The sequence below is a fragment of the Schistocerca cancellata genome, chromosome 5 (genome assembly GCF_023864275.1).
Source record: "Schistocerca cancellata isolate TAMUIC-IGC-003103 chromosome 5, iqSchCanc2.1, whole genome shotgun sequence".
NCBI classification, from domain to species: Eukaryota; Metazoa; Arthropoda; class Insecta; order Orthoptera; family Acrididae; genus Schistocerca; species Schistocerca cancellata.
The window spans coordinates 428,548,526-428,620,614 of record NC_064630.1 but is presented as its reverse complement, the minus strand read 5'-3'; the positions used below and the strand labels follow the sequence as shown (position 1 = coordinate 428,620,614).

The following is a 72,089-nucleotide window of genomic DNA, read 5'->3' as shown; positions in this document are numbered from 1 at the left end:
GCGACAAGTTAATACTCCAGTATTTTCATGCCTGTCGGATACGGCGATTAGAAGTTCATCCTTATGCGAGCTTATTTTCAATACAGAAAGATGCCGTTCCTACAGAATTTCGTGAGTGCATGATGGCTATTGGGTGTGTCTAACGTTACACCAACAGACAGCTGGCTGCAGTGCCACCGAACGAGGGGTGACGAGATGGACTCAGGGCGACCGTGTGGCCAGAGGAATAGGCACGAACCCTTCCACAATGATCAGACTACGAGATAATACGTTTTTTCGATTCGTACTGTCAAATAGACGGGTGACAACAACTGAAAACTTGGCAGATGTTATAGGCAGAGCGTCACCACGAACAGTTTTTATCGCTGGCATAATGTCACCTGCAACAGAGAACTGCTTAGTAAAGAGCTGCAGATGGGTGAAACATGATATGGTGAATCTCAGTTCGGTCTATGGAGATCAGATCGACGCCCACTTGTCCGTAGGAAGGCTGGTGAAAGATCACAGGAGGCAGCGATTCTCGAGACCCATACCTCTCCAACTCGTGGAATCGTGGTATGGGGAGCTACAGGTTGTAACGGAACTAATTTGGTAATTTTTGAAAGGAGGCTGAACGGTCTCTAGTATTTCGAAAGAATGGTAACCCATTTTGCAGTACGCTTCATGACACACCGAGCGAGGTGGCGCAGTGGTTCGACACTGGACTCGCATTCGGGAGGACGACGGTTCAATCCCGCGTCCGGTCATCCTGATTTAGGTTTTCCGTGATTTCCCTAAATCGCTCCAGGCAAATGCCGGGATGGTTCCTTTCAAAGGGCACGGCCGACTTCCTTCCCTGTCCTTCCCTAATCCGATGAGACCGATGACCTCGCTGTCTGGTCTTCCCCAAAACAACCAACCAAACGAACCAAGCTTCATGACCAGGATACCAAATGCAATTTTCCAGCTGCGTAATGCAAGACCCAACACTGCAGTTCACACCAAAAAACTTTGAAGTATACACAGATCTTGAGTGGCCTGCAGGTACCTGATTTGTCATCCATAGTAGAAATCGGGGGTGCGATGGGAAGAGTATAGTTTCGTACCAGTCCCCACCCAGAATGTGTTTGAAGCAAGTCAAGAAGTTCCTCAAGATGGCTGTAAATTCAACTAAGGGATTACAATTACAAATAACTCAAATTGGAACGATCACATAGATAGTATTGTGGGTAGAGCAAACCAAAGACTGCGATTCATTTGCAAAACACTTAGAAGGTGCAACAAGTCTACCAAAGAGACTGCTTACAGTACACTTGTCCGTCCTATTCTGGAGTACTGCTGTGCGGTGTCGTATCCGCATCACGTGGGACTGACGGATGACATCGAAAAAGTACAAAGAAGGGCAGCTCGTTTTGTGTTATCGCGAAATAGGGGAGATAGTGTCACAGACATGATACGTGAATTGGAGTGGCAATCATTAAAAACAAAGGTGTTTTTCGTTGCGATGGGATATTCTCATGAAATTTCAATCACCAGTTTTCTCCTCCGATTGCGAAAACGTTCTGTTAGCACCTACCTACATAGGGAGAAATGATTATCACGATAAAATAAGAGAAATCAGGGCTCGCACACAAAAATTTAAGTGCTCGTTTTTCCCGCGTGCCGTTCGAGAGTGGAACGGTAGAGAGACAGTATGCAGGTAGTTCATTGAACCCTCTGCCAGGCACTTTATTGTGAATAACAGAGTAATCACGTAGATGTAGATGTAGATTGCATTTAGAGGCTGTTTGTTCTCACGTGACACCGAATTCAAAAGTGTATTTGTGCTTGTTTTGATGATACTGTTCTGAATGGGATGAAAGAACAATCATTTAATACCCGTTATGTGATGAACATGTCCACAACATTTGATAAATCTTGGATTGGTGCTTCATGGTGTAACACTACACTGCCGTCAGCGTCTTATGAAAACATCAACTGTATCAAAATTCGCATGTTCACAGTGCGAATAAATCTAATGTGCAACTTTCAGTAGTGAACTGACACCTATGACATAAAAGAGGGGAGGAGTAGGCAGAGGGAGGTATAAGGAGAGAGGGTTGCTTGTTGGGGCAGGTCACGTCTGTTGCTTGCGTCCTGGCGGTGCAGACGGGAGGAAGCCATCCGTCATGCACGCCGCACATTAAAATAGCGCCGGCGGTAACGATCGCACGTCTCCCCTTCAGCTACTGCCATTTTTAATTAGCTCCGGAAACTACTGCTGCTCAGCACCGCCTCACCCCTGGCTCATCACCACCAGCTGCTCGTACTTCTGTTAATCTTCCTCGTTCGCAAAAGTTCTAGTCTTGCACGAACTGTGAAGCGCTTCCAGCTGTGCGAAGGACAAGTGGGAAAATGTATTCGCTGTATTATTAGAAACAGAAACGAAAATCACGCACATGCTTTCACAACCTTGATGATTTTAGTTATATGCGCATCAGAGCACGATGTAAGGCATGTTTTTGTAACTAACGATCCGTCTCCTAATGCTTGACACTCTCTCAGAAGCTATAAAGACTTAGTTCATATTCGAACTCAAACTCAGAGACATGCCTTAACGTACGTACATTACCGGTGACTATCGCCCAGTAATGTTTGCAGCAATCAATTTTCGAGTCAGAAAATTTTATAAGGGGCCACACTATTGCCACATAATGGACGAACGCGAGCTAGTGGAAATAAGTGTGGCTCTACTTTTTTTTTTTTTTTTTTTTTTATGCACAGAAAGAATCAAGTTAGAAAGTACAGGCGAAACAGGGCTTTGTGGATTGTTCTTTTTTAACTAAGCGTAATGCTTCAGAAAATTTAACTATTGAACTGATGCTGGATACATATCTGTTCCAGAATTTTACCGTAATATCTAAAAACGATTTCGAATTTCCCGTACAAACAGTTTGTCCAAGAATTGCTTTAAGTGATACAAATATGACAGAGAGTGCAGCAGTTATAATCCAATTGGCGGTTACCCTTCGGTTGTTAGCTACAGGCAGTTCGTACAGAAGAGTAACAAACCTGTTAAAGCTCACTATTCATCAATAAGCCTCATGCTACCAGAAGTATGGAACCCTTTGGCAGAAGGACTGAAAGATTCATTAAGGGAAGTTTGAAATTAGAATACAATTTTAATTTCATTTTTGTTCGCTAGCACACAACACAGTTTACAATATCAGTTTCTCCGTCAGGTACATCTCGAGATAGTATGAAACTCATGACATCAAATGCAAACCATATGGCTGAAGAATCACGTGTGCTTCCACTCTTCCCACGCAAATTTTTCGATTCGCTTTTGGCACAGATTCGAAGACTGGAATTTTTTGTACGCTTCATTGAATCGTGATTCCGAGTTCATCGTCAACAGCTTGTGAAACGTCTTTTTCCAGATTGGGATCTTTGTTTAAGCTACATTAATTTTGAGGTCCTGTAGCTCTGAGCGTGCGCGAATCGGATTTATAGAATTCATGGTTCTCTCGTTTGTCCACTGCTCCATTGCTGTACACAACAAGCAAGTACAACACATGTAGCTATATGTACGAACGCAAACATTCGAACAAAAGCGAAACGATATTGCTTTCCCTAGAGAAAGATATTGCCCTGCAATACGAAATATTCTCCATCGTTGGAGGCGATACGTAGCCAACTGCCTGCAACGGCTTCCTGCATCAGCTATATTGCCCAGCCACACCGTAAAATTGCCGTCTATTGCAGCCACAATTCAGCGGTGTAATCAACAACGTGATTGCAAATGTTGCCGCAAAATATGGCCCTTCCAAATGCACTTTCAGACAACGGCCTGATGTGTGTACAACTAAAGTCACCAAGGATGAGAAAGGGAAATGACAGTAAATTGGCTAAACGTCAGAAATTACGTATACCGAACATACAAATATCGTACATATATGCTTTCACCGAATAATTCAAGGTGTAGTCGGATAGGAAGTTGTAAGCAGGAAGACGTACCTCACTGCTGTGATCTTCCTATTGAAATGATTAGCTCATGATAATTTTAATTTTGTATTCCTCGACCTTCCATTGAAAAACGTTTCCAGACAAAAAAGGGATGAAACCAAATAAAGCCCCACGGGCTGAGAGTATACGTGATGTTATTTCACTGGTTACGAAATCGAGTCAAATTTGCAAAGAACTTGACAGTATGGGATCACTTATAAGTATGACGTTATAACCCCCGCTCTGGCCTGGAAGCATGTACTGATTTGGTTGGGAAGGGTGTCATAAGGCCATCGTATCATTTCGCGAGGCAAGACGGCCCACAATTGTTGTAACTGATCCTTGATATCTTGGATACTTGCTTTGGGCTGGAGTTGACGTCCGGGCTGGACCTACACATGTTCTACCAGGATGGCATCTGGGAATCTCTACATCTCGCAAACCGTTCACAGAAACACATGCCACGAGTGGACGAGCATCTCCAGTTGAAAAGTGGCGCTATGATATTGTTGCACGAGCTGTAAGATGTGAGGACGCAGCATATCTGCGACGTTCCTTTGGACTCTTAGGGAGAGTTCCCTCTATCATTACCAGCAGTGACCTGTAGTCATACCCAATGGCTCCGCACAGCATGGAGGAACACCGCTGTTCCTCTCCAAAACATTAGAAGGAAAGGACCTTTACCGAGGTCACCGTCATACTCACTGACTATAGTCATCCAGAATAGTACAGAACCACGATTCATCACTGGACACAACGTGACCACACTCGTCAGCAGTCTGTTCTTCTTGGTCACAGTACCAGTCCAAACACTGCTGTTTATGTTGGGGTGTTAACGGCACCCTATGAATGGGAGGGTTATTCCCTATTCCTGGCTGCTGCTAGTCTCTGACCTAAGGCCCAGGATGGCACGAAACGTTGCAGAAAGTCCATTACTTGTTCTCAGACGGCAGGTGCGGATGTGAAAAGTCTATGATGTGCAGGTGGTCCTCCTTTGTGGTGGTCAGACGTGGTCGACTGGAACCTTGGTGACGAGTGTGCCTGCTCTCACATTCCCAAGCAGTCCAGCGTCGGGCAACAATCACATCAGAATAAGCCCCAAATCTGGGTACTGCTCGATTCGACCAGCCGGTCAAATGGTGACCCACAGTGAAAGCTCTTTCAGACTCTGTCAGGTGCTGATAATGCAGTCTCACACGAGCATGTGGCACCTCTATGACCTTCACAGTGATCACTTAACATCTGATGGCTGTTCACACCCCTCAGATACCCTACCAGAACTGCAACACCAATCATTTACATATCTTCAATATTGTAAACATGAATGAAATTACATTGACACCCGACCACATCTTCTGGGTGCTTCACTATTTTTATAAATTAAATGGAATGCAGTTGTGTCCAATAAGACTCCTGGTTTGATTTTTAGAATTAGGGCCGTCCAGCTAACTTCTAAGTTATAAGATGACGGTTTTTTTCTATTCTTAAATACAAGGACTAGAGCAGGCTGTTTGATACCCGGCCAACTGCATGGTCGTGATTCTTTTTAGCCAGTTACCAGACGTTCCGGAATATAAATGTAAATATAGATGCAGAAATAGTTGTGATCTACAATTTAGGAGTCATAACAGGAATTGAACTCACAATCACAGAACCAACATTTGAGCATAAAGTGGCCTAGTGTACGCACTAATATAACATACTTACGCAGTTCCTCATATAAATTCTTTAGGTGTGTAAGTGCAATATAGGGTATTACTTAGAAAGCCTTAGGTATTGAGGGCTTTCTCGAAATAAGATGTTCAATAGCCATAATAATTATGCCTTATGCTGCCATGGGAAGAAGGCTGTGAACTAATTACGTTTGTAATGCTTTCGTTGAGTACGATCCAGTCCGGAGATGTTGATGGGGTTTGTTTTTTAATCTTGCTGCTGTCATTGTTGAAAGTGTGCAAAGCAATGTTATAAGTGCCCTTTCACCCTGGCCTGTAGCCCAACTATCCACCAGCCACGATCTACCGCAAAGTATTACATTGGAGCATAAGTTCATAGCGTTTTTGCTTTGGATGTTGGTATGTTGGTAGCTATGGGTTTATTTTATTTTTAGTTCACTGTTACTATTTGAGTCCATATTGTCATTCTGTCATTTGGAGATAGTGAATGGAGCTGTGGACGCTAGAAAATGGAGTGCCAAGTGGAGAAATCGGAACATTTCCGACATATTCTTCAGTTTGAGTTCACTAGAGGGGTGACAGCAGCGGGGTAGCCAGAAAGATTTGCGCCGTGTATGGGGACTATGCGATGGGACGGAGAACGGCAAGAAATTGTTTTCTCATTTCAAGGAGAATCGTTGTGACATTAGTGATGCCACTTTCAGGAAGACCTTTGGGGTTAGATGAAAATCGTTCTCGAGAACTGGGAATTGTGATTGTTACACCATCGTGCGACATCTGCTTGCAATGGGGTAGGTTCAAACATCGGATGTATGGGACTGCATATTCTAAGCCAAAGTCAGTAGGTGGCCATATGCGCACCTCTGCTTGCTCGTCACCAATTGGCTCGTGAACAACACCGACCATTCCTATCCTGTATCGTTACTGGTGACGAGAAATGGTGTCTTTATGCTAACACAAGGAAAAGAAAGGAATGGTTGAGCCCAAAAAAGCAGCAACTCCCCGTACAAAGACCTGTGTGCATCCAGAGAAGATACTGTTATACGTCTGGTGGAATGGCAGCAGTGTGCTGTACTATGAATTGCTTCCCTGAGGTGTAACCATCACTGCTGACGTTTACTGTTAACACTTGGGACGTCTTACAGACGCAGTTCTAGTACAACGACCAGGGAGGCACCGTGAAATGATGCTACTCCATAGTAACGCCGGCTCGCATTCTGCTAGAATAACAAAACGCGCTATACAAGAGTTGAGTTGGGCGGTCATGTCCGCAGCTCGTGGTTTCGCGCTCGCGTTCTCACTGCCCGTGCACGGGGTCCAGGGTTCGATTCCCGGCAGGGTCTGAGATTTTCACCTACCTCGAGATGACTGGGAGTTTGTGTTGTCCTCATCATTTCATCATCATTCACGAAAGTGGCGAGATTAGACTAAGCAAATGTTAGGAATTTGTGCAGGCACTGATAACCGCGCAGTGGAGTGCCCCACAAACCAAACATCAGATTTTCGCCTATTCTGCTCTTTATCGTTGCTGTTCCACCACAATCGTATTTCCCTCCCTCCATTTACCAGACAAACAGGAAAGGGAATTACTGGCGGTAAATATCACCATAAACTAGGTGGTAATACACTTTACACTACAGTACGTATTTGAATTACTATAAAGTAAAGACTTCATGATATTTAATTACTGTTAAAAACAGTCTTGATCACAATTTATTTAACAAGGTGGCCGGTTTCGACCACTACTGTGGTCATCTTCAGACCATTGAGTAGGAACCTCTTTCTGTTAGAGAAGGGTAGTGATTCTCCAACAGAAAGAGGTTCCTACTCAATGATCTGAAGATGACCACAGTAGTGGTCGAAACCGGTCACCTTGTTAAATAAATTGTGATCAAGACTGTTTTTAACAGTAATTACTTACAAGACATTGATCACTGCTGTTCCCGTAATGCATTCAAAAGTAATTCATGATACACTCCTGGAAATGGAAAAAAGAACACATTGACACCGGTGTGTCAGACCCACCATACTTGCTCCGGACACTGCGAGAGGGCTGTACAAGCAATGATCACACGCACGGCACAGCGGACACACCAGGAACCGCGGTGTTGGCCGTCGAATGGCGCTAGCTGCGCAGCATTTGTGCACCGCCGCCGTCAGTGTCAGCCAGTTTGCCGTGGCATACGGAGCTCCATCGCAGTCTTTAACACTGGTAGCATGCCGCGACAGCGTGGACGTGAACCGTATGTGCAGTTGACGGACTTTGAGCGAGGGCGTATAGTGGGCATGCGGGAGGCCGGGTGGACGTACCGCCGAATTGCTCAACACGTGGGGCGTGAGGTCTCCACAGTACATCGATGTTGTCGCCAGTGGTCGGCGGAAGGTGCACGTGCCCGTCGACCTGGGACCGGACCGCAGCGACGCACGGATGCACGCCAAGACCGTAGGATCCTACGCAGTGCCGTAGGGGACCGCACCGCCACTTCCCAGCAAATTAGGGACACTGTTGCTCCTGGGGTATCGGCGAGGACCATTCGCAACCGTCTCCATGAAGCTGGGCTACGGTCCCGCACACCGTTAGGCCGTCTTCCGCTCACGCCCCAACATCGTGCAGCCCGCCTCCAGTGGTGTCGCGACAGGCGTGAATGGAGGGACGAATGGAGACGTGTCGTCTTCAGCGATGAGAGTCGCTTCTGCCTTGGTGCCAATGATGGTCGTATGCGTGTTTGGCGCCGTGCAGGTGAGCGCCACAATCAGGACTGCATACGACCGAGGCACACAGGGCCAACACCCGGCATCATGGTGTGGGGAGCGATCTCCTACACTGGCCGTACACCACTGGTGATCGTCGAGGGGACACTGAATAGTGCACGGTACATCCAAACCGTCATCGAACCCATCGTTCTACCATTCCTAGACCGGCAAGGGAACTTGCTGTTCCAACAGGACAATGCACGTCCGCATGTATCCCGTGCCACCCAACGTGCTCTAGAAGGTGTAAGTCAACTACCCTGGCCAGCAAGATCTCCGGATCTGTCCCCCATTGAGCATGTTTGGGACTGGATGAAGCGTCGTCTCACGCGGTCTGCACGTCCAGCACGAACGCTGGTCCAACTGAGGCGCCAGGTGGAAATGGCATGGCAAGCCGTTCCACAGGACTACATCCAGCATCTCTACGATCGTCTCCATGGGAGAATAGCAGCCTGCATTGCTGCGAAAGGTGGATATATACTGTACTAGTGCCGACATTGTGCATGCTCTGTTGCCTGTGTCTATGTGCCTGTGGTTCTGTCAGTGTGATCATGTGATGTATCTGACCCCAGGAATGTGTCAATAAAGTTTCCCCTTCCTGGGACAATGAATTCACGGTGTTCTTATTTCAATTTCCAGGAGTGTATTTCCTGATAACGAATTCACCTCCCAATGCTATTTACAGTAAATTTACTGATTTTCTCCAAATATCCACCATTCCATTCTAAAATATATGTAAAGACATGACTTTAAATGTTTAACTACTAACACAGTATGTTATTTTAACAAAATAAACCGATAACACGCGTTAAACAAGTAGCACAGTATACGATAATTTAACAATACGCCCATATCCTGAGTTAAACAATGTTTGCAATGCAACAAATGTCTGCCAAGTCTTGTCCCTGAATTATTAATGTCTGACCTCGCTGTTGGGGAGCCTAAGATAGATGTCCAGCGATCGCAGACCCTGCTGACCACGCACTACTTCCACAAACTGCCTCCATTCCTTCCTGTTTTGTGCCAGGTGCCTCCAGATGTCTTCCATTCCCAGGGCTGCTGGGGAGCCTAAGAGAAGTCATAATGTCACGACATCACTCTAAGGTATCTGTAAATCAATGTAGACAAGGAATTATAGCTGGTATCTCAAAGAGTGTTTATCTGGTGACAGAATCAAATATTTTTCCAAGCAGTACATCCCGATACAGCATTGAGTCGCCATTAGCTTCGTGGAGTGCTATCCTCACAGCCCAGAACACTTGTTACTGGCATGTTTTACCAGTAGTATTCTACAAGGAATAAAACGGTGCCTTTTTAACCATGCAGAAAAACACCCACATTGACAAACAGTGGTACTGTCTATCAATTGAAAGTTTTAGCACTAATAATGATTCCTTATTGCTGACCAGTTTTTCTCAGTGAGAGCTGACCTATCAAGCACCTTACCAGCTGAGCTATAACTCCCACACATCTTTACAGCCCATCTAGATACGATCTGTCTCTCTTCACAGGTGAGTAATGACCTATGAGGAAAGTGATTTTCTATATTTCCAGTATTTTTAATATTTTTCATATTTGTAGATATTTTCCCTTACACAACCACATGGAAGAGGGAAATGACTGGTGCAGAGTACAGCAAGCATAGCTTTAAAGATAAAAATAGTTTGTTGGCATTTAATACATGTAGACGAGGGGTTCCCATCAAAATTTTCTCGAGGACCCCCTCATCGAGCATGATTGGTACCTTGTCATATCACAGTATCAAGTACCTAAAAAAGCCAAAGTAAGAGTCTTTTTAAACGTTTTCTATTTTTGGTACTTAGGAAAAAACATTGACATATTCATTATTGAAGACGCAGAAGTTAGCGTTCGCTAAAGCTCTGCTCATGCAGGAAGCGGCCAAAACAAAAAAATCTGTTATCATACGAAATATATTTAGTATATTTTTTATTCTAATAGCATCTTGCAGACCCCTCTGGCATAGTTCGCGGACCCCTGGGGGTCCGCGGGCCACCTGTTGGGAACCACTGATGTAGACACTCTTTCACAAGGCCATACACACAGTCCAATCCACAGTTAGAAATTATAGATCATACTATGGTAATCCCACGACCATTAGCCAAGGAGTACGTCACATCTTATCGTTGTTTACAATGACATTACGACTGCCATGGTAGCGTTCCTCTTGCGCACTGAAGTTGATGTTAGATAGCCACACATCCCCATCTGGTTAAAAATCATTGCCAAAATCTTGCGTTATATCCAAATCCATATGCTAATTGCTGTCTTTGTAAAGCTGTTGGTGTGCTGGTGTAAACTGGTGCCAGCACACCATACAGCAAAGAGGTTCCAAGACCATAGATAGAGGCCGTAAACAGACTCCCAGAAAACGTGCCACCAACACCCTCTCAGCTGCCAGTATTTATATAGTCGCCTCGGACTGGAGGGTGAGTCTGTCGCACCGATTATAAGTTCCAGTGTCATCAGTCGCAGCCCAGTGGGAATCGCAGTAGCAGTTAGCTCCTCCGCCGCTAACTCAGAGACAGACAGCACACAACAACCCTAATAGTGTACGTAGCAGACTTGTACTTCTCCAGCATTGAGGCTAATGTAGACTATTACAGAGAGCTTGTACAACAACGACGATCTTGAGATAAGTAACTTTCTGTTCTTATGAATAAAGAACCCAGTTAATATATGTGTACAGCTTGTGTTATAGAAAGAGGATACCGGCCACCAAACAACCTCTTTTGTTCCCATGGTACAGCTCTACAGAGACAATGAGATGACATAAAAGTTGCAGTAATCAATTTTAACATCGATCAGCTCTGCTATACAGGGTGGTCCATTGATCGTGACCAGGCCAATTATCTCACGAAATAAGCGTCAAACGAGAAAACTACAAAGAACGAAACTTGTCTAGCTTGAAAGAGGAAACCAGATGGCGCTATTGTTGGCCCGCTAGATGGTGCTGTCATAGGTCAAACAGATATCAACTGCTTTTTTTTAAATAGGAACCCCCATTTTTTATTACATATTCGTGTAGTACGTAAAGAAATATGGATGTTTTAGTTAGACCACTTTTTTTTGCTTTGTGACAGATGGTGCTGTAATAGTCACAAATATATGGCTCACAATTTTAGACGAACAGTTGGTAACAGGTAGGTTTTTTAAATGAAAATACAGAACGTAGGTACGTTTGAAGATTTTATTTCGGTTATTCCAATGTCATACATGTACCTTTGTGAACGTATCATTTCTGAGAACGCATGCTGTTACAGTGTGATTACCTGTAAATACCACATTAATGCAATAAATGCTCAAAATGATGTCCGTCAACTTCAGTGCATTTGGCAATACGTGTAACGACATTCCTCTTAACAGCGAGTAGTTTGCCTTCCGTAATGTTCGCATATGCATTGACAATGCGTTGACGCATGTTGTCAGGCGTTGTCGATGGATCACGATAGCAAATATCCTTCAAGTTTCCCCACAGAAAGAAATCCGGGAACGTCAGATCCGGTGAACGTGCGGGCCATGGTATGGTGCTTCGACGACCAATACACCTGTTATGAAATATGCTATTCAATACCCCTTCAACCGCATGCAAGCTATGTGCCGGACATCCACCATGTTGGAAGTACATCGCCATTCTGTCATGCAGTGAAACATCTTGTAGTAACATCGGTAGAACATTATGTAGGAAATCAGAATACATTGCACCATTTAGATTACCATCGATAAAATGGAGGCCAATTATCCTTCCGCCCATAATGCCGCATTAACCCGCCAAGGTCGCTGATGTTCCACTTGTCACAGCCATCGTGGATTTTCCATTGCCCAATAATGCATATTATGCCAGTTTACGTTACCGCTATTGGTGTATGACATTTCGTCACTAAATAGAAATTGTGCAAAAAATCTGTGAGCGTTCCGTAATTTCTCTTGTGTGTACACGACGTTCAAAGTCGTCGCCATGCAATTCCTGGTGCATAGAAATATGGTACGGATGCAATCGATGTTGATGTAGCATTCTCAAACACCGAAATTTTTTAGATTCCCGATTTTCGCACAATTTGTCTGCTACACATGTGCGGGTCTGCCGCGACAGCAGCTAAAACACCTACTTGGGCATCATCGTTTGTTGACGTTTCACATGTGGCTGAACACTTCCTGTTTCCTTAAATAACGGAACTATCCGGCGAACGGTCCGGATACTTGGATGGTGTCTTCCACGATACCGAGCAGCATACATAGCACACGCCCGTTGGGCATTTTGATCACAATAGCCATACACCAACACGATATCGACCTTTTCCGCAATTGGTAAAAGGTCCATTTTAACACGGGTAATGTATCACGAAGCAAATACCGTCTGCACTGGCAGAATGTTACGTGATACCACGTACTTAAACGTTTGTGACTATTACAGCGCCATCTATCACAAAGCGAAAAAAGTGGTCCAACTAAAACATAGTCAGGACAGGAAAAAATTCAGAACGTAGTACATTGAAATTCTGATACATTCAAAGATGAACAATACGGAATTTGTATTTACTTCGTTGGATAATGTATGAAAATGCAGTGGTCGAAACTCGGGGCGGAGAAAAAAAAGCTCGTCTTCCACCTTTGAAATAAGTGCCTGATTAAATGGTCACTTGTAATTCTCAAAACTTTACTGTCTGCATGGTTTCATTGATCGAATTCTGTGAAAATGCAGTTAGTTTACAAAAGAGATTGCTGACAAAAAACTCATGTAACCCATGCTAGAATATAGCTAGGGATCCATACCAAATAAGACAATCAGCACACATTAAAAGTACATACGGAAGGACATCATCAATGGACAAATATTTGTTTGATCTATGAGGCTGGTTTACAGAAATGCAGAAAAATCTGACCTGGAAGATAACTGAAGTTAGAGACAAACTATCTTTCAATAGACTAGTTATAAAGCTTGAATTAGCAGTATTAAGTGAAGAATTTAGGAATATACTACAGCTCCCTATATATTCATCTTTCTGTGATCATGAAGATACAGATGCACTTATGCTGCCAACTCACTGCTTGTTGGCATGGCCTAGAAATATGATGAAACAAGTCCACTGAGTCTTACCAGCCGATTTAACGTGCAACACTACTGAATTGCTCAGCCCACTGCTCTCTACGATCCTCACCAGGTGATGATGTAAAGCTTGTTTCTGTTCTAGGCCACACCCATTGTTGCATGTCCTGGAACTTGAACCATGATTGGCTGCTTCAAGATCAGTTCATCAGTGCCATGTTTGATTCTTCTAGCACTCAACTAACCATGTGGACAACTGCAGGGTAACAACTCTCTGTGTGCAGTGAGCATCGAGGCTGCATTCTAAATGTAATAAGGGTTCCAGCGAGCAGCGAGGTGTGATGTGCCAGCAATGAAGCTGCAACATAAAAGTACCCTAAGATGAATCTAATTACATCTTGCACAAATGCATTTCAGAAGTCACTTTTCCAATGGCCAAAACCTTAAAATATATGGCACAGTGGGAAGTACCAGCTGTCATGAACTTCGCTGCAATTTACAAACTATGGATGTAGGTGAAACATGGAAATAGATGTATATTGCACAAAAATCCCATTACATTGTGCATGACTTCTGTCCCTACCACCAATGCTTCCTACTTACTGTCGCAGAACTGTGTCTTCTCAGAATGAGGTGCCAATGGAAGACAATCCATTGGCATCGCCCCGTCACATGTGACAGCCACTTCTCTGTCGGTAGGCCAAAGTTGTGTCCCAGAGGTCATTACTTGGCCCCAACCCATGCAGATGGTGCCACCTCCCACTCTGGCTGTGTAGGACGTATTTCCCAAGCCAATGACAGGGATTCCAGTTTTGCCCTCTCCCCATTCTCGATGCTGTTGGCATAGGTTGGACCATTTCCGGCCCTATATGCCAATGTAAAGAGGGGAGGGTTTTGTATCCAACCATGATTCAGATTCCCAGCCTAACACAGACGTCATATGTCAGAGGTACTAAGGCTGCAAGCAGCAGCTGTGTGCTGACTTCGTAAGGGGAGCCACCACCAAGATATGAGTGTCATGTGGCACCACCCTGTGGCAATTGTTTGCACTGAGCCTGTGGCCTACGCTCGTGGCTTGGCTCCTTGCTTGCTGTACTTTGTAGCTGTTTATATCATGCCACTGCACAGCCAAATTATTTTCAGGTCATGAGTGGGTACTGATTTGGAACTGTTGTACTTCTACACCGACTTTGCTATATCCCAGACTTGTTAGTGGTTTGTTCACTTCATGAACTGTAGAGATACATCCAATTCCTTGAATGGGAGGTATCAAATCCTTCAACACATACGTCAGAGAAAAGATGTTCATGACTGAGAGTGGTCAATAAACGGTGAACACCCCACTTTTGGGAATTGTTTTAAATCGTAGGTGCTGATACGAGAGCTAATGATCCAGTGACTATGGAAGTGGGTAGCAGCCAGATGAACCAACCTGCTGAGGTGGGGATATGAGTGCCATGGAGAGGGTGGTGTGGAAGAAAGAGCTCCATGAAATCTAAGAATGTGAAATGTCAAAGATAATATATGTATTGTAATTGTTACTTATCAAGTTGTTTATAAGGTCTGTCATATACATAGGACAGAGAGGCAGTATGAGTTGGTAGCTGTCCTCATTTATCATGTACTGAGTTGTAATTTTGGAGATAATATGGAGGCAAAGTCTGAGCCAAGCTGGAGGAAGAAAGCACACTGATTCAGGGCAGACTATCTGGTCCCTGATTAATAATACCTAATGGCAATTGAATATTCGATAAGCAACATTCATAGCATATAAAAGGAGTGTTCAGGTGGCAACTTATTTAAGTGTTTGGTGCATGAGGTGAAGTATAACAAACCACCACATAGCCCAACCCAACTTAAAATACTTCAGAACTTGGTGTATTGTGAGCTTATAGGAATGTGTGTTCGTTTCCCTATGGTTTGGTGTACCCACTGGAGCATGTTACGCAGGACAGAAAAGATATGCCGCATGAGCGCTTTAATTTTGAAAATCATGAATTGCATTTAAGTAGCAGCTTGCAAAATGGTCACTATGTTGGTAACACAGCTTCATACGCTTTTCCCCTCTACCATTCCATACTTCTTGACTTCTAATTTCTGTTTATCCACAAGTGTTTGTTTTAGCGGGGTGGAACACACCTATGAACTAATCTGTATAGAAGGAATATAGATGGAAAGCAAAACTGAAGACAATATTATGGCAAGGAAATTACATGAAGATAAGATGGGAGATTTGATACTGCTAAAAAATCAACAGAGCATTGAAAGATTGAATTTGGAACAAAGCACCTTGAACAAATGTTATTATTTCAGAATTATTGAGATCCTTGGGAGAATATAACAAAACAGTTCTGCCTCTTAAGCAAGATATTTGGGAAGTGAAATACCTGATTCCAAGAAGAATGTAATAACTCAGTTTTGAAAGAAAGTGGATGCTGACAGGCGTGGACATTACTCAAACAATAGTTTAATAAGTCATGGTTGCAAAATAGTGACACAAATTATTTACAGAACAATGGAAAGACTACTAGAAGTCAAAGAAAATCAGTTTGGCTTCTGAAAAAATTTAGGAATTTGTACAGCAATACTGACCATATGACTTATCTCAGTGGATAGGCTGAAGAAAGGAGAAATTATGTTTACAGCATTTGTAAATTTAGAGAAAGCTTTTGACAATGCTGACTGGAATGCATTTTTTAAAATTCTGAAAATAGCACAGATAAAATACAAGGAACAAAAGATTATCCACAACTTATATAGAGGCTGGACTGCTGATGTAAGAGCTGAAGGACGTGAAAGGGGACCAATAGTTATTTTAGCAGGGAATGAGGCAGGACTGTTGCCATCTTCTTTTTCATTCAAGGAAGTGAAAGAGAGAAAGGAGAAATTTAGAAAGGGAATTAAAGTTCAGGAAGAAAAAACAAAAACTTTGACATTTGCCAATGACATTTTAATGCTGTCAGAGATGACAAAAGACTTGGATGATCAAATGAATGAAATGGAGAGTTTCTTAAAATGAGGTTATAAGATAAATACCAACATAATTAATAGAAGTGTGGAGAAGTACAGTTGAATTAAATAAGGTGATTTTGAGGGAATTAGAATAGGAAATAAGATACTAAAAGTAGTAGATAAATTTTGATACTGAGGCAGCAAAATAAATGACGATGGCCAAAGTAGTAAGCTTATAAAATGCAGACTGGCAATAGCTAGAAAAACATTACTGAAAAAAGGATAAATTTGTTAACACTGCATATCAGTTTAACTATTAGCGAGTCTTTTCTGGAAATATTTGTCAGATGTGTAGCCTTATGCAGAAGTGCAATATGGACAATAAGCATTTTAAACAAGAAGACAAATGTGGTGCTACAGAAGAATGCTGAATATATAAAATTATTAGATTGGATAATGAGGAAGTAATAAATCAAACTGGCACGAAAAGAAATTTATGGTACATCTAGTGTACAAGAATGGTTCAGTTGATAGGAAACATATGAAACTTTAACAAAACATCAGTTTGGTTTTGGAGGGCAATATGGAGGGTATACATTGTAAAGGGGGACCAAAGCTTGAATATAGAAAGAAGTTTCAAAGGAATGTAGGTTGTAGTTGTTACACAGTGATGAAGAGGTTTGATAGGATAGTATGGAGAACTGCATCAAATGGACAGTCTTCCTGGGTGGCTGCTTGAAATTATCCCTGAAAGTTCCTGATATTTTCCGGGTAAGTACGGGGTGTGTTTTTTAACTAAGTACAGTTTTGAAATTTAAAAAAGATTTAGTAAGATATCTCAATAATTTTATTTTTACATGAAAGCCTGTACCTTAATTTATGCACTGACACCATTACAGTCTCATTCTTCCTTATTAATGTCGTCTACTGAGAGTTTAACCTCCGATAATCGTGAGTCCCGCCAACTGTGAAGTACGGGCTGTTATTAGATTTCTTAGTGTTAAAGGCCTAAAAGCGATCAATATTCATCGTGAGATCTGTGCAGTTTATGGAGAAAATATTATGAGTGATGGAATGGTAAGAAAGTGGGTGAGAGCATTTAAAGATGGCCGCACAAATGTGCATGATGAACAACGGAGTGGGCGTCCTTCGGTCGTTAATGAAAGTTTGGTGCAGGAAGTGGACAATAAGGTGAGAGAAAACAGATGCTTTATGATTTTCTCCTTGCAGGATAACTTTCCTAATGTTTCTTATAGTGTTTTGTATGGCATTGCAACCGACCACTTGAATTACTGAATATTGTGTGCCCGTTGGGTACCGAAAATGTTGATGGATGTGCACAAAACCGAACGTTTAGACAGTGCATTGACTTTCCTTGAGCTGTACCACAATGACAGTGATAATTTCTTAAGCCAAATTGTTATGGGCGATGAAACGTGGGTGGCCTACGTCACACCAGAATCAAAGCAACAGCCCATAGAAGTTGAGCAAGGGCATCGTTTTGCTGCAAGACAATGCTCGTCTGCATGTGGCGAATCAGACCAAAGATCTCATCACATCTTTTTGATGGGAAACTCTAGATCACCCTCCGTACAGCCTCGATCTTGCACCCAGTGACTACCATCTGTTCCTGCACTTGAAGAAACACCTGGGTGGTCAGCGTCTCCAAGACGATGACAAAGTCAAAACAGTGGTGATGCAGTGGTTAACAAGTCAGGCAGCAGACTTCTATGAGAAGGGTATTCAAAAACTGGTACAACATTATGACAAGTGCCTCAATATTGACGGAAATTATGTAGAAAAGTAGATTAAGGTTCAGGCTTTCATCTAAAAATAAAATTATTGAGATATCTTAGCAAGTCATTTTTTAATTTCAAAATGATACTTACTTAAAAAACACGCCTCTTATTACAAATTTCCAGGTGAATATATTCATTTCTTTCTTATATATCATCATTACATAAATATGGGAAAATAGTATTATTATAGGAGGTTTATAATGAAGTGGTTTAAAATAGTGATAAAAGGCCACTCAAAACGAATCCAAAATTATGAAATTGGTAGAAATCTATTTAAAGTTAAACTGGCTTATACAACATAATACAATTTTCTGTCAAAATTAAACACTTTAAATATTTTTCAACTTCAGATAATGTGTACTTAGACAATATATATATTTAAAATGTTTCATTTATCCAGGTCTCAACTATTTCTTTAAATGTTCAAGTCCCAACCTGAATCATGTAAAACATTTATTTAGAAATTTGGTACAGGAACCAAATTTTAGATATTTCTGATAATTTCACTATTTAGGAAACAAATACATGGTAACAGTGCAGTTATCTAATTTTCTAAAACACTTATTTGTTCTTAAAGCACCAATGCTGCTTTTGAACACTTTCTAAAAAATGCTTTATTTCCAACTCTTTTGCTTTCATGTCTTTTTTCTAAAATGCATTGCCTGCTGTATGTTGTTCTTCTTTGAGTTGATTATGATATTCTACATAATGTGAGTGTGTACTCCTTGTAGTGTGAATAAGGGATTTTGGAATATCCAAGTTGTCAATGCCTCCTATATCAGACACAGCGTCATATGTTTGTCTATGTGAAACAACAGATTTCTCCCTCATGTTTTCAAAGAGGCATTCATCATTAACAGAAAAGACCCTTTCAATGTTGGCATTCCCATGAGAAAGACTGTAACCTAATTTCATGACAACCATCAAATTTTCATATTAATCTCTAAGGATATCCCGCCAGAAATGATCAACTCTTTTCTCAAACGACTGTATTCTATAAAAGAATTGATAGCATGTGGTAGAGAAGTCAGATCCTTGAATTACATTACATTATATGCTGCAGTTCCACTTAGGTGATAAAGAATACAAAGCAGCTTATCGAGATATGATTTTGCCAATCTGGTGTTAGACGCAATTGAGCCTGGGTCAAGATATGTAATGGTGAACGACAGTAAGTAATTTAAGGATGACCTGTTATTAAGTTTGATGACAATTGTCTGGAGACTTATCCTAAATTCTTGTCGAAACTTAAGAATATTGACAGTACTTGCATCTGTACTAGTTTTCTTCAATTCCTTATGAGTATCAAAACCTAGATTTACATTTTTTGCAGGTAACAGATGTTTCTTCCTTGGCATCAGCTAACTTGACTAATGTACTTTTTTATAATATTGTCACATAAAGGAAAGTGTAAGTAGATGAATGACAAACACTTAACGAAGGTTTATTCAGCACTTGCACATACAAGAGCGTGGAGGGAACTGCCTCCAGCCAGAACACATACGGTGTATATATACAGCTACACAACATTCCAGTATAATGATTCTTGCCATTTGTGGATACTTCTAGAATGTAATCGAACTGAATATAGAAATTACAATTTTTCAATTCAGGTGAGTTTTGAACTCACTACCCTCCATGCAACAATCTAGTATCATAACCACTACGCTACAGTGACTGTGCTACCTGGCTTCTTTTGCGACATTGCTCCCTCCGTAAGAGAACAGTGTCTCTGTGTTATGTCCTCCTAGTGTGGGAATGAGTCATCGGTCCAGCATACTCCAACCCCCGATGACTGATGTTCATCCTGGCGGTGATCTTCTTAGAACTTCCCTTGTCGCTACATTCTTCGTTACCTTTCCGCTTGTTGCCTTTCGCCGGAGCTTTGAATTTACCCTGGGTTGCAGGATCCTTATAGGGCTTTATTCGAAGGGCATGGACCGTATCTCTTATCTTTCGTCGTCTTGTGTCGGGGTTGAAATCTTCAACTTCGTAAGTAACATCAGACAACGGTCTTACAACCTTATAAGGTCCAAAGTAGCGCCTGAGGAGCTTCTCAGAAAGACCAACCTTCTGAACAGGAGTGAAGATCCAGATGAGGTCACCAGGCTGGTAAACAACAGGGCGGTGGCTCACGTCATACCTTTGGCGATCATTTTCTTGAGCCTACAGCATGTGGAGTCGAGCTAACTGCCAAGCTTGCTCAGCTGTGGTTAACACCTGGCCGATGCAGTCACCGTCCATGTCATCAGGATGTAATGGAAACACAGTGTCCATCGTTGTAGCCGCCTCACACCCATGCACCAGGAAATATGGTGTAAATCGTGTGGTGTCTTGTTTGGCGGTGTTGTAGGCAAATGTCACAAAAGGTAGCACCTCATCCCAGTTGCTGTGCTCAACACTGACAAACGTTGATAGCATGTCGGCCAAAGTCTTATTAAGGCGTTCAGTAAGCCCGTTAGTTTGCAGATGGTAGGCAGTCATCATGTGATGAGTAACGTTGCATCGACAGTTTATCTCTGTCACAAGATTCGATTGAAAAACTTTCCCTTGATCCATAATTAATGACCTTGGGGCACCATGTTTTAATACACTGTCTTCTATGATGAATTTGGCTACTTCAAATGCTTCAGCTGTTTTCACGAAGTTTGTAATGGCATAGAGCGTCAGATAATCAGTCCAAACAATAATCCATCTATTGCCACTAGCAGACATTGGAAATCGTCCGAGAAGGTCAAGCCCAACACGCTGGAAAGGGGTTTTGGCTGGTGAAATTGGTATGAGTCAGCCAGGTGGTTTCTGAGGAACTGCCTTTCTCCTCTGGCGCTCTTGACAGTGTGACACATAGTGACGAACATTCCTAATTAAATCTGCCCAGAAAAGTCTCTTGCAGATCCTATCATATGTCTTAATAAATCCTAAATGTCCGGCCTCAGGTGTGTCATGGAATTACTGTAGAACATCTAAGCGCATGTGTTTAGGAATCGCTCGTAGCCACCTCTTTCCAAATGGATCAAATTTTTTCTTGGAAACTAATCAATTAACTGCCTTAAATTGTCCTTTCACATCCTCTGACCGATTTAAGGCAAGCATAATTTGAGATATCTTGGTGTCCTTCTTCTGCTCAGCAGAGAGATCCTGGAGTTCACCAAGACAGTCACTATCTTCATCAAAGTCTTGATGGTCTTGCACAGGGTTTCTTGAGAGACAGTTGGCATCTTGGTGTTTTCTTCCACTTTTGTACACTATGGTGATGTCATACTCTTGAAAACATAGTGCCCACCTGGCAAGTTGCCCTGTTGGATCATTAAGACCTGTCAACCAACAAAGTGAATATTGGTCTGTAACAACTGTGAATGGCCTTTCATAGAGATACTGTCGAAATCTGCACATGGCCCAGATCACAGCAAGACATTCTCTTTCTGTAGTTGAGTAGTTTCTCTCAGCTTTTGTAAGTGTCCTGGAAGCATAGTTCTGTTGGTGCTCTCTCATCATACAGACCAAGTACAGGGTCAGTCGTCAGAGCTTTTTGCAGCACATTGAAAGAATCTTTTTGAACACTGCCCCAGATAAAGTTAGCATTGACTTTTAACAACTCTTGGAGTGGCCTGACTTTGATAAAACGACAGTAATAAGAACACAATCCAAGGAAGCTTCTCACATCTCTAATACTTTTAGGAATAGGAAATTCCGTTATAGCTCTCACCTTTTATGGGTCTGGCTGCACACCTTCATTTGACACAAGGTGCTCAAGTATTTTGACTTCTTTTGCTCCAGAGAGACACTTTCTTGGATTAAGTTTCAGTCTGGCTTGTTGGAGACACTTAAGAACGGCCCTCAATTTTTTTATGTGTTCATCAAATGTCTCTGAGAACACTACACTGTCATTTAAATAACAAAGATACATTGGCCACTTCAGGTGCTTTAGAAGATTGTCCATCATTCATTAAAAAGTTGCTGGTGCATTACACAAACCAAATGGCATTACCTTAAACTCATACAGGCCCTCAGGGGGGATGAATACAGTTTTCTCACGATCAGCCGCATCTACTTCAATCTGGAAGTATCCCGAGTACATGTCCATGGTTGAGAAAAACTTAGCCCCCTTCAGACAATCTAGTGCATCATCAATTCGTGGAAGAGGGTAAACGTCCTTTTTAGTTATCTTATTAAGCTTCCTGTAATCAACACAAAAGCGCCAACTACTATCCTTCTTCCTGATGAGAACCACTGGTGATGACCATGGGCTCTGCGGAGGTTGAATGACGTCATTCTTTATCATTTTCTTTACCTCCTCACGAATTATTCGACGTTCCGTTGCTGACACGGTATGCTCTCTGGCTTTTTGGTTGATGGTCTCCAGTGCTAATCCGGTGCTTCACCGTTGATTTGTCTAAATTGCTCTTCACCTGTGGATTGAAGCATTCAGAGAACTCTTGAAGAATGGCAAGTAGCTTCTTCTGTTGTTTCTTAGGGAGATCTGGTGATAGTCGAGTTAGAAGATCTTATCTCATAGTGGTAGCGCTAATTTCGCCCAGAGGCTGCGATTAACGGCTCAGCGTTTGCTACGCACATGCGTCTTGGAAGGATCTGTGGTTCTCGGCGACAGTTAACTATCCACAATTCACCAAATCCATTCTTAAACGAGACGACAGAGGCTGGGATGATCAAGTTATTCTTCAGTGGTATGCTTCTCTTACATTCCACTACAAGATCCATGGGCTGATGCATGGCACGACACATGACAGCTACCTTTCTAGTGATGACTGCAGGAATGATCACTTCATCCAGCACACATAGTCTCAACACACTCGGATGCGCACCTTCATGTCTACAGTATCTCACCTCGTCTAGCATAATCTTCGAGTGACCACAATCTATAATTGCTTGAGAAGCTTACAAAAAGTACCATCCAAGAATGACGTCATGACTAACTATTGTAAGATGATGAATTCTAAGGGCTGTGTATAGCTACTTACATCCACACAAATGACATCTTCCTGTAGGCTTTACATATTTCCCATTAGCCACCTTCAGCAGAGATGTTTTGTTGTCGACGAATATGGTTTTCTGCAACTGGCGATGGTACTTCTCTGAAATGACTGAATACGATGCTCCTGAGTCCACAAGAGCTTGGGCTGGTCAGCCATCCATGAGGATATCGACGTTGTTTCCTATCATTTTTGTAGTGATAAACGGCGGAGGGTTTTTCTCTTTGGCGGCCTCACCTCCAAGGAAGGTCACACCCTTTAGTTTTCCAGGTTGTGGGGGCTAGGTGATAGGCTGGAGCTTCAAAACGGTGATGGATACCTTGATCGGTGTGTTGGGGAGCATCCTCTCCAGCGGCTAGCTTGTGGTGATGGTGACCTACGTCATCTTGCACCCTCATATTCTTATTCATCTTCGTCGTCCCGGAATTGGCATCGGCTAAGATTGGTCTGCTGTCATCTGGCGCAGGTGTCATCAAATATCCACCGCCTTTCTCAACAATAGTGCAACAATAGTCTCGGTCGACCGCAGTGGAAACATACTGGTTGGTTATCCTGGGTCCTCCAGACATCAGTCTTCCTTGGTGCCCAAACGGGTTCCTCATGCGGCATTATAGGAACGTAACTTCGCCTGGGTCTGGACTTTTTCACTGTTTTAAAGGGAAATGAAGGATGAGAGATGGGGTTCAACGTCTGTTCCACTTCCTCCCTTATGACCTCTTGAAGTATCTTGGTTTTTTGCTCGCCCTGCAATCCAAGTGCTTTCTGAACTTCTCTCACTGTCTGATGAAGAACACTTGTGAAATCAGCTTCTTCCTCCACCACAGACATCGATACGACATTTGGAAGCTGTTAAAACTTCTTGTGTGTAATTCTTTTTTCATGCATTGTCTCGATATACTGGTACCATTTTATGAAGTCATCTGCTGTCGAAACCTCCTTCAGGAGTAGGGCTTGATACATGTCCTCAGCAACACCCTTCATGAGATGTGCAACCTTGTCTTCCTCCTTCATTCGAGGATCCACTATTTTACACAGCCCCGAGACATCTTGAATGAAGGATGCTGTTGTTTCTCCTGGATGCTGTGCCCTGCACTTTAATTTAGCTTCAGCCTTGCACTTATGTTGTTGTGTGTTGCCGAAATACTTGCACAGATCTGTCTGGAATACTTCCCAGCTTGTGAACTTTTCCTCGTTGTTTTCATACCATTGCCTGGCGTGCTGTTCAAGTAGAAAAATACGTTAGCCAAACACATGGTGTCATCCCATTTGTTAAATTAGGCTATACACTCATATATCTTCAGCCACTTGTTTGGATCTTGGCCATCGTCACCAGAGAACCCGGAAGGATGTCTCATGTGGTGGCACACAGTTGCTGTCATCGTGATGTCCTCTTCTTCTTCCGTCTCTGATAGATTGTGATCTGTTGAGTATGGCTTGAACTCAGGTTTCTCGCCACATAAACGGCAGCTCTGTTGGAGCCACTGTCGTTGATAATGTGCGGTATCACAAGTTCCAGTACCCATTGCCTCCACCCGAGTAATGTCACATAGAGGAAAATGTAAGTAGATGAATGATAAACACTAACTTCATTTAACGAAGGTTTATTCAGCACTTGCACATATAAGAGCGTGGAGCGAACTGCCTGCGGCCAAAGCACATACGGTATACATACATGTACAGAACATTCCAGTACAATGATTCTTGCTATTTGTGGATACTTCTACAATGTACTCAAACTGAATATAGAAATTAAAAATTTTCAGTTCAGGTAGTTTTGAACTCACAACCCTTGATGCAACAATCTAGTATCATAACCACTACAATACAGCGACTGCACTACTCGGCTTCTTCTGCGACAATATCTCCAACTTCATAAAATATTCTAATACTGTCTTTACTGTAGATATCAAAGTTGTGTGGAGAGACAGAGTTAATGGAGCATCTGTCTCGAACTGTGTTTGGAAAAGTTTGATATCACAGGCTAACAACTTGAAAAAGCAAGTTAACAGTAGAACATTAATAAATTTATTCAACAACATGAAACTTTCACTCTTCAGTTCATTCTTATCCTTCTCCCCACCCTCAAGAAATTTATTCGTGTTATATTGATTGCTCTTGGAGCAACTGAGGAATTCTCTAGCCATCTAATACAACAATTTTTTTTGAAACATAGGGCAACCTGATACTTAACACACAATGCTCTCCTGGTTGGGACATTCTTGATCAGATTGTACAAGGCTCTCAGAAATAATGCAATGTCCCATTGTGTTGCCCTGATTGCACCTTAGAAAGTATTATGAATGTAATGAAGCTCACAACAAAAAATCTCTAGCAGTTTTAACTCTGTTTAATGTGCTTTATATTCTTTCACAAACAGCCAGTTCACATTTGGCCCATCCATTGACATCTGGAGAATCTTTCCCTTTGGTACGTCTTTTCTCACATCAAAGAAGATAAAAGGGCACTAGCTCTGGAGCAACCAAGTAAAGAGGAAGTAAGGTATCCTGTTGTTATATCTTTTTTATCTTCATTCCAAAATCTTACATCCATTTGTTTGCATCCCGCAATGTTGTTCAGTGATTCATCAAAACCAAGAACAATACAATGCTTTCACCGGCAACGCAAGCAACTGCTGATTAAAGTAAGGAGCAATTCCGAACATATCCTACCTTATCTCATTTACATTGCATTTTGTTAGCTGCAGCACTATCTTTACCCATTCTTGACATTACAGCAACATCCTTTTCAGCCTCCTGAAGTGACTTGGTGTCATAACTGTTTCAACACACCAGAGAATTTCTGCTGTCATTATATCTTCTTTCAGTACAAATTCTTCGAGTATGTGGATGATTTGCTGTTGAAGGTATGATTTGCTGTTGAAGGTAATACAGACTTAAGATTCTGAAGAAGAAGATGATTGGTTTGTGGGGTGTTCAACTGCACAGTCATCAGCGCCTGTACAAAGCCCAATTTTTACACAGTTCGATCTAGCCAGTCACAAATGACGATGATGATGATATGATGAGGACAACACAAACACCCAGTCCACAGCTGAGAAAATCCCCAACCCGGCCAGACTGAAAAAGATGATACCAAAGTGTTTGGCTCAGAAGTAGGTGACAGGATAGCAGTTGACTTTTGTGGCTGAAAAAACACTTCCAGTTGAGATGATGTTCCCCTGCTTAAAACAAGTTGTGTGTGCTTCTTCCACTTCATGTGCCTAAACAGCAACTGATGTCCCATATTACTCAAAGATATTTGGCTACAGCATTAACTACTATAAACTAAAGGAAGTTCATTAGGCACAGGGTCAAGCCAGTCCTTTAAATCTGGGTGACTCTTCCAAATACCTTGAAATTTTACAGTTCAGCACTATTAATCTGTAAAAGAAGAACAAAATACTTATACCACTTAACACACACACACACACACACACACACACACACACACACACACACACACACACACTCTCTCTCTCTCTCTCTCTCTCTCTATCCATTATCATGTTTAAGAAAAACGTTTCCTGCAGCGTTTCATAACATGTGCCAAACTTTGTTCCCAGTCTCCGTCTCTGTCCACACCGATGCCAAACATTTCTCACAGTGTAATTGCATCACCTGTAACACTATTTGTCACATAATTTTCATATCGACTGCTATGTTACGTCTATCAATGACAAAAATGTAATGATATGTGGTGCTGCACTATTAATACTCAAAGATTCACGCAAACAAAGTGAAAGGCATCATTGGTATCAATGGACAAAAACATACTAAAGAAGAACTGGCAGTAATAACTTGCTACAGGAGCTAAATACAAAAGACAGCTCTGGTTTTCGCCAATTCACTCAAATGTCATCCACCAATTTTGAATTCATGGCAAATGTGGTAGCATTACTTGTTTAAATAAAAAGACACAGGTTTCAGGAAAGCAATTACGGTCACCAAACAGCTGCAATGGGAGATTCATTTCAGAGCCTTGTGTACTGGCAGAGTACTTATTTCACATTTTGAAACAAGTTATACCTCGTATAGTATCTGAAGTTTATGGAGCACTGGTATAAGTCCTGAAGGTCTGAGTAATGGTAACTAAATGAAAGACATCATTAAATATGTAACCAAAATTTTTTTCAGTTGCATGATCCCACACGTCACAAAAATTACTTGCTCAACAGTGTTGTTAGTTTCTGGGGTCGTTATGAATGTGACAGGGGTATGAACACTACTTTTTGTACCTCTTTGTTCACAGCATTTAATTTCTTTTGGCTCATGAACATCATTACAAAACTGCAGGAGCAAATAACTTGGCTATGTTAGGTTGTCAGCAGTACCTGCACCACCACCCAATGTTTTGCTGTTCATCACTTCCTTTTTTCCCACACAACCTTATTTTCTTTTCAAAGCAGTTGCTACTAGTGTCAAACATAGCAGCAGCATGTATTTATTGTGCTGTTCTTGTACTGCTTTCTCTGTACAATCCACAAGCAGACATCAGCCTGGTAAAGTGATAACAACTCAACAGTCTTCTGCATTGTCCACTCCATTTCTTTCGGAAAAACTCAATACAGCAAGCAAAAAGGCAACACAAAAAACTCTGTACACCAGAAACAATGCGACATATGAACATGCAATAGCACTGTGCAGTGGCGATGTACAGTAGCTGGCTTGAAAAATTGTTTCCTGTGATCTGTAGGAACACTGCCACAGATAGTTGTATTTGTATTTCAAAACATGTTTTGAAATTGTTTCCACACGTAACAACTGGAAATATATTTTGAAAATATGTTTCAAGTTAAGTGTGTATGTGGCTTCACAGCTCATCACAACATTGAACCCTATCTACTTTCCTTTCATCAAAGCAGAACAATACTTATCTTTTAATGTCAACTTTTAAACAAACTTTTCTAAAAATTGAATTATTTAACTACAAGCAGAGAACATACTAGAAAATAACAAAATAAAGGCTGAAAAAAAGTGTGTAAAATAAATTGAAATCAGCATGAATGGGATTTAAATATGTGTATTGTGATATCACCTGAACACGGATCTAGCTAGTGTCATGTTTATATACAGTACCCTGCTTCATCCATTTTATGAATGGGATTTAAATATGTGTATTGTGATATCACCTGAACACGGATCTAGCTAGTGTCATCTTTATCTATAGTACCCTGCTTCATCCATTTTAGTTTGCATGGGATGTGTAATGGATTTTCATGTGGACTTGAGATCTGGTTTGAAAACACATATTTACTAAAGTTAGCTGCGACAATGCTTGTAAAAATATAACAGATGTTCTACTAAAAATGATATTTTTACCTTACATTTCTTGTAAAAATCAAAGTGTGAAAATAAAATGTAATCACTTTAAGAAAACCATTATGTAACAATACACTTGCTCTACTTCAAAAAACATTGCAATGCAAATCTCCATTACCCTTTATCTGCGCATTGGTTCCAACATGGGCCAGTATTTGTGGTCAATGCCCACACATTTGAGCCAACTTCCAGCTGAATTCATATAGAGCCAATGCAGACATGTATGATGCACAGATCATAGCCAGTGCATTTGTTGTTACCAGTGTGAATAATTATACTTTGTCACTACAAAACAAAAAAAAGGAAAAAGAAATATAAATGAAGTTGGTAGGTGATAACACTTTACATATATTTCAAAATCAATAAGTTTTAAATACGGTACAAAATTGTAGGCAAATAGATCCATAAATTTATTTTTTGCTGGCATGGTTCCAAAAACTCAAGAACTTCCATGTTACTTCACTGTCCCTGAGACATTGTGATTTAAGGAATTCATCCTGGAAGTACAAATGACACACAGCCAACCTCGGGTTTCAAAATGAGAAGCTGAGAAACAAAACAACATTGGCGACAATGTGTGGTCACAATATCAAAACTTACCCCAACACTCTTTAATGTTTACTCAAAATTCTGACAAGAAATGGAATTGTACCAAGACTGGGGCCAAAGTTGATTCCAAAGCGATTTCATTGATCCACACAGTGGATCAACTGTGTATCACGAACCCATGCACCCAAACTTAAACTTCAATAATTTATATGGAATAATATTCAAATAAGTAGTACACTTTGAAATATTTGGTATTTTAAAACTTTTGGCTTATAAAGTTAAATAAAAATGAGTTACAGTGGCAAGTTAAAAACAGAGAATTTATGAAATTCCCTGGTTTTTCCATGTAAAATGTAATTCCCTGTCAAATTCAGATTTTCCAGAATTACCATCTTGTGACTTTGGACTGCAAACCACAACAATATGTAGGGTTTTTCACAGAATATCAGACTCTAAGCCTATTTTATTTGCACATTTGTAGCATCCTATTTGACTATGATTTTCACAGCAGTATTATTTCTCTTAATTGCTATAGACAGAGAAGAGACCCCCAGATAGCCAAGCATATTAAAGTGCCTGCTTTTGGAACACGGGGAGGCGTGCCTACCCAGTACTGAATCTGCCTCAGAGGTTAACAATGGGGCTTGGTTTGCTGGCGAGCCTGGATGTGGTTTTTAGGCAGTTTTCATCATGTTGAGTTAAAGACAGGGCTAGTTACCATGTCCGACTTCAGATACATGATGCACAAACATGGACTCCTCCCCATGGGAGGGGCAACTGGCAATACCTTTAAAATGCCACTGGGTGTGGAAACCCCATTGTAATAATAGTCTATATACAGGGTGGCCCATTTATCTTGACCACCCTAAACAACTGTTTGTCCAGACGCAAATTACAAAATGTTTCAAGCAAATGTTCTTTAGCCATCAGGGGGGGCATCAATCAGCACGATTGCCTTCACTGTTGCTTTGCTTTTTACAAAGGTACAAACAACGGTATGACTTATTCAAATCACACCGTCTTTTCAGTTCGGTAATTCATTTCCACTCCTAAAGACCTATTCAAAAATGTATCACAGTGAACCATTCACTTAAACACAACATTATTAATTACATAACACAACATTGGAGTTGATGCTCCCAGCGCTTAGTACATGTACTCGGGGTAATGGAACACATCCACGTGCTGACGTTGACCGAGGACAAATGTAAACATAAGTAGACTGTACACCCATCCCTCCGTCACTCATCGTCAGTTGTAGAGTTGTGTGAGCAGAATGTACACCAATGAAGAGAAGGTAGAAATGCTACTCATCTATGGGGAATGTAAGTTAGCAGAACAGTAATTGCAATACTGTTTTCTTATCGACGGGTACATTTAGTACAGTAGTTTAGCCCTTTTAAATACTAATGTACAGAGTAGGCATACAGTAAAGGCCGACCCTTAATAACTATACCTGTTCCTAATTTCGTGGTTAGCTGAAATTGAAAACAATGTAGAGAGCAAAATTGGAAGCTCTTCCACTACGTTTGACAATTACACATTGATTTAATTTTGAACCAGGTACTGCTATTGAGTCTTTTATTGAAAGTGTAACACTGGACACAACACCAATTTTTCAAAAGTGTATGATGACCCTTGTGGAATTATTAAAAAAATATTATCATTCTGAAAATTTTGACAGATGCACTCCTTACTCCATGTGTTCACTGATAATATTCTTTTGAATTCATTGAACGTAATTGTTATAATGAAGCTTATCATCATCATCATCATCATCATCATCATCTCCTCTCAGGTATTAGGCAGGAATTGCCTGTTATGGTACCCATCTCTGTCGGGGTCTTCCTCTGTCTCTTCTCCCATGGCACTTATAATTTCTTGCCTTTAAGAGAACTCTCTCTCTCTCTCTTTTCATTCTTTGTAGATGTTCATTCTTTCTTCTGTAATCTCAAATTTTATCATTGCTTATTTATTTTTATATTTTATGTAGCAATATCTACAAACTACAAACTCATTTCTTCAACTAGTTTATGTTATACTTACTTCCAAAAGTTCAAGTGCATGTTTCTCCGTCTGTCTGCATCTGCACTAGTACCATGTTAGTTTCAAACACAAAATGTTGTATTTTATTAAATTTTTAAAAGTCATTTTTCAGTTTTTAATACATTTTACAGTTACTTGTACTGTTTTCTCTCTATCTTGAGCAAGGTGATTTACATTTTCAAGTCCTTTCACTGCAGTTTACCACACATGTAAGAAATTTCGTACATATTATCTTTCTCATAATTACAAGATCACTATAATATCGAAACTGGTACTGTAGTAAGAAGCAGACTTTCGAACTTCAGTATTCAATAGCTATTTGAAATATGAAGTGGATGCAAAACTAGACAGATTTTCTTAAATATATTTATTAGTATTTCAAGTATGATCAACTTTATCCACCCTGAAGCAAATCTCTGGGAAAGCTTCACACTAGTTATTCCTTTAAATTCTGCTTGGAGATTTAGTAAGAATTACTTTGATTTGTCTCTGTTGTAGTCAGTTTCAGCATCATCCTCCTTCACAATATGGTGTGGTTTTAGAGCATTTTTATATTTGAGAACACTAAGAAATCAAGTCACACAAGTCTAGGAGAATACAAAAACAACGGAACAACGTACATCCATTGTGAATAAATAGATGCAGAAACAATGCGTTCTAGATATACCTACACAGAATAGCCAATGGTTCACTAGAGAATCTTTTAGGCCTAAACTGAACTAAAAAGCAGAAGAATGTGTGCTTCTGATAACAATGCGACATTCCATACTGATGTTACTTCTCTCATAAAATTATTTTTGTAAATATATTTTTAGAAACACCTGTACTGTATCTCACACTTTAGATTTAGAGCACAATGTCAGCAAATGTTTCTGGGTAAAAATTGACAAGTTTTATTGATTTTTTTCCCAAAATGAGAGTACACTCAGTAAATTACAGAGCTTGAAAATTCTCACTTAAGATAAGACTGGAGAACATGAACAGATACTGTCCATAACAAAAATACTCATGCACATATTGTTACTACATACTATGCACATTTAACTTTGATATGGTGATGCATTGTGACACGTAGATATCAACTACTACTACTAATTTCTTTTAAATGAGTGCTCATTCAGTATTACAAATTTTAATGGTGTTTTTTTTATTCTTATATTTTAAAAATAAATAAAAATTTCTAATCATTATACACTAGAATTTTCTCAATTGTTTTACTAAAACATGAAGACATTAAGGACTGTACAGTTCCAAATTATACAACAAAGATGGTAAACACAGCCAAAGTATTTTTGTGTACTGTTAATGTTTATGACTGAAAGTATTTGACACAAAGGATATTCAAAACATTACACGTCTACATGAGTATTCTGCAATGCACTATTTCAACAACACGTTCTGCTTTCTACAGTCTCTGCAAGTTACAGATAATTACTTGGTTTGACCTATTTCAGTTCTGAACTGAAATGGGCACACTCTTATAAAGCAAAATGGTAGTGCAGAATGCACAACATTTGTTCTTATTTGTCTTCAATACTAGCTAAAAGAAACACAATCATGGGACTTTCTCAATATTTCATTAACAGCAGCCTTATATTAAAAAGGACCATCACTGCCATTAATGGCAGATAATGTCAAAGCAAATTCAAATATGAATACAAAAGACAGTATAAATTTTAATAGTTTATGCAGCTTACAGAATATTGCATTGTAGTAATGTGCAAAGATTGCTCTACATACATATTCATATGTAAATCCTTACAGATGAAGCCTAAATGAAACACACATGTGAAATATGCTTTTGCAATATTTCCATGTATTTTTTTGGTAATTTGAAATGTACGAGAAACAAATACTATGCAATATAAGAAACAATACGAAAAGCCATTCCGGTGAACTTTACAAAACAGAAATACGAACAGAACATGTTTTAAGTTTATTCCACATTTTTCACAAGGAGCACATACGTAAAAATATTACAAATAAAGCCATACAAAAGGCAGAAAATTTTTAAGACAAATATTAACAACAAAATTATCAAACACACAATTAAAATTAAATGAGCAGTGCCAAAGATTTCAGTACTAAAGCTGAAACTTTTGCCTTTTTATTACAAGTTTTTTTTGAAAACTTCAAAAAGCTGCAAGTAACTACATACAAAAAACATAAAAGTAAATGTTTCACTGTCATTATGCACTGTTCCCACAACACACCATCCGAAAGAAGAACCTACTGATCACCCTTTTTGTACAGGCGACCTATGCAAATACCGAACACTGTTCTTCCTACACTGATCAGTACCTTCAACAATAGTGTGTACACTTTCAATGACGTTCCACATACACAAAGTGCCCGATTGTATTCCTACTGTAATGTAGCAATTTATGGTTTAAAACCACATTTGTCAAAGAACATACATACTGCAAAATTAGAAGTTGGTCTCTTCAGTAATTTGTTATCTTTAACTCACCACCATAACTATTAAGTTGTATCACAGTCATCATCTAATGCAATGCTGACCTCAGTTTTAACATACTGTGGTATAACAAGAGGTGTCTGGGCATTGAAAGCACCAATAGCAGTCTCACTACTGCTGACAGTATCAATCACAGAAGTGATACCTGTTGCAGTGCTACACAGCAAGTTTGATTCAACTCTTTCAGGCTTGATTGCTTCTACTGCTGGCATGACAACAGCAGCTGGTTGAGGTGAGTCAGCTGGCGTAACATGGAAGATAGAACCCCTTCCAATTGTACCTTCAGATGTGACTGGAACCTGACCATAACTTGGACTAGAGTCATCAGTTTCTTTGTAGAAATTAGCATGCAGCTGATTCGTTACAACAGCTGGGACAGTCTGAACAGGCAACGGATGAGACATAATTGGTGTTGGTGTTACAGGCTCCTGTCCCATCTCTTTCTTTACATCTGTTTCAGGTAGTCTTCGGGTGCCCACACTGTATAACAACAAAATACAAATATTAATTTTAGAAACAAATTCAAAACTTTTAGTACCCACACACAACAATTTTTTTTAAAAAAAAAAGAAAAGTAACAATGACATACAGCAGCATACGCAAACCTCCGTCATATTATCATACAACTCCAAACTTACAAATCTCTGTCCATGCCCTATACTTCCACCAATCAAAAAAAAAAAAAAAAATAGGATGGGGAAAAACTGATCAACTTATGGCTGTGACATTTCCTTTTTAACCAGAGCTTTAACTACCAAGGGTGCACTTCATTTGTAATTTCAACAACATGTTCCAAGTATAAAAACCCAGTGACATTCATCCAATATGCAAATAATATGACAAGAAACTATATAAAAATAAACATCATTAACACACTGTTTTTGGATTACAATGACTAATACATTTAAGTACAGTATATTCAGAAAGAATGCAGGTACATGAAGAAAAATTGATGAACTAAGAAGCAACACAATTTTGTTGGTTGTCACATTTTTCTTTGAATACTGGACAAATCTGTTCATTTGGAGAGAGAAAAAAGAACTACCGCAACCCACATTCTTTTGAACCCACTTACTACATCCAAGCTTTCATCACTGTCTACAATTTTTACCCCTTCCCCCTCATTTCATTATCAAATTGAGGATCCCTGATGCATGGAGTGTTTTATCAACCAGTATCTTCCTTTAGCCAAGTTGTGCCACAAATTTCTTTTTCTCCAATTCGATTTTGCACCTTCAAATCTTCATTCTTCTGTACCATCACATTACCAGAACATCTATTCTCGCCTTGTCTGAACTGCTGACTGCTCTAATTTTATGCCCGTACCAAGCTACACTCCATACAAATACCTTCATAAAAGACTTCCTAACACTTAACTTTATATTCTATGTTAACTAATTTCCTTTTTCCAGAAACCTTTTTTGGCTATTGGCAACCTGTATTTGATATACTATTTACTTCAGCCATCATCAGTTAGCTGCTCAAATAACATTCCTTTATGGTCTCATTTCCTATTCTCTCGCATTGGCTGATCTAAATCAACTACATTCCGCTACCCTTTTTTTTGCTGTTGTTGGTATTCACCTTATAACCTCTTTTCAAGATAGTGTTCATTCCCTTCAACTGCTCTTCCCAGTCCTTTCCCACCTCTGACAGAATTATAATGTCATCAACAGACCACAAAGTTGTATTTCTTCTCCTTGAACTTCAATTCTCTTTCCAAATTTCTCCTTGGTGCCCTTATTCTCCCTCACTTCTCAAATACTACTTCCCTCTCACGTTCTTCCACTCTTATAAATGCAGTCTGGTTTTTGTAAAAGTTGTAGATAACTTTTTGCTACCTGTATTTTATCCCCACTACTTTCAAAATTTCAAAAAGTGTATTCTAGACAAGATAGTCAAAACCTTTCTCTAAGTTTACAAATGCTATAAAGATATTGTAACATGTTTGCTTTTCTTCAGCCCGCCTTCTAAGATAAAATATAGGTACAGTATTGTCTTGTGTGTTATTACATTTCTCTGGGACCCAAACTGATCTCCATTTGGGACAGGTTCCATCAACTTTCCTATTCTTTTATAAATAATCTGTGTCAGTATTTTACAGTTTATCAAAACTGATAAATAATGGAGAGACAGTGAAGGTTTTGGGCAATTGGAAAGAAGAGTTTGTCAACCAGAGTGAAAAATTTTTCAGTAACAGCACCATAATCAGTTGCAATGGGGCACCCAAGATTGTTGGGTTTGTGGATTTTGGTGAGCATGAAAGATGGGTATGCAGGGTGTTAATGGGGTGGAGAGGGAGATGGTATCAAGGTGGCAGGTTCCGGGATGAGTCTAAGGATTTCAGTGGGGTTCTGAGATGGGATCACTATGGCAGAGTTTGTAAATGGAAGAGTCAGACAGTTGGGTGAAGCCTTCTATCAGGTAGTCCCTGCGATTCATCACGACACAGCATGTAATGCAGTCTTAAACAGCTATGACCAATGTAACAGGATGTCACAAAAGTATGCACTACAACACTGTCAGGGCTGGTGAAGCCTGCACACAACAAAGGCAATAGGGAGAATGTGGGAGAAGATGCACATGGACAAAACAGGAGAGACAATGCACACGTAAGTTCAAGACAGTAACAAAGGAATGCAGAACACAAGGTTTAGGAGGATGGGATATATATTTAAAAACAAAAACAATATATATTTAAAAACAAACACGATGTAACTTACCAAATGAAAGCGTTGGTATGTTGATAGAGACCGGGGGAAAAAAGGACACACACACACACACACACACACACACACACACACACAGATATGTCTGCTTGTGTCTGTATATGTGCGGATGGATGTGTGTGTGTGTGCGCGCGCGCGCGCTAGTGTATACCTGTCCTTATTTCCCCCTAAGGTAAGTCTTTCCGCTTCCTGGATTGGAATGACTCCTTACCCTCTCCCTTAAAACCCACATCCTTTTGTCTTTCCCTCTTCTTCCCTCTTTCCTGATGAAGCAACTGTGGGTTGCGAAAGCTTGAATTTTGTGTGTGTGTTTGTGTCTCTATCAACATACCAACGCTTTCGTTTGGTAAGTTACATCATCTTTGTTTTTAGATATATTTTTCCCACGTGGAATGTTTCCCTCTAATTTATATATATATAAACAAAAATGATGTGACTTACCAAACGAAAGCGCTGGCATGTTGATAAACACACAAACACAAACATACACACAAAATTCAAGCTTTCGCAACCGACGGTTGCTTTGTCAGGAAAGAGGGAAGGAGAGGGAAAGACGAAATGATGTGGGTTTTAAGGGAGAGGGTAAGGAGTCATTCCAATTCCGGGAGCGGAAAGACTTACCTTAGGGGGAAAAAAGGACAGGTATACACTCGCGCGCGCGCGCTCGCGTGCGCGCGCACACACACACACACACACACACACACACACACACACACAAGCAGACATTTGTAAAGGCAAAGAGTTTGGGCAGAGATGTCAGTCGAGGCGGAAGTACAGAGGCAAAGATGTTGTTGAATGACAGGTGAGGTATGAGCGGCGGCAACTTGAAATTAGCGGAGGTTGAGGCCTGGTGGATAACGAGAAGAGAGGATATACTGAAGGGCAAGTTCCCACCTCCGGAGTTCTGACAGGTTGGTGTTAGTGGGAAGTATCCAGATAACCCGGACGGTGTAACACTGTGCCAAGATGTGCTGGCCATGCACCAAGGCATGTTTAGCCACAGGGTGATCCACATTACCAACAAACACTGTCTGCCTGTGTCCATTCATGCGAATGGACAGTTTGTTGCTGGTCATACCCACATAGAAAGCTTCACAGTGTAGGCAGGTCAGTTGGTAAATCACGTCAGTGCTTTCACATGTGGCTCTGCCTTTGATCGTGTACACCTTCCGGGTTACAGAACTGGAGTAGGTGGTGGTGGGAGGGTGCATGGGACAGGTTTTACACCGGGGTCGGTTACAAGGGTAGGAGCCAGAGGGTAGGGAAGGTGGTTTGGGGATTTCATAGGGATGAACTAAGAGGTTACGAAGGTTAGGTGGACGGCGGAAAGACACTCTTGGTGGAGTGGGGAGGATTTCATGAAAGATGGATCTCATTTCAGGGCAGGATTTGAGGAAGTCGTATCCCTGCTGGAGAGCCACATTCAGAGTCTGATCCAGTCCCGGAAAGTATCCTGTCACAAGTGGGGCACTTTTGGGGTTCTTTTGTGGGAGGTTCTGGGTTTGAGGGGATGAGGAAGTGGCTCTGGTAATTTGCTTCTGTACCAGGTCGGGAGGGTAGTTGCGGGATGCGAAAGCTGTTTTCAAGTTGTTGGTGTAATGGTTCAGGGATTCCGGACTGGAGCAGATTCGTTTGCCACAAAGACCTAGGCTGTAGGGAAGGGACCGTTTGATGTGGAATGGGTGGCAGCTGTCATAATGGAGGTACTGTTGCTTGTTGGTGGGTTTGATGTGGACGGACGTGTGAAGCTGGCCATTGGACAGATGGAGGTCAACGTCAAGGAAAGTGGCATGGGATTTGGAGTAGGACCAGGTGAATCTGATGGAACCAAAGGAGTTGAGGCTGGAGAGGAAATTCTGTGGTTCTTCTTCACTGTGAGTCCAGATCATGAAGATGTCATCAATAAATCTGTACCAAACTTTGGGTTGGCAGGCCTGGGTAACCAAGAAGGCTTCCTCTAAGCGACCCATAAATAGGTTGGAGTACGAGGGGGCTATCCTGGCACCCATGGCTGTTCCCTTTAATTGTTGGTATGTCTGGCCTTCGAAAGTGAAGAAGTTGTGAGTCAGGATGAAGCTGGCTAAGGTAATGAGGAAAGAGGTTTTAGGTAGGGTGGCAGGTGATCGGCGTGAAAGGAAGTGCTCCATCGCAGCAAGGCCCTGGATGTGTGGAATATTTGTGTATAAGGAAGTGGTATCAATGGTTACAAGGATGGTTTCCGGGGGTAACAGATTGGGTAAGGATTCCAGGCGTCTGAGAAAGTGGTTGATGTGTTTGATGAACGATGTGAGACTGCATGTAATGGGTTGAAGGTGTTGATCTACATAGGCAGAGATACGTTCTGTGGGGGCTTGATAACCAGCTACAATGGGGCGGCCGGGATGATTGGGTTTGTGAATTTTAGGAAGAAGGTAGAAAGTAGGGGTGTGGGGTGTCGGTGGGGTCAGGAGGTTGATGGAGTCAGGTGAAAGGTTTTGTAGTCGGCCTAAGGTTCTGAGGATTCCTTGAAGCTCCACCTGGACATCAGAAATGGGATTACCTTGGCAAACTTTGTATGTAGTGTTGTCTGAAAGCTGACGCAGTCCCTCAGCCACATACACTCGATGATCAAGTACCACGGTCGTGGAACCCTTGTCGGCCGGAAGAATGACGATGAATCGGTCGGCCTTCAGATCATGGATAGCCTGGGGTTCAGCAGTGGTGATGTTGGGAGTAGGATTAAGGTTTTTTAAGAAGGATTGAGAGGCAAGGCTGGAAGTGAGAAATTCCTGGAGGGTTTGGAGAGGGTGATTTTGAGGAAGAGGAGGTGGGTCCCGCTGTGACGGAGGACGGAACTGTTCCAGGCAGGATTCAATTTGGATAGTGTCTTGGGGAGTTGGATCATTAGGAGTAGGATTAGGATCATTTTTCTTCATGGCAAAGTGATATTTCCAGCAGAGAGTACGAGTGTAGGACAGTAAATCTTTGACGAGGGCTGGTTGGTTGAATCTGGGAGTAGGGCTGAAGGTGAGGCCTTTGGATAGGACAGAGGTTTCGGATTGGGAGAGAGGTTTGGACAAAAGGTTAACTACTGAATTAGGGTGTTGTGGTTCCAGATTGTATCGATTAGAATTTTGAGGTTTTGGGGGGAATGGAGCTGGAAGTGGGAGATTGAGTAGATGGGAGAGACTGGGTCTGTGTGCAATGAGAGGAGGTTGAGGTTTGCTGGAAAGGTTGTGAAGGGTGAGTGAGTTGCCTTTTCGGAGGTGGGAAACCAGGAGATTGGATAGTTTTTTGAGGTTGAGGGTGGCATGCTGTTCTAATTTGCGGTTGGCCTGTAGGAGGATGCTCTGAACAGCCGGTGTGGATGTGGGAGAGGAAAGATTGAGGACTTTTATTAAGGATAGGAGTTGACAGGTGTTTTCGTTGGCTGAGTTGATGTGTAGGTGAAGGATTAGGTGGGTGAGGGCACTGGATTGTTCAGTTTGGAACTGGTGTAGGGACTGATGGAATGAATGGTTACAGCCAGAGATGGGAACTTTAAGTGTGAGGCCTTTGGGGGTAATGCTAAACGTCAGACAAGCCTGAGTGAATAAAATATGGGAGTGTAATCTGGCTAGGGCGAAGGCATGTTTGCGGAGGGAATGTAAATAAAACTTAATGGGGTCGTTGTGGGGATGTTGTGAGGGTGACATGGTATTAGAAGGTGGAAAGTGTAACATGGGGCTGAAATGAAAATGAAAATATATGGGGAGAAATAAAGGTGAACTAGAAAGCAACTGGAGATCTGGTGTGAAAAAAGTCGAAAATGTGTTGGTTAAAGATGAGCTATGTTGATCCTGTGGTGAACTTGGGTTGGTAAACAATGATGTGCACAAAGGTTAGGTGGTAGTGTTGCCGCCTAAACACGTTAAATGCGTGTAAATGTATTAAAGGAGTGGTTTTGTGGTGGCAGATAATGAAAATGAGGTTAACAATTGTCTGACGAAGAAATAATGACGTTAAAACCTGTGGGAAGCGGCTAAAAATTGTCAGTGATGTGGGAAAAACGGAAATGGAAATAAAGTGAAAGTTATTAGAACTAGCTGAAATGGTTGTTTAATAGGTGAAAGGAACTGTTTGTGAACTGGAAACAGTGGATTTTATAGCAGCGGTAGTTTTGAAAGCGGAAAAAAAATTTTGTTTTTGTTTTTTATATGTGTATATATATACATATACAGGGCTATTACAAATGATTGAAGCGATTTCATAAATTCACTGTAGCTCCATTCATTGACATATGGTCACGACACACTACAGATACGTAGAAAAACTCATAAAGTTTTGTTCGGCTGAAGCCGCACTTCAGGTTTATGCCGCCAGAACGCTCGAGAGCGCAGTGAGACAAAATGGCGACAGGAGCCGAGAAAGCGTATGTCGTGCTTGAAATGCACTCACATCAGTCAGTCATAACAGTGCAACGACACTTCAGGACGAAGTTCAACAAAGATCCACCAACTGCTAACTCCATTCAGCAATGGTATGCGCAGTTTAAAGCTTCTGGATGCCTCTGTAAAGGGAAATCAACGGGTCGGCCTGCAGTGAGCGAAGAAACGGTTGAACGCATGCCGGCAAGTTTCACGCGTAGCCCGTGGAAGTCGACGAATAAAGCAAGCAGGGAGCTAAACGTACCACAGCCGACGGTTTGGAAAATCTTACGGAAAAGGCTAAAGCAGAAGCCTTACCATTTACAATTGCTACAAGCCCTGACACCCGATGACAAAGTCAAATGCTTTGAATTTTCGGCGCGGTTGCAACAGCTCATGGAAGAGGATGCGTTCAGTGCGAAACTTGTTTTCAGTGATGAATTAACATTTTTTCTTAATGGTGAAGTGAACAGACACAATGTGTGAATCTGGGCGGTAGAGAATCCTCACGCATTCGTGCAGCAAATTCGCAATTCACCAAAAGTTAACGTGTTTTGTGCAGTCTCATGGTTTAAAGTTTACGGCCCCTTTTTCTTCTGCGAAAAAAAACGTTACCGGACATGTGTATCTGGACATGCTGGAAAATTGGCTCATGCCACAACTGGAGACTGACAGCACCGACTTCATCTTTCAACAGGATGGTGCTCCACCGCACTTCCATCATGATGTTCGGCATTTCTTAAACAGGAGATTGGAAAACCGATGGATTGGTCGTGGTGGAGATCAGGATCAGCATTTCATGTCATGGCCTCCACGCTCTCCCGACTTAACCCCATGCGATTTCTTTCTGTGGGGTTATGTGAAAGATTCAGTGTTTAAACCTCCTCTACCAAGAAACGTGCCAGATCTGCGAGCTCGCATCAACGATGCTTTCGAACTCATTGATGGAGACATGGTGCGCTAAGTGTGGGAGGAACTTGATTATCGGCTTGATGTCTGCTGAATCACTAAAGGGGCACATATCGAACATTTGTGAATGCTTAAAAAAACTTTTTGAGTTTTTGTATGTGTGGGCAAAGCATTATATTGTAACCTAAAGTTGACGCTTGAAACCTCCGACGTTCAGTTGCGTGTTGTAACAAACACGGGCCACGGTCGGCGAGCAGTATCTGCAGGGACATTTTTACGATGACGAACGTGTTTACGAGTGTGGCTGTAGTGCGCTGTTGTGGTTTGGTCTAGCTGTCGCAGTGTCTGCATGTAGTGCTTGCTGCTATTGTTATTCTGCATTCGTCTCCGCACCAGATGTCTGTGATAGTGTAGTGTTGTAGGAACTGTAACCATGGTGTATTCGAACTCTGAAAAGGCGGAGATGATACTCATCTATGGCGAGTGTCGACGAAATGCAGCTGAAGCCTGCAGGGTGTATGCAGAACGGTACCCGGACAGAGAGCATCCAATGCGCCACACATTGCAAAACATCTACCGCCAACTGTATGCAACAGGTATGGTCGTAGCACGCAAACAGGTCCGTAACAGGCCCGTCACAGGAGAAGCGGGTGCAGTTGGTGTGTTAGCTGCTGTTGCCATGAACCCACACATGAGTACACGGGACATTGCGAGAGCCGGTGCACTGAGTCAAAGTAGTGTCACGCGCATACTGCATCGTCACCGCTTTCACCCGTTTCATGTGTCGCTACATCAGCAATTACATGATCACTTTAATCATCGAGTGCAATTCTGTCAATGGGCATTAACAGAGAATGCGTTGCAGTTCTACCTGTTTACCGATGAAGCAGGTTTCACAAACCACGGGGCAGTGAATCTACGGAACATGCATTACTGGTCCGTGGACAATCCTCGCTGGCTCAGACAGGTAGAGCGACAGCGACCGTGGACTGTAAATGTATGGTGCGGAATCACTGGCGACCACCTCATTGGTCCTCACTTCATTGCAGGGGGCCAAACAGCTGCAACATACATCGCGTTTCTACAGAATGATCTGCCAACGTTGCTCGAAAATGTCCCACTGGAAACGCGTCGACATATGTGGTATCAGCATGATGGTGCACCTGCACATTCCGCAATTAACAGTAGGCTGACCCTTGACAGGATGTTCGACGGGCGTTTCATAAGACGTGGAGGACGCATAAATTGGCCAGCCCGTTCTCCTGCTCTTACACCTCTGGACTTCTTTGTGTGGGGTACGTTAAAGGAGAATGTGTCCCGTGATGTGCCTACAACCCCAGAGGATATGAAACAACGTATTGTGGCAGCCTGCAGCGACATTACACCAGATGTACTGCGGCGTGTACGACATTCATTACGCCAGAGATTGCAATTGTGTGCAGCAAATGATGGCCACCACATTGTACATCTATTGGCCTGACATGTCGGGACACACTCTATTCCACTCCGTAATTGAATACGGAAACCACGTGTGTACGTGTACCTCACCCCTCATGGTAATGTACATGTGCGTCAGTGGAAAAGACCAATAAAAAGGTGTTAGCATGTGAACGTAATGTGCTTTCCAGTCTCTTCTGTACCTAAGGTCCATCACCATTCCCTTTGGATCCCTACGTAATACGGTGCTCTCCGATACACACGATCGAACAGCGGAGGAGTGGTACTCAAGCGTCAACTTTAGGTTACAATATGTCCGGATGTAATTAACATTTTACAATGCAACAAACGGCACTGATTATGTATTTGTTTATATGTTCAGATGTGCTAACAAAACTAACGGGGTTACATTTAAAAAAAACGTAGGTTTGTGTTAAAAAACATACTTCCGTGCAATTTTTTATGGTTTGTATTAACCAATTACACTAGCCCCTCTCCTCACGTTCAGTCTGTGGAATCGATTCATATATATGGTGGCTCCTGTTTTGTCCATGTGCATCTTCTCCAGTTCTGGTAGAATCTAAATTATTTGGGAGTAAAGCAGACCACTCACCGAATAGCAGAAGCACTGGGTTGCTGACAGGCACACAGAAAAAAGATTTAAAACACACTAGCTTTCGAGATAAATTCTTTTTCAAATTGGAGCCCCCCTCCTCCTCCCCCATCACACACACACACACACACACACACACACACACACACACACACACACACACACACACACCCACACACCCCTGCCTATGTCCAATATTGTACCCACTGGACACACAATGCCAGGATTAACTTCAGCAGTGGGGCTACAGCGGGATGGAGATTGTGTCGACTAGGTTGGGTTAGAGAGGCAGGAAGATCGGTTGGGTGTGGGTGGTTAGCAGCTTGCAGTGAGTGTGGCAGGTGCTTGGACTAGGCAGGTAATATATGGGTAGTGGAGAGAGTGGGGTACAGTGCACGTTGAAGGTGATGTCAAGATGTAGATTGGATATTGGATGGGTATGACAGGGTAGAGGAAGAGGAAACTGTTGGGTGGCAGGTGTGAGAACAGTGGGACAACACAGATTGAGGTCGGGTAGGCCACAGGAGCAAAGGATGAATTGCAAGGATAATTCAATCTGCATGGTTCAGAAACAGTGACAGTGGAGGGAAGGATCCAGATAGCCTAGGCTGCAAAGCAACGATTGAAATCGAACATGTTGTGCCATTGGGTGGTCAACTTTGTTCTTGGCCATTAATTCTGGTGAGCAGCAATCTGGTTGTCATATTGACATAAAAAGCTGAGCAATGATTGCAGCAGAAGTGGTATATTAAATGGCTGCTTTCAAAGATTGCTCTCCATCTGATGGAATAAGATAAGTTTGTGAGAGGACTGGAGTAGGAAGTCCTAGCTGAATGGATTGGACAGTCCTTGCACAAGAATCTTCCACAAGGATACGATCACTGTGGCATAGAGGAAACTAGGGTGTTATACATGTTAGTTGGGTAAAGGAGTACCACTTTAGGAGGGGTGGGAATGATCTTGAGTAGGATGTCCTTCATTTCTCGGCATGGTGAAAGATAATCAAAGCCCTGATGAAGGACATGGTTCAGTTGTTGCAGTACAGGGTGATGTGGGCTGACAAAGGAGGTGCTCCTTTGTGGCTGGCTCTTGGGGTTAATGGGAGGATTAAGGGTGTGTGAGGATATGGCATGGAAATCCTGTTTGGAGACAAGGCTTAGGGGCTAGTGCCTGTCTGTGAAGGCCCTCGTGAGACCTTCAGCATACTGGGCAAAGGAGTTCTCATCACTGCAGATACTGCTGTATCCTCTCAGCCACTAGCCACCCACCTGCAGCCCCTCTTCCTGCATCTCCCCCCCCCCCCCCACCTATCCACCCCATTCAATAAACCCACGCACCACCCAGTCCACCTGCCAAAAACTAGCTTGACAAAGGATTTATTCCACAAGCTAGCAAGTTTTCTTTCTCTCTTGTGTGAGCACCTGTCAATGCTCAACATTTTTGCTGTTTGTTCAGTGATCTCCTTTACTCTTAAATTATTTACACTCCACCAGAAATTTTTTACATAATTACACAATCCTTCTTAAAATTTGAAGATATTTTGCCATCTCGGGTATATTGCATACAAGGTGGGATAGTTTTGTCATGGCTGGATCTCCCAAGGACTTGCACAACTCTGAGGCAGTATTCTCTCCTCCAGGGGATTTATTCTGACCTATTTCTTTTAGAGCTCTGTCAAATTCTTCCCGTAGCATCATATCATTCATCTACAACATCACTTTCTATAACATTATCTTCAAAAGTTATTCCTTCTATGTATTCCCTCCACCTTTCAGTCTTCCCTTCTTTGCTTAGTACTGGCTTTCCACCTGAGCTTATACCATTTATACAGTTGATACACTTTGTTCTTAGGTTTCTCTTAATTTTCTTACCACTGAATCTATTTTACTGCGGTATTGGATGCATGCTACTAAAGCCTTGGATTTCACATCTAGTCATTCCTGCTTTGCCAGATTGCACTTCTATTATCCTTATTTCTTAGATGCCTATATTCCTTTTTGCTAGCTTCAAATGTGTTTTCATATTTACTCCTTTTATCAGTAACATTCAATCTCTCATGCATTATCCAAGGATTTTTACTGGGCCTTGCCGCTCTTCCTATCTGATAATCAGCCACATTCACCATTTCATCTGTCAAGAGCACTCATCATTCTCCTTTATTGTCTTCCTTACCCTTATTTCAGTTAACTGTTGCCATGTGCTGCTCACTTTAAAGCTCTCGACAACTTCTTGTTATTTCAATTTATACAGATCCCTTCTTCTCAATTTCCAACTGGGTTGTTATAATAATGGTGTTGCAAGTGCTGCAGTGCAGCCTGCATACACTGCAGGACACTGGAACATTGTAGGTATGTTCACTAGTTGGAGCACTCACAGAGTATGCTGAAAAAATATTCCCAATTTCTGCCACCAGGTGAAAATATGGTGCTGTAAGCAGTCAGAAAGTGAAATGTTTCCTGTTTTGACGTCAGTATGCTGTTTGTCACTTGGCGACACATGCTGATTTCTTTTGTGAAGTGACCATTGGTGTAAAGGATTAAAAAGGTTGAAGTTTTACATATGAAACACAATGGCTGTTAAGAAGAAAGATCATGCACTGTTGGAAAAGCTTTTTTATCAGAACGGCAACAGCAGCAGCACCACATTGCATAAATGCGCCAACAGAAACAGCTTCAAAGGTCAGTAAATGGACTACAGAATATGATCAAGATATTTGAAGAGCCAGGTGAATTAGGTGGTGTAGCAGGAGGAGGGAGGAAGCTAATTCTCCTGGTAGTTGATAAATAAAGTTGCTGTAGCTATAGCCAACTGTGAAGCACATGCTTCAAATTCTGCAGCCAGTTCTCAAGCTGATGAGAATTCTGTCTCCCTGGTCAATAATTCCAAAGATTTTGTGGCACATTTTACTCTGGTATTCCTACAAGATTTAAAATGTGCATCATGAAGTCCCAAGATTTGCTGTGATCTTGCCCTCTGTCTTCCACACATAGAAATGGATGACAGGCCATCTTTAGATGGAGAAGGCACATTTCAATCTGCACGGTCCTTGAAAGCACAGAACTTTTGTATATGGGTTTCTACTCAATCACATGTGCAGAAACAGTCACTTCGTTCAGCTTACGTGGCTGTGTAGTGTGGTTTTAGAAGCTCTTTCATTCTTGGTCTGTTTTTCTTTGAGAAGATGACACCTTGCGGGCCAGTTAGGTGTGCAGTGACACCTGCACATTATAAGGACTTCCTTGTCCAACACGATTCCAGCTTTGCAAGAACCTAACTGTGTCCATACCACTATTTTTATGCAAAATGGCTTTCCACATCTCCCAACCTAAATCTATGTGATTTCTGACTGTGGGAATGTCTGAAAGATTATCTATCAGGGGTGTAACTGGACTCTTCCTGGACAGGACAGCATATGACAACGTCAGTAATTAAACCAGATATGCTGCAGGGCCCTGTTACAAATCCAGTATGTTACAGAGTGAGGAGACCATAATGAACATAAGTTATAGTTTGTGGCCATATCCTAATAAACGTCCCAGGATAGGAGAATATGGATAGGTGGGAATGAATGAAAAATGTATCCCTTGGTAGAATGTCACATGCAGCATAATTTAATCAACACCAACAGTTGGTTTAAGAGTGAGGAAAGAAAGTTGTAGACATGGAAGAGATTTGGGGACGCTGGAAGGTTTCAGACTGATTATATAATGGTACGACAGAGATTTGATTTCAGAACCATATTTAAACTGTAAGAAATTTCCAGCGACAGTTGTGGACTCGGGCCATAATTTATTAACTGTAAGATTAAAAAAGAAGAAACTACAAAATGACTAGGAAATTAAAGATATGGGACCTGGATGTGCTGTATGAACCAGAGGTTGTCTAAAGTTTCAAAGGTGATATTAGACAACAATTGACTGAAATAGGAGAAAGAAATACAGTAAAACACAGATGGGTACCACTGAGAGATGAAATGTGAAGGCAGCAGAAGGTCACACAGGTACAAACACAAAAGCACAGTAGAAATTCTGTGATATCACAAGAGATATTTTTAATGTAAGGAGAAAATATAAAAATGTAGTAAATGAATCACACAAAAGGGAATTCAGACATCTAAACAATGAACTGATAGTAAGTGCAAACTGGCCAAGCAGGAATGGCTAGTGGACAAATGTTACACCTAGAAATGCATCTAAAACTAGGGGAAATATAGATACCACCCACAGAAAAATTAAAGAGGCCTTTGGAGAAGAGTGAAGCAGCTGTGTGAATATCAAGAGCTCAGACACAAAACCAGTACTAAACAACGGAAGGCAAGTTCCAAGACTGAACGAATATAAAGAAGGCCCCTAGAGCAGACATCCTTTCAGAACTATTATGAGAGCCAGCTACGACAAAATATTCCACCTCATGTACAAGATGCACGAGACGGGCAAAATAGCCTCAGATTTAGAGAAGAGTAATAATTCCAATTCAAAACAGTGCAGGTGCTGACTGGTGTGAATATTATCAAACTATCAGTTTAATAATTCACGGTTACAAAATACTGACACAACCCATTTAAAGATGAGTGGAGAAAGTGGCAGAAGCCAACATTAGGAAAGATCAGTTTGGGTTCCAGAGAAATGTAGGAACACGTTACATGTGAGGCAATACTGATCGTATAACTTACCATAGAAGATAAGTTAAAGAAAGGCAAACCAATGCTTATAGCATTTGTAGACTTAGAAAAAGCTTTTGACAATGTTGAATGGAACATACTCTTTGAAATTCACTAGCTAGCTGGAGTAAACTACAGGAAGTGAATGGCCATTTACAACTTGTACAGATACCAGACAGCAGTTTATAAGAGTCAAAGGGCATGAAAGAGCGCAGTAGTTGAGGAGGGAGTGAGACAGGGTTGCAGTCTATCCTTGACATTATTCAATTTGTACACTGAACACACAGTAAGGGAAATCATCATCATCATCATCATTTAAGACTGATTATGCCTTTCAGCGTTCAGTCTGGAGCATAGCCCCCCCCTTATACAGTTCCTCCATGATCCCCTATTCAGTGCTAACATTGGTGCCTCTTCTGATGTTAAACCTATTACTTCAAAATCATTCTTAACCGAATCCAGGTACCTTCTCCTCGGTCTGCCCCGACTCCTCCTACGCTCTACTGCTGAATCCATGAGTATCTTGGGTAACCTTGCTTCTCCCATGCGTGTAACATGACCCCACCATCTAAGCCTGTTCGCCCTGACTGCTACATCTATAGAGTTCATTCCCAGTTTTTCTTTGATTTCCTCATTGTGGACACCCTCCTGCCATTGTTCCCATCTACTAGTACCTGCAATCATCCTATCTACTTTCATATCCGTAACCTCAACCTTGTTGATAAGGTAACCTGAATCCACCCATACAACAAAGTTGGTCGAAAGATTGAACGGTGCACAGATAACTTAGTCTTGGTACTGACTTCCTTCTTGCAGAAGAGAGTAGATCGTAGCTGAGCGCTCACTGCATTAGCTTTGCTACACCTCGCTTCCAGTTCTTTCACTATGTTGCCATCCTGTGAGAATATGCATCCTAAGTACTTGAAACCGTCCACCTGTTCTAACTTTGTTCCTCCTATTTGGCACTCAATCCGTTTATATTTCTTTCCCACTGACATTACTTTCGTTTTGGAGATGCTAATCTTCATACCATAGTCCTTACATTTCTGATCTAGCTCTGAAATATTACTTTGCAAACTTTCAATCGAATCTGCCATCACAACTAAGTCATCCGCATATGCAAGACTGCTTATTTTGTGTTCACATATCTTAATCTCACCCAGCCAGTCTATTGTTTTCAACATATGATCCATAAATAATATGAACAACAGTGGAGACAGGTTGCAGCCTTGTCTTACCCCTGAAACTACTCTGAACCATGAACTCAATTTACTGTCAACTCTAACTGCTGCCTGACTATCCATGTAAAGACCTTTAATTGCTTGCAAAAGTTTGCCTCCTATTCCATAATCTTGTAAGGGAAAGCAAAATTTGAATAAGAAATGAAAATTCAAGGAGAAGAAATACAAACTATGGTGTTTGTCATGAACAATGCACTCCTGTCAGAGACAGCAAAGGACTTCGTAGAACTGTTGAAAAGAACAGATACGGAATTGGAAGCACGATATATGATGACCACTGAAAACTATGTAACTCTAAGCCATAACTAGAACATGGTTCAAACAAATAGCCAGGGCACCAGGAAGTCTTTCATAACAATAATTAATTTTTCCACCACACGCAAGTTATTTATTGTTAAGTAATGTTGCAAGAAATAGATACTTGGATTACTTGAAAAACAAAGCTAGCTTTAAGAGACTGCTTAATTCTGTAACTGTATATAAATGTAATACCTTAAATCAATGTAACCTGCAGTGTTTCCACAGGGCGGGCTTGGAAGAAATGGTGAATTTCCCTCTTCACCATCACAGCTGGCAACATCAGGTAAATTTTTTACTAGATCTTTCAGAAAATCAAAACGACTTTCTGACAGAATACACTGTTTCCTGTAAGGCAGATCAGAATGACAAAAATAATTTAATTCTGAATTCAATTGCATGTACACATAGGAGACACCAGTACTGCTATTAAAGTTTATTTTAATTAAAAAGTCAAATTACTGTTTCTAACCATGTTTCTTGAATTTATTTTTAGCTTGAGTCATAGCATCAATGCCCTGCAACATGTAAGCAAAGATTCAGAATGTTTCCTTCAGTAGTGGCTCCCTGCAGTGTCCATCAAATGAAACAGTACCCTCAGGAAGCCATAAGCATTTTTCAAAGTGAAAATGCACCAATAAGAGCATGTCCATGCACAAAAGACTACTGTGATTTATCAAATGCAGAATTGTACTGTTTGAACTTACACAAAATTTCAGTGATTTGAGAGTCTATACAAAGCAGAAGAATTCATCTACTCACAGCAAGGCTATAAATAATTTATAAAGAAATTGATATCCTCCATGTAGAAGGGTATTGCTTATTAAGCCAGATTATGATTCAACAACAGAGGAGGAAACTTTGCAACCTGTGGTCTCGTGACCAGAACCTTCACCATTGATGTCCATACTTTCAATGTCAAATGTGACTCGTTTCAGTTATTACACCCATTCTCATCATATTCAACTACAATAAGTAGATCTATGTTTTATAGATGCACTTGTGGAAGAATGAAAACGAGAGTGAAGTCTAATGTGTTTTGCATTTGATGTAATATCAAAGGACTATTAAAGATTCCAGATGGAGTCTTTTGTTTTACATATTAACACTAAGGCTGGGGACACTGTGTAACTAACCCTATTTCTTATAATAGTGTATATAATACAAATTACTATCAGCATGAATAATGATGTCTTACACACTTTAAGAACACAGTTTTAATGCACAATAACCATTTTCAACTGACAAAGTAACAGTTCAGTTCAGAAGCTAAAAATAAAAAATTAGGCTAATAGTAAAACACACATAAATGAGACCTATAATTATTACAATACATCATTCACTAGTGAAGAACCTGACACAACCAACAATGTTAGCTGAACAAGAATAACATGACCTGTGAATTTCAGGGAGCTAATGGATAGGAAAAACACACAGGGGATAGGAACAATGTAAAGAAAGTGATTTATCTCGTAAGCTATGTGAGAATAATACAAAAACCAGAAAAAATTTATGTTCAGAAACAAGCAGTTGACAGCACACAATATAAGCATTCCTAATTAATTTCTCAATATAGTAAGTTTGCAATCACACTTGACAAAGTGCAGATCAACACGTGTTTCTTCTAATACCTAACACTATTCTTTATCATTACACTAACTTAAATAATTATAGCAAGTATTGCATAAAGTTAATTCAATAAGGAACCAACAAGACAGCAATATACTTACATGTGAGATGGACTCAAAGTCTTTGCATTTTTAGCACTCGTAATTTCCATTGCCTTTTTGAGCAGAGATTCTACAAAGAGCTCCAATGTTCTGGGTACAAGAGTTAAGAAAACATGCTGAAGAAAACTGGATAGTGAAGTTCGCCATTTGTTACATCTAGGTATTGGCCATAGATAGCTGGTTAGTTGTCAGAACCACATACAGTGCTACAACTCGTACAAAGATCTGCATAACAGTGATAGACAGTTGAGGATGGAAAGGAGTGAGGAAGGAGGCAGAAGATTTTATTGTTTTATCACTATGCACTAATGCAATGTAGCAGCCACTCAGTTCTATACCGAGTACATTCATACGTGCACATGCAATACTGAGTTTACTTAGCAGGATCCTAGTAGTCTTAGCTAACTGAACACAGAAGAGAGGGTATGACCAAACCAGTGCTCTAATTGGTTGTTGCTATGGTAGCTGTCCTGTAAACAACTACCTGTACATCACTTTGTCATTCCAATCAAAATATAATTGCAGAACAGCTGGTCCATGACATGGCTGCTTTCAACTGTGGCCCTAACCTTCACTGGATGAGAAAATTGAGAATGAACTAGAGTAGGAAGTGATGGGGGTACACAATTGGGATGAGGAGTGGAATAGGGTTAGATTAATTGAGACATACTTTTGCTCCACAGAGCCATAGTGAGAGAGCCTCACAAAGTTGAATGTGTCAAAATACAAGAGTATATAATGTACAAAAAAAGCTCTACACTAATGTTCCTACACAACAAGTAAAACAAGTCTTATGTTTTCATTTGTGAGAAAATACCGAAAGTCGAAACAAACATGTAATTTTTTATACACTAAGGTAAACACAATAATTCCTAGTATGCTGTAGCTACATATCACTAGACAGAAAGCAGTTTACAAAATTTATTTACACTGATTACTTCACTAACTAACTGAAGATGAGAAGAAGTAAGATTTTACATAATCCTCACATTATCTGATATTAAAAATAATACTTAACAACATATGCATCAACTGCTTCTATTAAGAAATTCATCAACCGAGTGCAAAGGGTTAGCTACCAATAACCCCTGTAGGCTCCTCTTAATTTGACTTTATTAGTAGCTAAACATCTATGGTTGCTGAAAAGTTCTTGAATGTGCGTCTTCCTGAAAAATCGATACTTTTCTAGAGCAAAGTAAGTGAATTCAAATCTTGTTGAAGATTATTCTTGTTTATTGTTAGTACTAATTCGATGAACTGAGGTTTGAGGTAAATAAATAATAAATAAAAAGGAGAAGGAGAGAGAGAGAGAGAGAGAGAGAGAGAGAGAGAGAGAGAGATTTATTATTTATGATGAATTTCACTGCAGAATAAATACATAGCGAAGTTGTAGTTATAGTCCCTTGTTGCTTGAACTGACCTTAATAGGATGTTCTCAAGTTCACACCACAAATAATTCATATTGTTTGCTTTGAGACATTGAAAACTTTACCTCGACTAAATTAATTACCCCAAAACAATGATCCTTTATGACACCTTGGAATGGAAGTATGTAATGTATCGTAGCTTTTCTACTTTTACATATCACTTATGCCTGTCACAATCAACACTGGAAGTAAATATTTGTTTAAGTGCTTTAACTGTACTGTGGTGTGCTCCTCCCACATTCTGTATTCCCACTAATTAGTCGGACTTTTCTACGTGCTTATTGTCATATTTTAGACAAATACTGGGAGAAAACTCCTTAAAAGTTCAGAACTGTGTATAGTTTTCAAGCCCAGCATTAAATTAATTGAAACAATGTGCAAAATATATGTCATGATCATTTACTACTAGTGTATATGCTCGAATTAAGGGAGCAACAGAAAATGTTTCAGAGCTGAAAAAAGTCTGAACACAACGTAATGCAACATCACTACAAAATAATGAACTACATATGGTTTCTACAACTGAAGGGAATAAAACCCCATTTTTTTTTGTCTATGTATGCTGAAACTGACCCAACAAGCAAGTGAATAAAAACAATCAAAATATTTCTCATGTTATATTACGTCAGAGAAATGAGATGAACTGCTTGCGATTCAAATAAGGCAATGACACATTATCAATGATGATGACAATACAATCCACTATCTGGCACATAACAGTTCAAAGGGTGAGTTACAGACCATTTACTACCAAATGTATGACGGAGTAAAAGTTAATGGTCCACAAATGTGGAACTGATCATTTATTATAAATTCACTTGTCTTACTATTTGAAAAAAGTATAACACAAACATAACCAAGGTCGGCCGCCAGTGTGCCTTTCCACTGCACAAATTTTATACATGACATGGATTCATAAGATCTCTTAATGAAGGTGAGGAATGTGACGCAAGGTCAGCAGTCTGTGAGCCACTTATTAAGGCCACAAGCAATCATTTACGTACATTGGCACAGATGCACTATGATGTTGCTGTTGCTGGGTGTGGCTTCCCGATTGAACACAACAGTTTCACCTGAAACCATGCCTGAATTCAAAGATCACATACAGGATACTCAAAGGAAGCATGGAAGGAAGACTAGGGTTTAATGCCCTATTGACTACGAGAGCATGAGATACAGAGGGAAACTACAGCTGAACATTCCCATCACAAAAATAAGAGAAATTATTCTCCAGTACTTTAATATTTATTCATAAAGAGAACATTAACCAGCCAACTTTAAAAGACCAAAGTACACAAGAAATGCAGCACCTAGCAAAATGCCCCACTATCAATTACACTTGCCTTTGTCTACCTCATTATGTTACTACACCTTGAACATTACACAATTTGCATAATATTCTTCAGGTACAAGGGGGTCATCGATTGACGTAGTTCACACACTTATTAACAGCATACAGCACTGCCAAGTGACTGATATTTCTGATTAGAGCCTGACTGCAATCTTTGTTCAAATTTTGTACTGTCCTGTTGGGAGCCATAAAAGAGGCAATTTTTAATTAAGTTCAACAACAGAGAATGGAAGTTCTGGTATACTCTGGTAGTTATTTACTTTTAAAATAGAGTGGCACTGTGCACGCGTTTCATTAATATACTTTCAAACCTGAATAATAATAAGATTCTAAATCAAATGTCTTAAGGAATACACACACATAAGTGTTGATTCACTAAGAGATCAGTGACAAAGTAATTTTAAAATTAGGAAATATTCAATGTTAAGCACCTTCATAATTAAAAATGAAAGGAAGACATGAAGATTCAATGCAGGAAGAAATACAGGAATATGAAAATTGGATCACCTATGATGACTTTAGCATTTTATATTCTAATATTACATCAGTATTTGAATTTTCATCAGTAGTTATGTTTTTACCAACCTTCTACTCTACTGTGTGGGTAAATAAATAAAAACTAATGATTTTTTTTCAGCCATTAGTTCTCCTTGGTTTCTTGCAGTACTCACAATTCACAATTTAAGAACCTCTTCCTTGTCTGAGTTTCGTATTGCACTTTCAAGCTGGACTATATCAGAGCCAGGACCACAGTCTTGACCATGACCAGCTGCAGTCACAGCAGTGTTTCGTTACCTTAGAGTCTGGCAACATGTCCGTTTTGCATGATACTTTCAGCTAAGCAATGGAAGACAATAAATGAGGCAATGCATTTTGTTGAAACTGAAATCATTTTCTTTTTTGCTGATGTTACAAATATGTCACAAATTACGAGGTTAGAGTCTAACAGCACAGCTGAAACTGCTGCATCAATAATTTTTTTAATTTTGATTGTGACACACAAATTATCAGGTTGTGATTAGATTGGACTGACAGTTTCACTTAGAAATATTAAATGAATAATCTTTGTTGTGACATATATTTCACTGTTTCTTCTAAAAACACCACAGATTATGAGATTTGGTTTGGACCTAAAACACAGGTTAAATTTGCTTAATAATCTCGGCTGTGAAAATGTCCGCCTGTTACTTCAGAATGTGTTATGATTTTGGAGATTGTGATATACTGACGGGAGAATGAGACAATATTTCTTCGCCTCTTATTTCAACAAACATTGCCTGTCTGCTGCTCTCTCATTATCTGTGTAAACACAGCAACTGATGTGAAGTTCCAAGTTATCCTGTGTCTAGGAAGTACTAGTACAAAAGAAAATGGCAAATCCAATTGTGGTTTATCCTAACAAAAAAATGGTTTGATATTTCACATGCATAAACTATTTATCTATGGTTCCAGTGATGAGGAATATCTGGGAACTGATGACTACCACTGTCAGAGAGACCTTATTATGGATAATATACATCATTAAACACTGCTAAGTTGTAAGTCCATTGCAAAGACATCAGATGTTCAACAGACCTAAATAATCCATTTGCTTGCAAAAACTTAAAAGACTAAGCTGAACATTTACTTGATGTAACTATAGTTTTCTTTATAACTTACTTAATTCATTATATATACTGATTACTGTCTCAGTGACATAATCTGTTTAAATATTTCCTCAGTGAGCACAAAGACCTCAACCTATTCTTTTACAGACGTTCAACATCAGCAAGCAGATAGGAATTTGGCTAATCAAAAATAACATTCAAGAAGTTTTGTAAAACAGTAAAGCTTCCAAACACTTATTTCATTTCTACTTTATCAAAAACATTATTAATCAAGACATCATCATCGTGAAAAATAAGCAATACATTTAACCTGTTTAACTTACACAGACAATAGTCAGTCCATCACGTGCATTTACAAAATTCCTGTCGTCGTACTGCAATATCATGTGTTAATGCTTTATGTGAATTCAAATCATATGGACTGCTTTGCAATTGCTGACGCAAGTGATAATTAATGAGGGAGTGATCTATAAACTCTTGCCAGACAAAAAGTCAAAAAACGATTAAGAATTATTGTCTTAGTTACTAAAACCTCACATTTTAAACATGCTTATCTGACAAATTCGATATGTATGTAATATGATTGTATTCGAACATTCGTAGTAAAAATGTGTAAATGTACGATACAAAATTCGTTCATAAGAATAAAAAAGTAGCCTACCAACCAGGAAATATTAAAATATTTGTTCAATTTAATGAATTACACATCAGCTGACCATAAACGACTAAGGATAAACAATGCAAAGGATATAGATTATGACAGGTACGGCTTGCGCCACTTTTCCCACTTCTTCATCTGTCTGCATGATCTTCTTAATACGACCCTATAACATAAACTGAATTTGCATCTTTTTCTTTTGTGAAAGAGAAAGGTAAACATGTAAACAATGAGGTTACAACACAGTAAGAGCACGCTTTTACATTTATTTTTTAACTACATGATTGACGCTCTGTTAAAACAGATGTCTATTATTAATCATAACATAGCTCAATTAGATTTTAAATCTTTTGAATAGGTATCTATGTTAAGCAACTTGATAAATAATTTGGAAGTATGTTACAGTTGTGATCTCATGGTAAACGCGGACAGTTAAATAGTTTTCATTAACAAGTATCAATGATTTGTTTTGTAAACAATCCACATGTTTACTGCTTACCGCAGGAAACCGTGCGTTATACTTTTTCTTCTTCGTTGGCATTTTGTTTGCTTGATGTTCAGTACAACACAATAACCAAGTAGATCAAAATACGTGTAACAAATCTCACCAATTCTCCTAAACTCTCTCGATATCTCGAACATATTTAAACATTCTGACCATAGATTCTTATAAACGTACAACTTCCTCGATATCTCGGATGTATGTTTACTGATTTGATGTGTAGCCTCTCGATATCTCGAACAAGCAGGAGTTGCACTGCGTGTTTGAGAGAACTAGAGAAGAAAGTACAGTGTTTAGTGAACAAGAGTTAACAACAACATAACATGACACTTTTTTTTATAGATTGGAAACTGATCAGTGTAGAACGACGCTGCCCTTAAAAACTTTTGTAAATTTGGGTGGTGTGCTAGTAGTTATCCGAAAGTGTCTGCACGATGGGTGCCGAGAAACCTGACCCTGGGTCACAAGAGTGCAAGAATTGGGAATCCGCCTCGATAACTTGACGCCGTGCGACAGAGAGGGAAATAGGTTCCTATTTAGAATTATCACAGGCAATAAGACTTGTGTGCCCCTCTTTATCCTAGAATCTAAGGCCGCCTCAATGACGTGGAACGCCCCCATTGACGAGCGAGGAAAAGATTCCAAGTGTCACATTAGTTGGGAAAGTTTATGGCCGCGCCGTTCTGGGACGCGAAAGGTGCGTTCTCCTTGATTTCCTCCAGCAAGGGACCATCAGTGCGGAACACTACTGCGATACCCTCACCCAGACTTGGTCCGCCATTTGACGAAACAGACCAAGGACTCTGGAGTAAATATGTTGGATAACAACGGAAAACTACTTACGGCCAAGATTCGTCGCTTCGGATGGTAAAATTTGGATAATATGGCCTATAGCCCCGATATTGCACCAACGGACTTTTATTGGTCCCTGCATTGAAAGACGCGCTCTCGGGACTTTAGTTCCAAACTAATGCTGAGGTGGAGTCGGAGTGGATTGTGCAACATGCCCTTGCATCCCAGGGCACCGAAGTTCGAGTGGTTTTTTTAAAACTGATTGCACCCTACGACATATGTCGGTGCCGACTACGTCGTAAATTAGTGCAAGGTGTATAGGTCGTGATGCCATGGTGTATTTGCTTTTACTGATAAGATGTCCGTGTGAAACAGTGACGAAACTTACTTTCGGAACACCCCACGCATGGTACGAACAAAACTGCATAATATTTTAAGCTGTGTAAAGTAGTTGTAGCAGAGAAGCAAGTACGGAAACTCGCAAGAATAATACACAGGGGCGCAGTAGACGAAACATACGGTACTTTGTGCTCCCCATAATATGAAGAGTGAATATTCGAGATTAACCGTGTTGAACATGTATCGGGAACCCCTCTTGCTATTAGTGAAATTGTTTCGTGTCTTTATTTGAAATGGTATTGTTTCTGCTTCATGGCAACAGCTAATTCAGTGCAGGTATTCCATGTATACACATTTAAGGTACACATCATGGCAGGCCTATGCTGCAAAATGCAAAAGTCTCAGAATCAGTTAATGAAAGACATTGCTTAATAACCCTGACAGTGTTTTATCAGGGCATTGTATCAGTAGGCACATGAATTACACAAAATTTGCATTTCTTTACACAAAAACGCAGTAAGCCTGGTATTGGCATGACAATATTGCATTAAAGTTTAGAATCTTATTAAAAATGGATGAGCAGCTATCTAGTCGTATAGGCTAATGCTTGCTCAAAAATGTGGAAGTCTACATAACTATCTTGCAGAAGTACAAAGAGCTTATTAAATAGCCTAATTTTATGCCCTAAAATCATAGTTATTAATTAACTTTTACTGTAAAGTATTTCTGGGGTGAAAGAATGTGTAATCAATAAATAACACTATTCCAGTGCCCAAAGATGGTCTTCTTGCAGTGTTACCCCATGGGGTAAATACTTAGGCCATTTTTTTTTCTAAAACTGTGCTGTTCTGCGGATGAGTATGCTTGTGCAGAACAATCTAGCCATACGAAACAAATGGGCCTTGCGCACATCATCACAGGTTACTAACAGCCAACAACAGTAAAGATGAATGCTACTGGCAAGAGACTACTTGCACAGCCATAAACACCCAGTCTGACAAAAGCAGTATCTGTCTCTTCCCATTGCATCCCCTAGGTCTTTATTAATGAAAATATGTGTGAGAGACAGACCTGCAGAATAAATATAATTTCAAATGAAACAGTACAAGCAAAACAAAATACTGCAGCTTGGACAAAGTCAGTCATATTAAAGAAAAGTCTGTTAGTATACTGTGTTAAACATCAGGAACCTCGCTACTACAGGGAACACTTCTCGTAGCCATACCAGTATTGGAAAATGAAAGGGCAGGTAAATTGCGTGTGTTGTGCATATAGTAACAACACTTGAAAATCATTGGAATGGGACAGTTTCATGTTGATGGGTAGAAGCTAACATTTCCTGCTGTAGAACCAATGTGAAGAAAGGGGGAGCGAAGTTGATCCTAGGCTATTCAGGTTGATGAATGTTGTGTTAAGCAGCTCTTTGAATGCTGTTCCCCAATAGTGGACCAGGAAACATGCAAGCTTAGAGTACTGGCAAGATATGTCTTAAGCTTCATAAAGCAACCTCGTGATAGTTTTGATTAGGTCATTCAGACATCAATGATTCTGGAGATTTTAATGGAGATTTTCTGTCAGATAGTACTGATAGAGACTACCTCTTTGTTGATGTCAAGCTTTGGATTCTTAACCTAAGTAAAGTTCCCTTTAAGAACTGAGGGACATAGTGCAATAGCCGTTGACAGATTCTTCGTAGACACAACCACCTTCAATGATAAGCCAGTAGTTGTTTTAAAAATGTGACAATGGTGGTCATATGTCAACAGTAAAATTTATGAATTATTAATGTATAGATTAGAGAAGAAAATGATTGTTGCCTATTACAGAACCATAAACAATAATTTACACACAGTGTTGAGAGATAAACTCCAGATAGAATGTTGGGAAGAGGTTGATAAAACAGGCAGTGTTTATGGAAAATTTTAATGTTTTCCTAACATGTCCATCCACTTTGAGTCATGTTACTTTCTAAAACAGCGTACAATTAAATAGAAGCAAGGATAAAGGATACATTTACTCCTAGGATGAAGGTATCTTCTGTAAGAAAGTGAGAGTGCTACCTAATTCAGAAGACAAACTGTAAAGAGTTGAAGCTCTGTTACCATCAGTATTGTAACATCCTCTGGGCATTTTGCTTAGCTAGTTTTATTCTTGCTGTTTGAGGATTGCTCAGTTATGACGTGCCACCCACTCCATTCACAGCATTGTAAGTGTTGGAATGTTGGTGCCCAAACGTTATTGGCTGTATAGAGATGTTGAGGTTCACCGATGGTATTGCAATTCTGTCAGAGACAGCAAAAGACCTAGAAGAGCACTTGAACGGAATGGACAGTGTCTTGAAAGGAGGATATAAGATGAACATCAGCAAAAGCAAAACGAGGATAATGGAATGTAGTCGAATTAAATCGGGTGATGCTGCCGGAATTAGATTAGGAAATGAGACACTTAAAGTAGTAAATGAATTTTGCTATTTGGGGAGCAAAATAACTGATGATGGTCGAAGTAGAGAGGATATAAAATGTAGACTGGCAATGGCAAGGAGAGCGTCTCTGAAGAAGAGAAATTTGTTAACATCGAATACAGATTTAAGTGTCAGGAAGTCTTTTCTGGAAGTATTTGTATGGAGTGTAGCCCTGTATGGAAGTGAAACGTGCACGATAAATAGTTTAGACAAGAAGAGAATAGAAGCTTTTGAAATGTGGTGCTACAGAAGAATGCTGAAGATTAGATGGGTAGATCACATAACTAATGAGGAGGTATTGAATAGTATTGGGTAGAAGAGATATTTGTGGCACAACTTGGCTAGGAGGGGGGATCGGCTGGTAGGGCATATTCTGAGGCATCAAGGGATCACCAGTTTAGTATTGGTGGGCAGTGTGGAGGGTAAAAATCATAGAGGGAGACCAAGAGAAGAATACACTAAAAAGATTCAGAAGGATGAAGGTTGCAACAGGTAACGGGAGATGGAGTAGTGCAACAGGTACTGGGAGATGAAGCAGCTTGCACAGGATAGAGTAGCATGGAGAGCTGCATCAAACCAGTCTCTGGACTGAAGACCATAACAACAACATAGATGTCGACCACAATGTTCCAGAGTGCTGCTGATGGTATGTAATATGTATATCACTATCCCTCCCTCTCCATATATGTTTATATAAAAATCAAGTGCTGTTGTTGTCATGTATGCTTAACAAGGGTCCTTGTTGTGTTTGTTCTAGTGACTGACAAAAGGCATACAATTAGTTGTGAGCCAGTGGATCCCTGTGAGCCAGCTCAATACTCCAATGATGTTGATGATTTGTGATGAGATGAAGAAGCGGGATCAGAAGCCACCACCATACCACTGATTTATTCAGGCATGGCAGAGTTTTTACATGAGTATCTGTCCATCTCTCTCTTTTTGCATGAGCATATAAGTGTGTGTATTAACTCCAGAAACTTATAGGCTGCTGTGTTGTTATTTTGCAGAAATGTTCAGCGAATTAGTGCTGCCGCATCTATCGTCTGCGTCCGCACATGGACTTTTTTGTTTTATTTGCTGCAATTCACAAATAACTGAACCTAGTGACCAAATTGTGCATTTATGTAATGTGAAGTTGTTATTGTTGTAACAAAATTTTAACAATGCTGAAGCTTTTATACTTGTAAACACAAAACTAACTGGGAAATAAAAGTGCTGAAAATTAACAATTTATGTATTTAGAAGACGGGAAAATAGAAAGATATGAAAGAGTTTAGATTCGGAGAATACCACCACTCATGCTCCCCATGAGGGAGGACCTCAGAAAGACATAGAGCCCCTCACTCCCGGCAACCCTACCCAATCAACTACCACTTGCCATCTGAGGATGAGGACCTCAGCAGTACTTTGAGCCTCTTGCACTCAGATGACAAGATTCTACATCTAGGTTAGGTACCTTTTCTTCATCTATGTCTACACTCTGCAAACTACCATGAGATGCATGGCAGAGAGTACGTTCCGTTGTACCAATTATTAGGGTTTCTTCCTGTTCAATTCACTTATGTTTTCCAGCATAAAATAATGTGTGGTTATGTTTTTATTTGATTCTGCTGTCTATTAACTATTACTACTTGTTTAATGTTTTGAGTGCTTCATGTATGAAGCAGCCATTCTGCTGTTCATGTTTCTATAACTAGACTTCATTCTGGGTGTTGTATGCTTATCAACACTGATCTGATCATTTCCTTTTTTATTCTTCTATGTTAACAAGTGTTGTACAAATTGTTGCCGGCCGGTGTGGCCGAGTGGTTCTAGGCGCTTCAGTCTCGAACCACGCGGCTGCTACGGTTGCAGGTTCGATTTCTGCCTCGGGCATGGATGTGTGTGATGTCCTTAGGTTAGTTAGGTTTAAGTAGTTCTAAGTTCTAGGGGACTAATGACCTCGGATGTTAAGTCCCATAGTGCTCAGAGCATTTTGAACCATTTGTACAAATTGTTACATTGCGGGAGGGGGGAATGTAGTGGCATGGGAACTGGGGAAGTAAATGGGTATCTTCCATGGTATTGCATAATATGTTCAAGGGATAGGAAAATAGCTGGATTGGAAGGGAAGATGAGTCCTTAAGGCTGAACTGGATAGTGCTAGGCAGGAATTGATTAGGTTAAGGGGCAGAAGGGTGAAGACAGGTAGGAAGTGGTAGCAAGGAAAAGGGGCCACAGAACAGGACAGTATCTTGACAGTTTCATCCTTGGCACAAACAATAGAGTTGCCCTGCTACCTCAGTTAAGGAAGGAAGTGGTTCAGGTAGATGGTAGATGTAAGTGTAGTCAGAACTCAAAAGTCTTTCACCAGGATACCATGAAAAATGTAGAAAATAGGAGGAAAATTTTGTTGTTAGTAGCCATGGAAGAGGTGTGGGCCAGACCTTGCAGGAAAAAGTGCAAGTTAACCAAGTGATAGAGGATGCACGATCATTGTGCAAGAGTTTTACAAAGCAGGATCGTGTTGCACTAGTGGGTGGAGCAGGAAACAGTACTGATAGGGATCAGGGCTACAATATTGAGTGTGACCTGGTGAAAATAGCATCTGTAGTGAACCATACAAATGTTGGCTTGGTTCCCGCTTTCATGTGGTATGGTCAGCTCCAATTGACCAACTCTGTCAGGAGGGTCAATATGGAACAGTATCAGCTGCTTTGTGCGGCTTCTTTGTCAGAATAGGTCTTTTTCCCGTTAATAGAATTGGCAGGTGGGACTTCACAAGACATGGCCTGCATCTCAGTAGGAAAGGGAAGGGTAAATTGGACTAAGATGAGAGCAAAATCTTTAAGGGGGACACTAAAACTCATGGGAGTACCCCTTTTTTAGGCTAAAATCAGTGTCCAGTGATTAAACATTGAATGAAATTAAGTTTAATGAGAAGCTCAGACAGGTAGGTATTAGAGATGTTGAAATATCACAAGATTCTCATAAAAGTACAGTGATAAATAGTATACTGCATCAGAATATCAGGGGATTAAAATGCAAAAAGATGAACTTCTTGTTTGTTTAGAAGATTTAGGAACTGAGGATGGAATAGATGTACTATGCCTTTCTGAATATCATACAGTCTTAGATATGAAAAAGGTGAAATAGGTGGCTATAAGCTTTCAGCACATGTACATAGAGACACTGTAGGGAGAGGAGGTGCCATGTAAGTTAAAATCTGTCATAGTGTGAAACATTTAGAAAATAAAAAAATTGTGTAGAGCAACATAAAGAAGATTGTCCATGTGAGCTTAAACTAAATAATGGTGCTTTTGTAATGTTGCTGTGTATAGGTCCCCATTGGGAAATTTTCGGTTATTTTTGAAAAACTTGGGTTGTTTGTTATGCTATCTGTCACAGAGGGAAGCAAATTATTGATTGTTGGTATTTCAGTGTAAATTTTCTGGAAGAGTCTGATAGAAACCTTGACCTTGAAGTATTACTAGGTTCTTTCAGTTTGATGTCAGTTATTGATTTTCCTACTCGGGTAGTACAGGAAAGCTGAACGCCGATAGATGTTTTTGTAGATTAAGATAAATTTAATCAAATAAAAACGTTTCCTGTTAAGAATGGTCTGTCTGATCGTGATGCACAGCTAGTTACAGTATATGAAATAGCTCCATACAGTAATGCAAACAGTCCTCCAAAACAGTGCATTCAGTTAACAGTTTAACAATTGAAAATTTTAGGGAAGTCTTGCAACAGTTAGACTGGGATGAGGTGTACAGAGAACCTGTGCTAATTTTTAAACTATTTCACAATACCTTTGTGAGTATATTTGAAAACTGTTTTCCTAAGAAAACAGTGAAATATAATTATAAGGAACCACCTAAAAAGCCATGGTTTACTAAAGGGATAAAAATATCTTTTTGAACAGAAAAGGAAAATATATCTTATAGCTAGGAGGAGTAATGACTCCGAAACAGTGAAACATTATAAAAACTACTGCACTGTATTAAGAAAATTTATTAAAAAGTCCAGAACATTGTGCATTATGTCTGAGATTAGCACATCTGATGATAAAATGAAAACAATGTGGAACATTGTTGAAAGGGAAACGGGGCAACTGAGAGCACAGGAAGATTGTATTTCTATCAAACTCAATGAAAAGGTTGTTAATAAAAAATTAGAAGTAAAAAACATTTTTAATAATCATTTTTAGGTGTTGCAGAGAAAATAGGATCCAGCTATTCATTATAAAATGCAAGGCAGTATGTGGAAGAGGCAATACCTATACAATTTGATAAAATTGAAATTCAACCCATCTCTCCCACTGAAATTTTGAAAATAATAAATTCACTCAAAAGCAAAAGCTCACATGGAATTGATGGCTTTTCCATCAGAGTACCAAAAACTTGGTCCCAACAGGTAAGTTGGATTCTCAGGCACGTATGTAGTGGCTCACTGAAACAGGACATTTTTCTAGACAGACAGAAATATGCCATTGTTAAATCATTGCATAAAAAAGGGGATAGGTCTGATGCTAACTACTTCTGCCTGGCCTCAACCTCTGACAGCTTTATTCAAAATTCTTGTAAAAGTAATGTATTCAAGATTAGCATCACATATTTGTAAACATGAAGTACTAAAAAAATGGCAGTTTAGTTTTCAGAAAGGCTTTTCAACAGAAAATGCTGTATATGCTTTCATTGGTCAAGTATTAAATGCTTTGAATAACTGAAAATCACCCATTGGGATATTTTGTGATCTCTCAAAGGCTTCGGGCTGTGTAAATCCTGAAATAATTCTATGTAAACTTAAGTACTGTGGTATGAGTGAGACAGTGCACATATGGTTTAATTCATATTTAACTGGAAGAGTGCAGAAGGTTGAAATTAACAGTACAGATAGTCTACAAAAATTGGCAGTCCTTTAACTGGAGAGGTATCGAGAATGGTGTCCCACAAGTGCGTCTTTGGTCCCTTATTGTTCTTAATATATATTAATGACTTGCCACTCAATTTTCATGAAGATGCAAAGCTAGTTTTTTGCTGATGATAGAAGTTTAATAGTCACACCCAACAAACAAGAATCAGCCGAGGAAATTGTAAATAGTGTCTTTCAGAAAATTATAATGGACCCTCACTAAATTTTGAGAAAACACAGTATATACAATTCTGTACAGTAAGTGGCACAACACCACTGATAAATATAGACTGAACAGAAATCTATTGCTAAGACAGAGTATTCAAAATTTCTGATGAGAGATTGAATTGGTAGAAACACATTGATGATCTGCTGAAAGGGTTAGGCTTGGCTACATATGCTGCTAAGGTTATTGCAATGATAAACAATCAGTAAATTAGCCTATTATGCCTATTTTCATTCACTGCTTTCATATGGCGTCTTGTTTTGGGGTAATTCATCATTAAAGAAAAAGTATTCCTTGCACAAAAGTGTGTAACCAGAATAATAGCCAGAGCCCACTCAAGATCACCTTTCGGACATTTATTTTAGGAACTCAGGCAATTCATAGTACCTTTGCAATACATATATTCACTTATGAAATTTGTTATTAATAACCCATCCCAGTTCAAAAATAACAGCGAAGTGCATAACTACAACACTAGAAGAAAGGATGATCTTCACTATTCTGGGTTAAATTTGACTTTGGCATGGAAAGGGGTGAATTATGCTGCCACAAAAATCATTGGTGATTTGCCAAATAGCATTAAAAGAATTTCTGAATGATAACTCCTTCTACTCAACAGATGAATTTTTAGATGTGAAGTACTAACTGTAAAAATAATAGTAATAATAATAACAATAATAATAATTGCTGAGCTTTGGAAGTATACAGGGGATAAGGCATTAGATAAACTGACAGAAATTATCAGCCAGATTGGGGAAACTGAAAGACTTCCACATGGCTGGAATTCTGCTCTAATTCATCCTCTTCGTAAGAAAGGCAACAGAACAGATGTAAATGACTATCATGGTATCTCTCTCATTTCAACAACCTATAAGATTCTGTCGAAAGCTCTGCAAACTAGCATGGAAGAACAGCCAGATTCACAGCTGGGAGAGCATCAAGGACGTTTCAGGAAGGGGCGATCATGCGTCAAACATATAATGAACCTCAAATCCATCCTTTCATACCTGAAGCTGAGGAATAATAATTTTGTTGTGACCTTTGTGGATTTCAAAAAGGCATATGACTCGATTGATCGTAAAACCCTGATCAGCCATGGCCTAGACAAGAAGACCAAAGTGATAATCCAGCAAACACAACCAAAACCACCTCAAAAGTGAAATTTGGAGGAGAAACAGCAGAAGCTTTTGAAATAAAGACTGGGGTGAAGCAAGGAGATGGGTTCTCACCTCTGCTCTTCAACTGTGTGCTCGAGAAGGTGATTCATGAGTGAGCTTAACGTACAAGCACAGAAGACTGGCCTGCACATTTCATTTGAGAAAACCGAGTTTATAACAAACATAAATCCACCACATAGGGAGCTTGCAGTGGGTCAAGGCAAAATTAAGCGAGTTGAAAAGTTTAAATATCTCAGAGAATGGATAACAGCCACCTTATCAGAGAAAGAAGCCTTCATATCTTGCATGAACAAAATGTAAATGACATTCCATTTAACCAGAAACATCTACAACAAAAGATCAGTATCATTCAATGCGAAGTTATGGCACTACTGCAGTGTTATACGTCCATAGGTCTTTTATGCTTCTGAATGCCTAGTAATGAACAAAAAAGGCCTAATCGAAAAACCGGAGGCCAAGGAAAAGAAGATTCTGGGGAAGATCTTAGCTACCATCAAAGAGAATGGGGAATGTAGAAGATGTCATAATCATGAACTGTATTCCCACATAGAGAAGGTAACTGATACCATCCAGAAAAGAAGGATTATGTTTTATGGACATATGACCCAAATGAGCCCTGGAAGACTCGCCTACTTTCAGGAGAAGAAGAAGAAATGGTCCTGGTTCACAGAGGTGGTGAAAGATCTTGAAGAAGTGAGGATCACCCAAGATGACATCTTGGAGTGTGTCCCATTCAAGTAGAAACTTGTGGCATGGCCGGGTCCCCAAGAAAAGTCAAAACTAAAAACAGGAAAGGCTTGGTACCAGGGGAGGAAAGGGTAACACTGAGAACAAATGCAGGAGCACTGGGTAAACATCAGAACACGTAAAGTAAGACAGCTGAAATAACATAGTCCAGAGATGGCCTATACGGAATGAATGAATAATAATAATAATAATAATAATAATAATAATAATAATAATTATTATTATTATATTTTTCTTTCTTTTCTAAGACATTATGTGTGGTCAAAAATGGAAAGTGACTTCCTTTTAACTGTACGGTATATGTTATATTGCATTTAGGAACTTTCGGGTAATTGAACATGTATCAATAATTATGGATTTCTGTAGTTGTATATATAAGTTTGGATGTAGCTGTATTGCATTGATGTACTGGTGGATATTGTGTGGTACGACTCCTGTAGTTGATAGTATAATTGGTATAATGTCAACTTTATCCTGATGCCACACGTCCTTGACTTCCTCAGCCAGTTGGATGTATTTTTCAATTTTTTCTCCTGTTTTGTTTTGTATATTTGTTGTATTGGGTATGGATATTTCGATTAGTAGTGTTAATTTCTTCTTTTTATTGGTGAGTATAGTGTCAGGTTTGTTATATGGTGTTGTTTTATCTATTATAATGGTTCTGTTCCAGTATTATTATTATTATTATTATTATTATTATTATTATTATTATTATTATTATTATTGTTTCTCTTTCCTGTCTCAGACGTTATGTCTGGTCAAAAATGGAAAGTGATGCGGACCTTGATCAAGCGTGACTTCCTTTTAACTGTACAGTATATGTTACATTGCATTTAGGAACATGTATCAATAATTACAGATTTCTGTAGTTGTATGTATAAGTTTGGATGTAGCTGTATTGCGTTGATGTACTGGTGGATATTGTGTGGTATGACTCCTGTAGTTGATAGTATAATTGGTATAATGTCAACTTTATCCTGATGCCACATGTCCTTGACTTCCTCAGCCAGTTGGATGTATTTTTCAATTTTTTCTCCTGTTTTGTTTTCTATATTTGTTGTATTGGGTATGGATATTTCAATTAGTGTGTAAATTTCTTATTTTTATTGGTGAGTATGATGTCAGGTTTGTTATGTGGTGGTGTTTTATCTGTTATAATGGTTCTGCTCCAGTATAATTTGTATTCATCATTCTCCAGTACATTTTGTGGTGCATACTTGTATGTGGGAACGTGTTGTTTTATAAGTTTATGTTGTCAAGCAAGCTGTTGATGTATTATTTTTGCTACATTGTCATGTGTTCTGGGGTATTCTGAATTTGCTAGTATTGTACATCCGCTTGTGATGTGATCTACTGTTTCTATTTGTTGTTTGCAAAGTCTGCATTTATCTGTTGTGGTATTGGGATCTTTAATAATATGCTTGCTGTAATATCTGGTGTTTATTGTTTGATCCTGTATTGCAATCATGAATCCTTCCGTCTCACTGTATATATTGCCTTTTCTTAGCCATGTGTTCGATGCTTCTTGATCGATGTGTGGCTGTGTTAGATGATACGGGTGCTTGCCATGTAGTGTTTTATTTTTCCAATTTACTTTCTTCGTATCTGTTGATGTTATGTGATCTAAAGGGTTGTAAAAGTGGTTATGAAATTGCAATGGTGTAGCTGATGTATTTATATGAGTGATTGCTTTGTGTATTTTGCTAGTTTCTGCTCGTTCTAGAAAGAATTTTCTTAAATTGTCTACCTGTCCATAATGTAGGTTTTTTATGTCGATAAATCTCCTTCCTCCTTCCTTTCTGCTTAATGTGAATCTTTCTGTTGCTGAATGTATGTGATGTATTCTATATTTGTGACATTGTCATTGTGTAAGTGTATTGAGTGGTTCTAGGTCTGTGTTACTCCATTTCACTACTCCAAATGAGTAGGTCAATATTGGTATAGCATAAGTATTTATAGCTTTTGTCTTGTTTCTTGCTGTCAATTCTTTTTTCAGTATTTTTGTTAGTCTTTGTCTATATTTTTCTTTTAGTTCTTCTTTAATATTTAATATTATCTATTCCTATTTTTTGTCTGTATCCTAGATATTTATAGGCATCTGTTTTTTCCATCGCTTCTATGCAGTCGCTGTGGTTATCCAATATGTAATCTTCTTGTTTAGTGTGTTTTCCCTTGACTACGCTATTTTTCTTACATTTGTCTGTTCCAAAAGCCATATTTATATCATTGCTGAATACTTCTGTTATCTTTAGTAATTGGTTGAGGAGGAGGAGATTAGTGTTTAACGTACCGTCGACAACGAGGTCATTAGAGACGGAGCGCAAGCTCGGGTGAGGGAAGGATGGGGAAGGAAATCGGCCTGCCCTTTCAAAGGAACCATCCCGCATTTGCCTGAAGCGATTTAGGGAAATCACGGAAAACCTAAATCAGGATGGCCGGAGACGGGATTGAACCGTCGTCCTCCCGAATGCAAGTCCAGTGTGCTAACCACTGCGCCACCTCGCTCGGTCTAATTGGTTGAGTTGTTGATTTGTCGCTGCCAGTAGGTTTAGATCATCCATGTATAGCAAATGTGTGATTTTGTGTGGGTATGTTCCAGTAATATTGTATCCATAATTTGTATTATTTAGCATGTTGGATAGTGGGTTCAGAGCAAGGCAGAACCAGAAAGGACTTAATGAGTCTCCTTGGTATATTCCATGCTTAATCTGTATTGGCTGTGATGTGATATTATTTGAATTTGTTTGGATATTAAGTGTGGTTTTCCAATTTGTCATTACTATGTGTAGGAACTGTATCAATTTAGGATCTACTTTGTATATTTCCAATATTTGTAGTAACCATGAGTGGGGTACACTATCAAAAGCTTTTTGGTAATTAATGTATGCGTAGTGTAGCGACCTTTGTTTAGTTTTAGCTTGATATGTCACCTCTGCATCTATTATCAGTTGCTCTTTACATCCTCGTGCTCCTTTGCAACAGCCTTTTTGTTCTTCATTTATAATTTTGTTCTGTGTTGTATGTGTCATTAATTTCTGTGTAATGACTGAAGTTAATATTTTGTATATTGTTGGTAGGCATGTTATGGGGCGATATTTAGCTGGGTTTGCGGTGTCTGCTTGATCTTTAGGTTTCAGATAAGTTATTCCATGTGTAAGTGTATCAGGGAATGTGTATGGGTCTGCAATGTAACTGTTAAATAATTTAGTTAGATGTGAATGTGTTGAGGTGAACTTCTTTAGCCAGAAATTTGCTATTTTATCTTTTCCAGGGGCTTTCCAATTGTGAGTAGAATTAATTGCTTGGGTGACTTCATGTTGCAAAATTATCATTATTATTATTATTATTATTATTATTATATTGTGTAAAGAGAACTTAAGTTAAACTGACACATTCCAAATAATTACGAAATGTCATATTCATGATCTATGGAACAAGTATTAATGTAATGTAATACTATACACCTTTCCAATCCCAAAGAAAGTGGGTGTTGACAGATGTGAAAATTACTGTACTATCAGTTTAATAAGTCATTTCTGCAAAATATTAACACAAATTCTTTACAGAGGAATGGAAAAACTGTTAGAAGCTGACCTTTGGGAAGATCAATTTGGAATCTGTAGAAATGTTGGAACCGATGAGGCAATATTGACCCTACGACTTATCTTAGAAGCTAGATTAAGAAAAGGCAAACCTATGTTTCTAGCATTTGTAGACTTAAAGAAAGCTTTTGACAATGTTGACTGGAATACTCTCTTTCAAATTCTGAAGGTGGCAGGAGTGAAATACAGGAAGCAAAAGACTATTTACAAGTTGTACAGAAACCAGATGGCAGTTATACAAGTGTCGAGGGGCATGAAAGAAAAGCAGTGGTTGGGAAGGGAGTGAGATGGGGTTGTAGCCTATCCCCAATGTTAGTCAATCTGCATGTTGAGCAAGCAGTAAAGGAAACAAAAGAAAATTTGAAGTTGGAGTTAAAATCCATGGAGAAGAAATAAAAACTTTGAGGTTTGCCGATGACATTGCAATTCTGTCAGACACAGCAAAGGACCTGGTAGAGCAGTTGAACGGAATGGACAGTGTCTTGAAAGGAGGGTATAAGATGAACATCAACAAAAGCAAAACGATGGTAATGGAATGTAGTCGAATTAAATCAGGTGAGGCTGTGGGAATTAGATTTGGAAATGAGACAATTAAAGTAGTAGATGAATTTTGCTATTTGGGGAGCAAATTAACTGATGATGATCGAAGTAGAGTGGATACAAAATGTAGACAGGCAATGGCAACAAAAGTTTTTCTGAGGAAGAGAAATGTATTTATTGAC

At 40.0% G+C, this 72,089-nt stretch overlaps 1 protein-coding gene and 1 long non-coding RNA gene across 2 annotated transcripts; one reads left to right on the top strand and one right to left on the bottom strand.

Annotated features, from left to right (window-relative positions):
- Positions 1-31,976: 31,976 nt before the first annotated feature.
- LOC126187346 (dr1-associated corepressor) lies at positions 31,977-57,309 on the bottom strand. The gene is made up of 5 exons (XM_049928371.1): positions 57,127-57,309; positions 56,721-56,793; positions 51,585-51,678; positions 50,050-50,202; positions 31,977-34,063 (listed from the first exon to the last, which is right to left on the bottom strand). Exons 1-5 carry the CDS (start codon positions 57,166-57,168, stop codon positions 33,589-33,591), a joined length of 837 nt encoding a protein of 278 aa, XP_049784328.1. The 5' UTR covers positions 57,169-57,309; the 3' UTR covers positions 31,977-33,588.
- An 88-nt stretch (positions 57,310-57,397) lies between these two features.
- LOC126187347 (uncharacterized) lies at positions 57,398-61,941 on the top strand. The gene is made up of 3 exons (XR_007537714.1): positions 57,398-61,367; positions 61,479-61,638; positions 61,729-61,941. It is a non-coding gene; the product is annotated as an uncharacterized LOC126187347 (long non-coding RNA).
- Positions 61,942-72,089: the final 10,148 nt, after the last annotated feature.

Excerpts from the sequence above, each read along its gene's own strand:
- LOC126187346 (XM_049928371.1), bottom strand. The coding sequence starts at position 57,168 with ATGCCAACGAAGAAGAAAAAGTATAACGCACGGTTTCCTGCG. Across the intron at positions 56,794-57,126 it reads ATAACGCACGGTTTCCTGCG|GGTCGTATTAAGAAGATCAT; the intron begins GTAAGCAGTAAA and ends TTTATGTTATAG. Across the intron at positions 34,064-50,049 it reads GCAGGTTACATTGATTTAAG|TGTGGGCACCCGAAGACTAC; the intron begins GTATTACATTTA and ends GTTGTTATACAG.